The sequence below is a fragment of the Triticum aestivum genome, chromosome 2D (assembly GCF_018294505.1).
Source record: "Triticum aestivum cultivar Chinese Spring chromosome 2D, IWGSC CS RefSeq v2.1, whole genome shotgun sequence".
NCBI lineage: Eukaryota > Viridiplantae > Streptophyta > Magnoliopsida > Poales > Poaceae > Triticum > Triticum aestivum.
In genome coordinates, this window is record NC_057799.1 from 644,294,092 (window position 1) to 644,366,180 (window position 72,089).

A 72,089-nucleotide genomic window follows, 5' to 3' on the forward strand; every position below is an offset into this window, starting at 1 on the left:
CCAAGGAATAGGGCCGGGCCACCTCTTTCCAGCGTACTATCGAGTCTGCTTTGAACATGTTTATGGTTTATGCATTCAACTGTTATGGAGTGTGGTACTGCTTATATCTGAATTGTGCTAGTTGATGCTCTGTTTATACTCTGTTGTGCTTACAATGTGTGCTGCCGAAGTGTGGTGGTAACCTCACCAACTATCCAAAGAGGTTACCACACACCAGGCGTTGCATAGAACCAAACACCATGCCTTGGGTTTGTCCACTAACATGCAGGCAACCAAACACTAGGCAGTGTGGCTCTACCCATGCAGGCAACCAAACAACATGCAGATGGTGCATTTGAGGCTGCATTTGCATAACCAGGTTGGGTGGAGAAGTGCATGTAATGCGGGTACTGTAGCGCATGGCAACCAAACACGCCCCAAATGAGTCTAGTAGATGGGGTGCGTTTCCTCAAAAATAATAGAGTAAACGAAAACGGAATTTCCCGAAATCACTAATTAAGGAGTACTTATAGCATAGATCACTCCCACCTTCCCAGATTTGACAAGTGACATGCTGCATGTGTGCCATTTGTCGTAACCTGTTAGTTTTCCTTTTTTTCGTAGATCTATTTATACAAAACGTTTTATATCTTCAACCGTGCGTCCAAATCTCGAACGGTTTTCACCGTTGGATTTCTCGCATCGAGATCTTCAAAACTAGATCCTGAACGTTTTTCGTCATTGGGTTCCTCGCATCCAGATCTTCAACACTAGATCCCATGTTGATAGATTTTGATGAACTTTTTTCACGAAAAAAACTGGATGAAAAAATAGACCTGGAGCATGGTTTTTTCCCTTTTCGAAAGAGGTAAGACCGTGCCTCTCGTGAAATCACAACCATGCCTTTCGCGAAAGTAAAACCATGCCTGTCGCAAAAGGAAAAAAAAACTCGTTTTTTTCATTTCCGAAAAGGCACGGTCGTGCCTCTCGCAAAAGCACAACCATGGCTCTCGTGAAAACAAAACTGTGCTTCTAGTGAAAGAAAAAAAAACTGAAAACAGTTTTTTTGTTTTCGAGAGGCACGGTCGCGCCTCTCGCGAAAGCAAAATCATGCCTCTCGCGAGAACAACACCGTGCCTCTCATGAAAGAAAAAAACATGTTTTTTTCGTATCCGAGAGGCACGGTCGTGCCTCCCGCGAAAGTAAAATCATGCCTCTCGCGAGAACAAAGCCGTCCCTCTCACGAAAGAAAAAAAACATGTTTTTTTCGTATCCGAGAGGCACGGTCGTGCCTCTAGTGAAAGCAAAACCATGTCTCTAGCAGATGAAAAAATAAAGAAAACGTGTTTTTTTTCTGTTTCCGTGAGTCATGGTCGTGCCTCTCGCGAAAGCAAAAACGTGCCTCTCTTGGAAGCAAAACCTTGCCTCTTGCGGAAGAAAAAAATACACGTTTTTTCGTGCAATTTTTTTCCCGAATTTTCTTTTGTCAAAAAGCTATGGAAGACCGGTGAAAAACAGAAACACTGAAAAAAACCGTTTAAAAAGCAGAAAACGCGTGTGAAAAAAAATCCGTAGAGAGCGCCTAATGCGCGACACGTGGTGGGTAGTTGAGAGCGCGTCAAGTCGCACTGATTGTTGTGAGGCTCCTGAAGAAGCGCTCATCAATTAGTTGCTCTCGGAATTTCCGATTTGACGCACGCTGCGTCAAGCTGCCGAGGTTTGGCATAAACTTCAAGAGCGCGAGCAACGCATTATGGCCGGCCCATTAATAGTTGCAGCGATCTCGGTTTTAGTTTTTACGGTTTTGAGATTCCTGAATTGGTTTTTTTATTCTAGTTCTTTTTTCGTTTTTGTTTTCCCCTTTTCTCTCCTTTTTCCCTTTTCTGTTTATTTTTCTTCTCTTTCTATTTTTCCCTTTCGCTTTAAGTTTTACTTTTCTTTACTCAATTATTTTTAGAAAATTTAAAAGTTGTTGTGTTTTGAAAACATTTCCCTTTTTGTTTTCTTCTTCTTCCCGTTTTTAGTTTTTAGTTTTTTCTGTTTCTTTTTTCTTGTTTTCTTGTTCTTTTATTTTTTTTATTTCTTTTTACTTTTTATTTTTCCCTATAAAAAGAAAAAAATATTCAAATTTTGTTCATGTTTTCAAAATATATTCAGTTTCCAAACCAATGTTCTCGAAATTCAAAAATTGTTCACGTTTCATAAAAAATGTTCAACACTTTCGAAGTCCAGAAGATGTTCGGGATTTCAATATTTTTATTCGCATATTCAAAAAAAGTGCGCGCTTCCGAATAATTTCAAGATTTTTAAAAATTATTCTTCATTCAAAAATTTGTTCTCAAGATTCAAAAATTGTTCGTGCTTTAAAATGATTACGCTTCCAAATTTGTTAGTGATTTTTCAAAATGGTTCTCCATATCAAAATTTGTTCTCATGATTTGAAAATTTGTTCGTGGTTTAAAGAATTGTTGAGAAATTCAAAAAAATTCATGTTTTCGAAAAATGTTTGGGAAATTCAAAAAAAATTTGATTTTCATAATATTGTTTGCGTCTGTGAACAAAATTGTATGTTGAAAAAATTACTCAAAATTTGGAAAATAAAAGTCGGGATTTTGCCAAACAGTGTTAATTTCGGAACAGTCGTTCTTTCGGTCGACAGGTCTGTTCTATCGCAGTGGCTAGCACCGATCTCGCGCAAGTCTTCGGTCCCGTGTTAGACTCCTAGCCACCATGCGGCGCATTGGAGCCTTGGACTATGGTAGGGCAAATCAGGAGGGTGCAGCGGTGGCTGGTCATCCGCGCTTTGTCGAGCTGCAGTTGTTGGCACTTGTTTCTTCTTCTTCTTCTTCTTCTTCTTCTTCTTTCTTTATTTTTTGGGGCTTGTTGTGCTACTCGCCCCAGCATGCAGTTGCTATGTGATCGGTGTTGGTTGCTTTGTGATACAAGGGGGTGAAACCCTTTTTCGGCAAAAGGGCCATTTTCGTGCCTAAAAAAAGGGTCACATGTGCAGCGCATGACATCTATGAAAAATCCCGGCCAGGGGCTTACCTAGCAAGATGATGACCTATTTGCACCTGCAACCCAAGTTGTGTGATGGGTTTTATCATTTTACAAGTTATGTGACTAAAGTGCACCCATCGGACAAATTCTAGGATCGCCAGACGCCAGTGTCATTTACTCTGTTAGAATAAATCCGAGGGCACCCTCGATCTACCGAGGACCAAGCAATCACATGAGGCACGGCTCCGAGATTTGTTAATGAGGTTCACCATCATGGCTACATACCCAGGGCCTAACTACGACCTATGGCTGCTCCTCTCCATGACACTGCTATAATAACGCACCTCCGGCCGCCCGGGCGCCGGCACACACCGCCGGCTCCCCCTACGCGTCTGTGCTATTATGTTGGCATAAGTTACATCATGTGTCTACCCTCGCTATATATGAGAGGTCTAGGATACAAGTGTCCTACTTGGACACGACTCCATATCCTGTCTATACACCATACGACTCCAAGTCCAACTGTAACCTAACTTGTACAATAATATTTGACACAACTCTAACATACTCGCGGCTAAACTACCAGGTGCTTGAGCCGCTAGTGTTAGAGAGCAAAGCTCCAAATCTCTGAAGGCTTTATTTCGAGGGTAAACACGAGACGCAAATCTCACTTGGAAAAGTGTTGCAAGTGAAAGGCCTATATATAAACTGCTCCCAATCTAGTTATCTACTCGAGATGAGCTGGTATCAAGCATGCCAACAAATCTGGGAATGGAACTGTTGTGCGGACGACGTAGGGTTGCACGACAGCTGCACAACGGGGAATCCAGCCGTTTAGTGCATTTCCATACATGCATGGACTATGTGATATATGTTGTCGTGCAGGAATCGTGCACGCAGTGTCGTGTCTATAGCAGTGCTCATCTTGGAACTCCTGCCAATACAATCAACCGTGGAGGCATGCTCTAAAACCCTATATTGGGTGGCTAGAGAGCAGCGAGGCATGATTATTGATAAATATTACGGAAGTCATACTTGGAGCATAATATCCGACCACCTTGTGCAGATAATGAGTACACTAACGGTGTCTCGCAAATTATTTCTCTACCTGAAGTCTTTAGGCACTTATCTATGGTGTATCACGGCAAAATCAGTAACCGGAGAGAGATCAGTTTGAGTGTAGGATCATAGAGCAGGTACACTCTTTCGACTGAACCTGGAGGTGATCTCCTGGCCTGTGTGGCTTCGTTTCCTGGTCGTACCCTGATTGCCATGAGATAGGTCTCCAACTGAACCTTGGACGGGACAGCATCCCACCGAGGCCAACTATGCTTTTTGACAAACCTACATTCACCAAACGACACATTCAGCAGCAAACTTAGAGAAACAAACGTGCAGGTGTATACCCGTAACTAAGGTGCTGTGGTATTACATTACCACTCTTCTGTTACCTACATGGAGGATTACTTTATCATGCATGTTATTCTTTTCTTCTCTAAGTTAGTGCAACTGTACATGTGCCATAGCATCCATGTTGTAAATTTCCTCTTGCGGTAATACCCACGGAAAATGTATCGATTGCAAACCATCGATACCTATTTACTATTGAAATTACTAAGACAAACCTCTACAAAAGTTGAATAAGGCCACATTTGAGTTTTCAGGAAGATTCTTTTTAGAGGACATCAAGTTGTACCTTTCATGGAGCTCACAATGTATGTGGTGGTGATGCGGACGCGAGAAATAATTCCTGTTAATACATGACATTGGGAACATTAAAATTGTTTTGTAGATAAGCGTAAAACATATCAACACACCATGACATTGGTTGCGCTTGTGTGTACTTGGTTACTGCAGATGCGAGTCAATCTTCTGCGGCTAAGAATTTAACAAACTGTACGGTACCTCGCGTACCTCCTTGGAAGAATGATAAGTATTTAATCTTGACTTTTCATAGAACAAGAAAAATTTGTTCATGCAAGCATGCTACACGAGTTGCTGTATATTAAGGAGTTACCCAATATGCCATGCATACCTTGTATATAGAAAATATTTCTTTCAGAAAAAATCTATTTATGTGTTTTATTAATATGCAGCATAAAAGTGTACAATAGAACCATTATTTCCTAAGCTATTTCCGTGTAGAAAATCTCAAGGCGTTGAATTTTCTCTTGTTTGATGGAACATTTTCTTACGCAATGAAAACTAGTCTGAAATACTATGATCAGGCTACTTCCTTTCCTTTATTATTATTTGATTCCATGTATTGACAGTGTGCAAAGTTTAATTTATAGCCCCTTACTAAGAGTAGTACCGAGCTCATAGTAACCTCGTAGAAACTACCGGCATGCTGGTAATTCCCCCTAATCCTGTTTACCACCCATGGTGCAAGCCAACAGTTCCCAGCCATACTTTAAATAGCTTGCTATCTCAGCACTGGTGTTTGGAGAGGCATCACGCTAAACGCATCGTTCACAATTTAGCACCATTTAGCATGCTATAGCTTCAACATAGCGCCAAACGTAGAATGTCATACCCCTCTATTAAAAACATTGATCCCAACAGAGTTTAAGTATCGGAATAATGGATGCAAATGAGGTAAACCTATCAAAAACTAGTATTTGAAATGCATAAATAATTGGGAAAAGGTACTAATATGAAACTTTACATGGTTAAGAAGAGAAACAAGAAAATACTTTTACAGATTGTATATCTCTCCCTAATAATAAAGCACGGATTGAGTCTCCTGGGTTGAGGCAACAAGGATGCTCGCCTCGACGGTAGCGCACACATCGTTGACTCCTGTCCGCGATCGTCGGGTACGGTTGATTCATCGAGGCCACGGTTGATTCATTCATCCTTAGTACAGTTTATTTTCTATTTCATGTGTTTTCAGAAGTTGGGTCTTGATGACCTATAAGCAAGAAGAACCTTCTCTAACTGATAGTGTTATTCTCCTAACCAAGTTGCTATTTCGGTATTCGAATGGGGGATAAAGAACGACATTCATCATTAGTACTTGAAGAGACTTGCATGCTTGGGACTGAACATGATCTGTTGTAGTGCATCTTACTTGACTGCTCATTGTACAATTTATATAAAATCAAGGTCTTCTCCATATGTAAGGGAATGTTTTCTTACTGCAATGGTAAACTATTCTGAATCCATCTCATAATGTGGCTGCTCATGTTTGGTGCAGTTGTAGCGCATGGCATGGCGATGGTGGGGGAGATGCGAAGGAAAGATGAGAAGGGAAGATGATAGGGGATTAATCGATAAGTATGCAGAGGTGCTGTAAAATTTCCTCCTTTATGTATAGTTATTTCATTATCCATCTAAATATCATCCCATGTATATGTATGAAAATCATTTTGTGCTGCTAAATTTTCTGTACAGATTTAGTATTATTTGGTGTTAAACTTATAATGATCGAAACAATGCTAAATTTACATGTTGATTCATCATTTGTATACTTTTGTTTTCAGCGGATTGATATGAGAGGTTTGGCACTACTCTTACTTATATATCAAAACGTACTAGATTTCTACCTCATTACGGTTGAAAACGCAGCCCCATTGGTATAGAAAAGAAAACAATCTTTTCAGAATAGTTCGTCATCTCGCGAGATTGCAGAAACCCTCGCGGCATTGACGCATCTTGCCTTCTGCGGTTGAGAGGACCTGGGCTGGGCTAAAATTTCTGTATAGATTTAATATTATTTGGTGTTAAACTTATAATGGTCGAAAAAATGCTAAACTTACACGTTGATTCATCATTTGTATACTTTTGGTTTCAACGGATATATATGAGAGGTTTAGCACTACTCTTACTCATAGATCAAAATGTATTATGACCACCAGGTTAAATCTACCACATGGGTCGTCAGCTTTGTTACCGTAACAATGCACCAACCTAACACGCGAGGAAAACAATTTCACAAGTCTCATGTTAAATATCTATTCAAAGAGGTACATGACAATGTCGATGTGCAGGAAAGATAACTTCACTCACTAACATCTCTGATGCTATGGCTTACATGTTGACAGTTGAGACCTGCTGAGTTTGCTCATTTATTGTGTGATGTGTTAACTTGCTTTTGTAGTTTGTATATGCCAACATATGTCATCTTGTTTTATGGTTAGTAGTATTTCAACATTATTTTCCTATTCATCATGCATGAAAACAAAAGGTGCTACAGAGCTAGGAGATCTTGGTGTATACTACAATATATTAATACGGAGGGATTCCTTTGTCACATGATTTGATAAGATATAGTTATTTTTTTATTTTGTAATCAGATTCTTGATGTACCGTTTCAGGTATTTTCTTTTCAGAGATTTGGCCATTCAACTTTTCTTCTGATTGCTAATTGCCTTTATGTGAAGAACTTTGTATGGATTAGTTGATATGGTCAGTGGTCAAACTGTTTGAGTTGCAAAATTGTTTGAAATTTTAAATCTGCAGGTTGTATATATACAACCGGATATGATGTGCATCATGCGTAGCTGTCTTCTTAGTTTTGTTTGTTAGCATTAATTAATATCTACTTCTTTTTTGCAGACTCTTTTTTTAATATTTGATGTACTTCAGATGTTGAGCATATGAGCATTTTTCTCTCCCGTTACAACACAGTTTATATTCTGGGTTGCGCCAGTTGCTTTCGGTTGGCGACGACTGCAATGTAGTTATCACCATGCTCCTTATGTTACTGGAAACATCATTCTTGATTATTTCTCCTTGTGCTACTGGTCACCACCATTGTTGATTATTTCTCCTTCCGTTCTGTTATCCAATAGATATTCTCCTAGTACATGTATATTTGGGTGATAAAGGAGCAAGCTATCCCTGATTAAACCCCAAATTGGCGAGATATGATGTTTTCTATCTGAATGTTGTTTCATAGAATTAATCATTGGTTTAGTTTGAGAGATTAAACCCAAATAAGTTTATGCAATGAACGAGAAATAACATGATTGCATGTTAATTTTCTTCTTAAGTTTCATAGTAGAGATTTTGCCACCGATGATCTACTGCACGCGGACGCCACATCCTTTCTTCTCAGGTATCATTCGACATTTCAAAGCCAGTCCGTTGCGACCAGGGTGCTGGAGGCTCTTGGGGTCGCAGCCCGCATTCCTGCTGGAGGTAAGTTTTGTAGCCTCCCATTGCAACGCACAGGCATTTGTGCTAGTAAGGTAGAAAAATTAGCAAGTAAAAAATAACTATATACTGTTTGACAGTGTGAATTATGGTAGTTACCATGAGGCGTCCCATATCTGTAACTCTCAGTCTAGGCTTGTTTTGATTCATATCTATCTCTTTCCTCAATGCATTTTCCACACTACTAATCTTCTCGCTTGTATCTTCACTGAATGTAACACAAACATCCTCAAGCGACGGAAAGTTCTCTAAACCCAATGCAAAATCACCAAACTTGAATGATGTGTCCTCCACATCCTGAAAATCTAATTTGAGGGTTTGGAGACTTTGCATGGCTCCTCGTCCAAACCTCAACTCCATGATGTCACTCTTGACACTGAACATCTTTAGACATAAAAATGCATAAGCAATGCCAGTGGTCAACCGTTTTTCTCTGCCTTGTGTAGGTTTCTCCACATGTATGACCAGTTCAGAGAGAGACACTATGCTCCTGAGAACTTGAAGGTCCTCCTCTCCTAATGTTTTCAGTGTGATACTTAGGAAGAACAGGTAAGACATGGAGCACATCCATCTTGGCACTGCATAAGTGATGCTATTAAGCATGTGGATTAACAACAATTGTGTTATTTGAGCAAAGGTTGACGGCAGCTCTTCTTCTATTTTGGTAGACCTTATGTCCAACACTTGCAGAAATTGTAGATTCCCGATCTCTTTCGGGATATTAGTGATAGATGTACCCCTTAAATTCAAATATCTCAAGTGAAACAAATTGCATATATCATTCCAATGGGTATTATACACTTCACATTCAGCTAAATCTAATACACGCAGGACTGGGAAACACAAGAGTGCTGGCAGCAAACTAAAAGCTGGAGTAAACACAGTAAGTGACCTCACGTGGGACAAGCTCACGGTTGCCAGCTGATTACCAACTTCTTCATTCCTGGTCTGCAAGGACAATCGGCGTATCTTACTTGGTAGATACTCTAACTGCTGACAATCTGGTGTTGTTAGAAAATTCTCCTCATGTGACAAATAAGTGATGAAGTCACGAACCATATCATGCACACGACGAAGGCTATTTAAATATGAAGGCTGGACCAAGTTTATATTAACTAGCTCCTTCAAGTAATCCTCTCCTACTTTATATAAGCCCCTCCCTTGTTCTTTTCTCACAAAACCTTCACCAACCCATTTCCAAATCAGTTGTTCTGCTTCAATATCATAATCCTCTGGATACAAACCAAGATGCAGTAAGCAAGTCTTTAGGTGCGGAGGTAGGCCAGAGTAACTTACAGATAATATTCTCCTCATGTTCTTCACATCATCATGATTATTGTCTAGCCCCAAACTGATGGATTTGTACACCTTGGACCAATACTCATGTGTATGTGCTCTTCCCTTTTCACTAGACAGCAAGCTACCTATCGCAAGGATAGCTAGTGGAACTCCCCCACATCTTTTTAAAATTCTTTCAGATACTTCAACCAATTGATTAGGTTGTGACTTGTTCTCCATCTCATATATTATTTGATAGAACAACTTTCTTGAGTCGACAACAGAAAGACGTTTCAGCCGATATACACCACCAGCTTGCAGGAAAACATCAAGAACCCGAGTTGTTGTGATTACTCTACTTCCGTATCCATTCTCAATCAATGCATACTTGATATTTTCCCAGACGGATTTATCCCATATGTCATCAATAACTATCAAGTACCTTCAATTGATACCAAAATACATATATTACATAAGAGTTGTCATACATTAATTGGGCAGAATTGAGCTGTGTAATAAAGCTTACCAACTTTTCTTCGACAAATTAAAACTGGGGGATAATTTTACTTCGCCGGCCTCTACACCAACTAGGGACGATGCATACAGCCTTTTTAAGCATGAGTACTAAGATTTTTAAATCTTGGTTACACACCAAGCCTAGTCCTCAAGGATAAATGCATGAGTACAAGGAAAGCATGGTCCTCAAGAACAAATAGGAACCTAAATTTGCCTCCGTGAGGATTTGAACTCAGGTGTTGGGTTTGTACATCCACTCCCCCAACCATTTGAGCTATGCTGACTCCCAAAGCTTACCAACTTAAATGGCAAAGAAAATAAAAACTTGAGAGGTCTGCACTATTGTAATTTCCTTGTGGCATCCATATACGGAACATTGAGGAACAAATATTCACAAACGTACCTCTTATTTCCAAGGAATGTTCTTATCTCACTGATGAGTTGTTGCTCGCCCCATGATGCTTCATTAATGTTCTGGTACATCTACTTGTCAAGTTGATGGAGGATGCTCTTGAAAATATGCTTCATATTAGGATTAAGAGACACGGAAACAAAGGCCGCACAGTCGAATTGCAAATTTTGCTTTTGAATACTGATTTGCACTCTGATCTTCTTATACACTGCATTGGCAAGGGTTGTCTTGCCCAATCCACCAAATCCAACAATAGAGACCACCTTTAGACATTTCTCCGAAACCTCTCATCTCCCTCCGTCAGCATCTTGATTACCTCGACGCTCTTCTCGTCAGTGCCAACGAGCTCTGTGGCCTTTCTATACAAGGCTGCTAGGCGAAGGGTGTCAATAGCTGGACCGACGGGCTTGGCAGCAGCCACATTGTCAACCTTGTACCTATCATGCCGGTCACTGACCTCCTTGATGCGGCTCTTGATGTCTTTGATATCGATGCTGATCTTGTGGCGAATCTTGCCCTTGGTCAACAGGCTGAGGCTCTTATCAATGAAATTCCTGAAGTTATGGGACTTATCTGGTCGGCCATCGGTTTCGATGCGCACCATGAACTTGTCAATGCTATCTTCCAGGCCATATGACAAGTCCCTCACAGCCTTGGCCCAAAGCTTGACTTGGATGTCCAGTGGCTGGTCGATTGGAGCCTCAGAAATCCTGAGGAGAGAGGTCTCCATGCTCTCCATCTCGTCTTTGAGGAACATGATCTCGCCCCTGACACCCCTCTGAAGGTTGTACTCCTTGGTGATTAGGTCGGCCAGCTTGGGCAGGAGGGTGCCTATCGCTCCAATCACCGCCTGGGCCATGCCCGGCCTGCGCTATAGCTCAGCCTCTCAGCCGGCCGATGGTGTTTGAGGAAGCAGCAGAGGGAAGATGGTGGTGGCGATCTGCTGCGTTGATGAAGAACTTCGTCTTGCACTACATTGCCTAAAGAACAGCAACATGATTAGTCAGGAGCATGAAGTTAAAACTTCGGTAGAAATTCAGAATGAAGTCAAACAGACAGACCTCAATGAAAGGAGAAAGAAGTGGGGATGGAGACCTGTCTTGAATTGAGAGAGAGAGAGTTGGAGAGTGAAGCAGTGAGCGTACTAATTGGGAAATTAACTTTTCGAAAAGCTGATGGGGAAATTATGGAGCTTGGTCTTCAGTTTCAGAGCAGATATACAGCAATCCGAAAGAAAGAAAAATATGAGTGGTAAATGAATAGGTTGAGAAAGCAATGATTTCAAGATAGTCGTCACATGACAGCCTAACAACAATTACATATCATGCTGGAACTTAACAGCATCCTAAACATGATTAAGAAGCAGCAGCCACAGCAGTTTCTTAAGTTAACAAGCTACAGATCATGCCAGAAGAGCATATGCGAAAGCACCCAATTTACAGTATCAGGAGAATTTTTTCTCAAGGGGGAGATGGTGATTACCTAGAGCATCCTCAGAAGCCTGCGTGTGAGCTCGGAGTCAACAGATGAGCACTGTGAAAGCAAGATGAAGCTCAGATCTGAATCAGTCGTCCTCATATGAGGATTTAAAGTATGCGGGAATCTTACTGGTTTGTCTGTTTCTAATGTGTCTGCTGTCAAAGTGCAGTCTACACATTCATAAAAAGAATACCCCCAGCCTTCGTTTGAAGCGCTCACACATTTTTAAATTCTAACCCTATTTTTCCTCGAAAATGGTCGAGTAAATCATAATAGAAAGAGAGTCTCTCCTGTTTTACAGAATTAAGATACAAAAGGAGCATTTTCCGATCTTAGATGTGCCACGATTTCTTATTCTAATATTTACATTGGTAAACAGGTTGACAACTGAGTGATGATGCCACATCACCTCTGATTTTGTATGAGTTAGGAAGTTTTGCATCAAAACTGGAGATGAAATAATGTGGCAGACAGTCTTGGTATCAGAAAAATACAGCAGACATTATTAAAAAGAAGTGTTTTCATGCTTTATAGAAAGTGTGTGTGTGTGTGTGTGCACGCACGCGCGCGCGAGAGAGAGAGAGAGAGTGAGAGAGAGAGATTGGGGCTTGGGCTGTAGTATACTACAGAACCCAAGGTCCGATCTGAGGCTCATACTAGTACTGTGGAACAGAGAGAGGGCTCAAGTTGCCAAGGCTGCATCCAGTCACTTGGGCTAGTGATTTCACTATGGACGATGCAATGTCCAAAGATGATAAGGCTTATATGATCACACTACTCTGGCGCATTTGTTAAGCAGAAATAGATTTGTGCATGGAGAGGAGTATGAACATATCAGATCTTTACTGCTTGTGGATGAACTGGTGTCCAATCTTGAGCTCCTTATTTCGGCATCAAGTTTTGTAGGCCGGCCGGCACACTGGACGCCTTCTCCCCAAGCCTGGATGATTATTAACACTGATGGTTCTCTTGATGTTGCAAACCGAACTGCTGGGTCCGTTTATGTCTGGCGAGAAAGTGTCAGGGTCTTATGGAGGAAGGCTGTATCAGGCAGCTGCTAGTGGTGGATACATTTATCAGCGAACTCTTGACTGCCAGAGAGGGAAATAGAAGCAGCTGTCAATAGAAATGTTCACCAAGCCATTGTTCAAACTGATTGCTCCGCCTTACTCTTCCTGTGGCATACTAGCAGGGCAGGGGTGCTCGATCAGAAGGAAGGTCCACGTTCTGAACGAACTGAAAATTTTGAGCTGATCCTTTCAGGGTTTCAAGCTTCTTCATATTAACCGTGAGGCAAAATTTGCTCCACACTTGTGTACTCCCTCTGTAAAGAAATATAAGAGCGTTTACATCACTAAAATAATGATCTAAATGCTCTTGTATTACTTTACAGTGAGTAACAAAGAAGCTCTTAGCATTGTTTCTGCTTCTTGCTATGATGTAAGTCATGAATTTCTTTCCTGATTAAAGTTATTCAATCAAAGGTGTAATCCGTACATTGAGCAATAAAGAGCCTGATTACTATCAGAAAACAATTTCAGGGTAATTTTTTGTTGAAACCCAATGGCAGAGTAAACAAATGTGCAACAAAAGGTGAGTATATATGGAAAAACATAAAGAGACAAAGAAAACACGAAGAAAAGGTAACGACCAGACTTGTAGTACTGTATTGTATATCGTAACACACAATTAATTTGCATGTCTTTTTTTAGAAAAGGAGGATGACCCCCGGCCTCTGCATCTGGGCAATGCATACAGCGACTTTATTAATTATTATTAGGTGTGACAATTGAAGAGATTTAATACAAAATTAATATGATGAAAGCAATCTGTAATGAAATGTTGTCGATATAAACCATAAAGTTCTTATAAGACAAAATGGGGTGAAGCGAGCCAGTGGCTGACTGGCTGTTAGCGTTGGATGGGCACAACTGGAGCAGTGGTATTTAATTCAGGAAATAACCCATTAAACTTACATGGATAAAGAAGGGGCATTTTAGATGTGTCAAGATTTCTCATTCTAAACAGATCGACATCTGAGTGATTATGCGACATCACCTCCACTTCTATATGACAGTTTCGGATCAAAGTCAGATATTAAAAAAAACTAGCAGATAGTCTTGGTATCAGAAATGTAGCAGGCATTATTAAAATGAAGTGTTTTCATACTTTCTAGAAAGCGAGAGAGCGAGAGAGAGGGATTGGGGCCTGGGCTGTAGTATATTACAGGAACCAAGGTCCGATCTGTGGCCCATACTAGTATACCATATTACAACAAGCTTGTCTCCTTGAACACAATTCGAGGTTGAAGGCAGAGTACTCCGTAGACTACTCCGTGCATAATTACACAAGTTAGAAATTTCGAGTTTGTGGAAGTTACCTAATGTGCCATACTAAGTCAGCTACAGTTATTTTAGGGCGGAGGGAATATTTGCAAACTCTATTGTCGTAGTGAAGAAACCATGTTCCATGCCATCGTGGAATGCGTGCATGCAAAAAAGTTCCGGGCATCGGGCCCTCGAACCGGGACAAAAGGGTCTAGACGAACCGGGACAAATGCCCCACGAGGCCCGGCTGGCCCCATGGGCGCACGAACCGGGACGTATGCCCCTCATGGGTCCCGTTTCATGACTGAACCGGGTCTAATGGGCTGGCCAGGCCCCAACCAAAGCCATGTTTTCTACTAGTGTTAGTCCTGTGAACCTTGTTGTACGGTGTGTAAGGTCTCTTGTTCTGTCTTAAGCTTTCGTGAGGTAGTGGCCGTAATGGCAGTAAGATGTTTTTTCTTCCAGGGTTTTTCGCATGATAGTACTCCACTGGTCAATGGATGCATCCTGCAATTGTAGGTACCCTCAGAATGTCGTTATAGTCGTAAGCTCCTCAAAGTACCAGTCATGTAATTAACCATATCGTCTATGAAATAATAGTGACAGAACCCCTAAGAAACTTGTTTGCCCAGAAGACAACTTTAATTCTATCGATTATATATATTTTATACAAAGTCGGAACGGTTGGATAAACCTTTTTTAATAAAATCCCTAAAAAAGAAGTTTTACCTCTCATTTTTATTTTTGTATTTATCCTTTGATGGGTGGTTGCCATAATGGCAAAAATTATCGAGGGAAGGACAGTCCTGTTGTTTTTATTAAAGATTCTTATTCTAGAATTTTCTATTCACGGAGCCTAATCACAATCTAGACATCACTATCAGGATATTTTCGGGACATAAATTCATACCAAAACTGTATAAACTCTATTTATGCAAGTATCACCAATGAATCCATGAAAACATTCAAGACTGTATTTTTTGTTCTTATTTTCTCTCATATATGGGATTGGATTTAAATCTTTAAGGTGAAATGTGTCAAAACTATCTAATGTCACTTATATTACAAACACGATTAGATTGTGCACAGTGGATGCATATTTTAAACGATGAACATTACAAATGTAACATGAGTTTGTTATTAATATTTAACAACATTATCACATCATGTTGTCATAAGTTATTAAAACTATATTAGCTCTGAATGTGGTATGATAAAAATGAGTTAAAAATAAGCATATATGTTTAGTATAAACACGTTCAAATTGTGGCTTCTCAACCTCACAAACCATTTTTGGATTTATCCTTTGATAGGTGGGTGCCATAATGGCAAAAATTACCTAGGAAAGGACATTCCTGTTGATTTTATTAAAAATTCTTATTCTAGAATTTACTATTCAAGAAGCCTAATCATAATCAAGACATCATTATCTGGATATTTTCGAGACCATAAATTCATACCAAAAATGTATAAACTCTATTTATGCAAGTATCACCAATGAATCCATGAAAACATTCAAGACTATATTTTTTGTTCTTATTTTATCTCATATATGGGATTGGATTTAAATCTTTAAGGTGTAATGTGTCAAAACTATCTAATGTCACTTATATTACAAACACGATTAGATTGTGCACAGTGGATGCATATTTTGAACGACGAACATTACAAATGTAACATGATTTGTTATTAATATTTAACAAAGTTATCACATCATGTTGTCATAAGTTATTAAAACTATATTAGCTCTGAATGTGATATGATAAAAATGAGTTTAAAATAAGCATAAAGGTTTAGTATAAACATGTTCAAATTGTGGCTTCTCAACCTCACAAACCATTTTGGGTCCGTCTATGTCACATCTAGATGTGAGATAATATCTCACATCTAAATATGATGTCATCAATTTTTGTGGCCACTTCGTTTGTTTGTCTCTGTTGTATCGATCTTGTTTCACGTCTTATTTTCTGCGACTCCCGCTTTAGCCCACCGCGACGCTCCAGTGACAAACAACGCACCTCTCAGACATGGCATGGCCTGCCATGGGCCTTGTGGTCGTTATACTTGTTGGGGTTGTGCATAAAAAACCAAACAAAACGCTCAATATGTTTTGCCTTATTGGTGGTTGTTGCTCTTTTATGGGCCTGGGCTTGTGGGAAAAAGCTTATGAAAGGAAAAACATACACATGAAATTTCGTCAAAAAAGAAACTGCAGATGCTTTGTTTACTGAAAAGAAAAACTGCAGATGCTTTGTACTTACAAAATAGAAAAACATTGCACTAGTATCAACGGACTGGGCAGCAATAAAATTAGTAATGATCCAGTCATGACGTGGAAATTGCATCACCAATTGATTGGATATATGTGCAACTTGACATTGTACAGGAAGCATCAAGTACAAAAATTGATTAAAAAAGAGAGCAGAAAAGATCCTTCAAATTGTTACTTCCTCTCACCACACACATATGAATACTTGCAATAAGTTGTACTCCATAAAAAGGGCCTTTGAGACTGCATGCATATCATGATACTTCACTATTCTGTAACAGAAAATTTTGGAATCATGAAATACAAAACTACAGACAAAAGGAACAGAGACAAGAACAAGAAGTGATGCTTTTCAAATAGTTCTTTAAAAAATAGAAGCATGTTGTAAAAATAACTGGCAAGCACAAAAAATTATTCCGACGTTTGGATGTAATTTTTTCAAAAAACCAACCGGTTTATGAAAATTTTGGTGAAGTCAAAAATTTGTAATATCATCCGAAAAAATAAATTTGGAAAAGAGAGACACCACAATTATATTAATTATAAGAATTCAAATTTGGAAAAAAGATCATGATTCTTAAAAACAATAATTTGAAAACAAAAATTTGGGAAAAAGTGTTTTTAAGTTCGTAATTCTTAAAAAATCTTGATGATCAGACAAATGCCCCACAAATTGTATGTCAGGGATATAGTTGGACTTGCAACTAGGACAAAAAATGTCGTTGCCCAGTTACGAGTTGAGAGTGTGATTGCAACTAGGACAAAAAAAGGTTGGGCCCCAGTTGCGAGTCAAAGGTGGACTTGCAACGGGGACAAAAATAGTCAGGTTCCGGTTACAAGTCGAGGGTGGACTTGCAACTGGGGCAGAAAATGGTCGGCCCTAGTTGCGAGTCGAGGATAAACTTGCAACTGGGACAAAAAAAGGTTGGACCCCAATTGCGAGTCGAGGATGGGGTTGCAACTGAGACAAAAAAGGTCAGACCCTAGTTGCGAGTCACAATGAACTTGCAACTGGAAGTAAAAATTGGCTCATAATTGCGAGTCAAGGATGGACTAGCAACTGGGAGAAAAAATGGTCAGGCTCTACTTGCGAGTCGAGGGTGGACTTGCAACTAGGGAAAAAAGTTTGGACGTAGTTGCGAGTCGAGGTTGAGATTGCAATTGAACCAAAAAACAAGGTCTGGCCCCAATTGCGAGTCGAGTGTGGACTTGCAACTGGACAAAAAGGTCAGACCCGAGTTTTGAGTTGAGGGTGGACTTGAAACTAGCACAAAAATAGGTTGGGCCCTAGTTACGAGTCAAGATTGGACTTGCAATTGAGACAAAAGGTCGCGCTCCAGGTGCAAGTCAAGGGTATACTTGCAATTAGGGCAAAAAAGGTTGGGTCCTAGTTGCGAGCCGAGGGTGGACTTGCAACTGAGAAAAAAAGTTAAACCCTAGTTGCGAGTTAAATGGTGGACTTGCAACTGGGACAAAAAAGGTTGGGTCCACTTGCGAGTCAACGGTAGACTTGCAACTGGGACAAAAAAGGTTGAACCCAATTGTGAGTTGAGGTTGGACTAGCAACTGGAGAAAAAAAGGCCAGGCTACAGTTGTGAGTCGATGATGGACTTGCAATGGGACAAAAAGGTTGGGCCCTCAGTTGCGAGCCGATGGTGGACTCACAATTGGGACTAAAAAATATGAGGCTCCAGTTGTGAGTCGAGGGTGAACTTGCTACTGGGACAAAAAAGGCCAGCCCTGAGTTGCAAGTCGAGAATGGACTCGCAGCTGGGACAAAAATTTCGGGCCCTGATTACGATTCAAGGTTGGGATTGCAACTGGGACAAAAGAAGGCCAGGCCCCGATTGCAAGTTGAGAATGGACTTGTAACTGAACAAGAAAAAAGACATCATCTTTGATTGTGGACAGTCAATTGACAACGAAGTAAAAAAAACATTAATTTAAAAAATAAAATGGAAAAATAAAATAAATAATTTCATGAATCAAAAACTTTACAAATTTAAGAAAAAGAAGGAAAAAGCAAAAAAATAAAAATAAAAAAATAAAAAATGTTTGCTTGTGGCTACAACCCACGCCGAGGCAAAGGTACGAGGGCTATTATAAAGGAAACAACGGGCTAAACGCTACGATGAGAACCCCTCTCGCGAGCGACGCATGCAGAGACAACACCAAACAACAACAAAAGACCAAAGAACACGAATCTTGATGTCTAAATCGTGTAGTTAAAAGTTAGATGTGATGTAACTATTTCACATTCACATCTACTCCCTGTAAGTCTTTTTAAACATTTTAAATGGAATACAACAGACGGATGTATGTAGACATTTTAGAGTGTAGATTCACTCATTTTGCTTCGTATGTAGTCACTTGGTGGAATATCTAGAAAGACTTATATTTAGGAACGGAGGGAGTAGATGTTAAAATAGCAAACCCGTTACGAAAATGCATAGAAAAATGCAAAAACACTCAAAACAAAAAAGGAAACTTGGCGTCTCGTCCATTCTCCACTTACACCTCTGTAAGCACACAAACAACTCAAAACAAAAACAAAAAACAGAAAAAATACTAATATACAACCCTAGACTTAAGAAAACCAATACATCAATAGAGAAAAAAAGATTAAAATAGTCCACAGAGACATGGTATCGGATGAGTGAGACTCTTTCAATTCTACACATCGGTTTGAAAAAAAACACAAGCACTTCAGAGGGGATAGCAGGCCCATACAATGGACAGAGACAGCCCCGGGAGGGACACACGATGCAGGACACACACATCGACGCAAGGGACAAAACAATGCCGCATCAACAGATTTTGCATGAACTTTACAGCCTTGATCTTGTGGTGGACAACTTAGATGTAAGATAACTATTTCACATCTAGATGTGAAATAGCAAATCTGAACCATTTTTATAGATCTCCATCAAGACGGAGTTCTGGGTGTACGAAGTCATGTCCATGTTCTGGACTTGGCTGTGGAGGGAGTGGATGATGTCCAGGGATGTCGCCAACGGAAAAAACGAAATAAGAAGAGGGTTTTTAGTGCTACTGCCATGGTATAAACAGACAAAGAATAGCCAAGAATAGCAAAGAATAGCCAAGAACAACTCCGAATAATAAACAGACAACAAAAACAGATAAGCGCACGAGTTCAGGTGTGACGATTCCGAACTCTAATCTACCAAAGACTTGGCCCTCAGCGCACTCAGGGGGCACGGCCACAGCACCCATGGCGCGTGCGGGGATGCCCAGAGCACGCAGGGTGCACCCACCTTGCCACAACACCTCCCCGACGGTGATTGGCCGGTCCTCTCGGGCCGTCCAATCACCGGCGGCAAGATGCCGTCGTAAGGAGCGCGACGTGCGCAAGAACCAAAGACTCGACATAACGTCTAGAACATCATTGTGACTGCTCTACGATCTATTGCAACCAAACACTTGCCCCCGCGACGCACTTGGTGGGCACGACCACAGCAAGCAGGCCTCGTCGCTGGTGCTCGCGCATGCCGCTCACGTCGCCAAAGCACCTCGCCCCCGCTGGTCTTATGACCTATATTTTTGTTTTTTATGCCAAATTTGCGTATTGAATCAATATGAATTTAATTGTTTGTATACCAAATGTAATTTTCTTTTGAAACTATCGTAAGATTAGCTCGGGTGAAGAATAACTGAACCCTTGGTGATGAATAGTATTACTAGTGTTTCCAATGCATAAATAAGTATCATAATACGATAAAATTATATAGGGTTAAAAAGAATATAGGCAAACGTATACTTCCACTAATTGCATATACGGTTTAGAAATATACACAAACGTAATACATGTTGCTCGAAAGTGTGAACAAGTACTTGCGTGAACTTCACCTTCCTTTTTGTGAATGTTAGTATGGGCCTGTTTTGATTCATCTTGACCTCTTTCTGAACAGCATATTTCACCTTTTGAGTCTCAGTGTGTTCTTTGTTGAAGGGGAACTCGACAACAATATGTTCAAGCAAAGAGAGATTCTCTATACCAAGTACAAGATCACCAAACTGAAGCAATGTGTCATGCACATTATATAAAACTAACAGGAGGGTATGTATTCTTTGCATGGCTACCCATGCAAACTTCAACTCCATGGTGTCACCCTTGACAGTAAACCTCTTTAGACACCGAAATGGATAAGCATCTTCAAGGACCAACCGTTTATCTCCACCCTGTGTTGGTTTCTCCACTTGTATGTACAGTTCACTGAGAGATGCTATGTTCCCAAGTACTTGAATGCCCTCTTCTCCCAGTGTTTCAAGTGCAATATTTGGAGAGAAGAGGAAAGACATGGAGCACATCCACCTAGGCATTGCACAAGTGATGCTATCAGCCACGTAGAATAACAACAGTTGGGTTAGTTCAATAAAGGTTGACGGGAGCTCTTCTTCTATATTAGTGTACCTAATGTCCAGCAGTTGTAGAAATCGCAGATTCCCAGTAACTTTTGGGATCTTGGTGATAGATGTACCCATTATACTCAGATACCTCAAGTGAAACAAACTGCATATATCCTTCCAATTATTATTGTCCACTTCCCTGCGGTAACTTAAGTCGAATACACGTAGGACTAGGAAACCCGAAAGTGTTGGCAACAAACTGAAAGCTGGTCTAGCCACAGTAAGTGACCTCACATGGGTCAAGCCCATGGTTGACAGCTGATTAGCAACTTCTCGAATGCAGGTCTAGACAGAAAATCGGCGGATCTTACTTGGTAGATACTCTGGTTGCGGACCACCTATTGTTGTCAGGAAATTCTCCTCATTTGATAAGGAAATGATGAGGTCACGCACCATATCGTGTATACGACAAGAGCACATTTTATTTGCATTGTCAAATTTTACATGTTGGACCAAGCTTTTATTAATGAGCTCATCCAAGTAATCGCCTCCTACTTCATACAAGCTCTTCCCCTATTCTTTTTTCACAAAACCTTCTCCCACCCATTTCCGTATCTGCTGTTCTGTTTCAATCTCATAATCCTCTGGGTATAGACTAAGATGCAGTAAAAAAGTCTTCTAGTGTGGAGGTAGGTTAGAGTAACTGACATATAATATCCTTCTCATGTTCTTCACATCATCATGACTATTGTCTAGCCCTGAACTGATAGATTTCTGCACCTTGCACCAATACTCAAGTGTATGTGCTCTTCCCTTTTTGTTGGACAGCAAGCTACCTATCGTAAGTATAGCTAGTGGCACACCCCCACATTTTTTTAGAATGTTCTCAGATACTTCAAACAATTGATTAGGTGGTGACTTGTCCCCCATATCATATATTCTTTGATAGAACAACTTTCTTGAGTCCACAGCAGAAAGAGGATTCAGCCGATAGACACCATCAGCTTGCTAGGCAACATCAAGGATGTGAGTTGTTGTGATTACTCTGCTTCCATATTCATTCTCAATCAACGCAAATTTGATGTTTTCCCACACAGACGTATCCCATATGTCGTGAATAACAATCATGCACCTTCAATTAATACCAAAACACATATATTATAAGGCTATTTAAGTTCTCATACATTGAGAAGAATTGAGCTACTTAATTAAGTGTAACTTAAATGGCAAAGGAAATAGAAAACTTAGTTCTGCACTATTGCAGTTTCCTTTTAACATCCATGGCTGAAACATTTCGGAGGGAGGGGGCATATGCACATACGTACCTCTTGTTTTCAAGAAATATTCTTATTTCACATATGAGCTGTTCTTCACCCCACGATGCCTCACTGGTGTTTTGGATCCTCTGCTTGTCAAGTTGATGGAGCAAGCTCTTGAAAATCTGCTCCATGTTAGGATTAAGAGACGCGGAAATAAAAGTTGAACAATCAAATTGCCGTTCTTGGTTATCTTCTTGCACTTTCAGCTTCTCATAGACTGCATTAGCCAGGGTTGTCTTGCCTAATCCACCAGATCCAACAATGGAGACCACCTTCAGTTGTTTCTCAGAAACCTCGTCTCCCTCTGTTAGCATCTCGACTACCTCTAGCCTCTTCTCTTCAATGCCAACAAGCGCCGTCACCTTTGTATACAAGGCTTTCAGGCGAAGGGTATCAACCGTTGGACCAGGTGGTTTGGCAGCAGCCACACTGTCAATCTTGTACCTATTGTTGAAGATAATATTCGCAGCTATATCTCTAGGCGTTACGCATGTATCTTTCTGTTATGTTTCTATCTTCCATAGGTAGTTGAATAGATTCTATCTCTACCTCTCTTGTTCTCCAAGATGTAATTCAAACAGATGTATGTGCCTATGGGATAAGCCCCATCAATCTATAAATACACACCGCCCTCCAACGAGGGTGATTCGCTTCCTCCTATCAATTTCTACATGGTAATCAAAGCATCCTCTTCCTTCTCGTCCTAAACCGCAGAAGCCTAGATCGATCTCTCCACAGAAAAACCATGTCGTCCTCCTCCTCCACCCCAACTCTCTCTGGCCTTGGATCCCAGGTCACAGAGAAGCTTACACGCGAGAACTATCTCCTATGGAAGGCGCAGATCCTGCCGCACTTCCTTGGGCGGGCCTTTATGGCTATCTGGATGGCACCATTGCCGAACCAGAGAAGATGCTTACCGTGAAGGGCAAGTAGGGAAAGGACAAAGTCATCATCAACCCGGCGTATGAAGCCTAGATGCATCAGGACCAGCAGGTCCTTGGGCACCTCATGAACAACCTGTCAAAGGAGGTGCTGGTCTCGGTCGTTTCTATCAGGATGGCACAAGCACTCTGGACATCATTGGGTAATATGTTTGCTTCTCAATCACGCTCACATATTAATAATCTTCGGATCTCCCTGTCCAATGCCAAAAAGGGCAACCAATCTACACCGGTGTACTTCTCCCGGATGCGTGGATATGCCGATGAGCTTGCTGCCGCGGGGAAGCCACTAGATGAGGATGAACTCGTCTCTTTCCTGCTGGTGGGGCTGGACCTCGACTACAACCCTCTGGTCTCGGCCCTAGACGCCCGCACCGAGCCGGTCACCGTCGATGCATTCTATTCCCAAGTGTGCAACTTCGATCAGTGAGTCGAGCTGCTCACAGGAGGCCATGATGTGGGCTTCAAATCTTCTGCAAACTCTGCCCGTCATGGCGGAGCTCCCCCTCGTGGCTATGGCAGGGGGAGAGAACAGAAGCAAGGAGGTGGCGGCGGTGGCTACAAGAAGAAGCAGACCACCGGCGGGCACCCCTTCTACAACAACAACAAGGGTGCTCGTCCAGGTGGTGGCTCGTCCAGCAGCAACAAGGCCAACAATGATCTGATCCAGTGCCAGATCTGTAGCAAGATCGGTCACAGCACAAGGGACTGCTGGTACCGCTTCGATGATGATGCTCAAGAAGAAAAAAGTTGCTGCTGCGGCTCAGTATGGTGTTGACACTAACTGGTATGTCGACAGCGGCGCAACTAACCACCTCACAGGAGAGTTGGAGAAGTTGATGACCCGTGAGAAGTATCGGGGCCACGACCAAATCCATGGTCCAGATGGATCAGGTATGAGAATAAATCATGTTGGTCAATCAATTATCAAAACCCCTAGCCATCCTATTCATCTTAAAAATATCCTTCATGCTCCTAATGCTCAAAAATACCTTCTTTCTGTACATCGCATTGCTCTAGACAATCATGTATTACTTGAGTTTTACCCCTTCTTCTTTTTGATTAAGGATCTGGCAAAGAGGATGGTGCTCTACAGAGGTAGATGCGTTGGAGGGCTCTATCCGTTGATCCCTCGCTTTAGGAGCTCAAATAAACAAGCTTTTGGTGTCACCCAATTATCTTCGGCAAGGTGGCACGATCGACTAGGACATCCTTCTTTTGCTATTGTTCAACGAGTGCTTAGGAAAAATAAACTCCCGTTTGTTGGTGAGCCTAGTAGTGAAACAGTGTGTGATTCATGTCAAAAAGCAAAAAGTAATCAACTCCCATATCCCGTGTCAACTAGTGTTTCTTCTAAACCATTAGAACTCATTTTTCTGATATATGGGGGCAAGCACCCACTTCTGTTGGTCGACACGAATACTATGTAAGCTTCATTGATGATTATAGCAAGTATACATGGATCTATCTTATTAAACATAAGTCTGATGTGTTTCAAGTTTCCCAAAATTTCCAAGCACTTGTTGAACGAAAGTTTGATAGCAAAATTATCACAGTCCAATCGGACTGGGTGGCGAGTACGAGAAACTAAACTCTTTCTTCCAAAAATTGGGAATTTCCCATCATGTTTCTTGTCCACACGCACACCAACAGAATGGCTCCGCTGAACGCACGCATCGCCATATTGTTAAAGTTGGCCTTTCTCTACTTGCAAACGCTTCCATGCCATGAAAATTCTAGGATGAAGCCTTCCTCATTGCCACACATCTCATTAATATTCTTCCAAGCCGTGTCATCAACTACCAAACACCTACAGAACGGCTTTGGCAAACCAAACCAAACTATGCCTCCCTTCGAGTTTTTGGGTGTGCATGTTGGCCCAATCTTCGACCCTACAACACTAGAAAACTTTCCTTTCGCTCAAAACAATGTGTTTTCATTGGTTATAGTCCACAACATAAAGGGTTCAAGTGCTTAGATGTGCAAACTGGAAGAGTTTACATATCCAGGGATGTGGTGTTCGATGAGACCGTTTTTCCGTTTCAAGGTCTCCATCCCAATGCCAGAGCTCTCCTACAAAAACAAATCCTTCTTCTTCCTAGTTCTCTTTCCGGTTTAGATCAAGGGCGTAATGATATTTTTGATGATCACATGACTAACCCTCATAACCATACAACATAGTATCCTGGTGATGCAGATGATACAGGCATTTGTGGCGCAAAAAATGGTGCAGAAACTGCTGAAAACGAAGCTGTATAACAGCCAATATTTCATGCAGCGGAACCGGACATGGGCGCTGGACACGAGGCAGATTCACCTGCGCCTGCAACTGCGTCGACATCAGCAGGCTCCAGACCCAGGAGGATCGCCTGCAGCAGTAGGCCACCTCGGAGTCACGCGCGCGTCGCAGTGACTGCGCCTCCCCCACGAGGCGGGCCACGAACGCGCCGCCCAGTGCGCATGGACCCACCTTCAGGTCAATCATCGCCCGCCACGCACAGCATAGTCCGGCGGGCCGCTTACAGCGACCGGGCCCCCGACAGCGGTTGGGCTCACGACAGCGACCGGGCCAGCGCAGATTCGCCTGACGCGCCTGGTGCACCCGACGGTGGATCGCCCTCGGGATCCGCCTCTACCAGCCCTACACACCCAGGCGGATTGGGCGGATCTTCTGCAGCGCCAACTCCTGTAGCGCGTTCTACACGTGTTGGTACACGTCTACAAACAAGAAAAATTAATCCTGTCAATTACAAAAATATTCTTAAATTCGAGCTGACATGTTCTACTGATGTACCACATTCTGTTGAAGGGGCGCTGAATGATGCTAACTGGAGAAAAGCCATGGAAGAAGAATACAAGGCCTTGAGGAAGAATGAGACTTGGCACTTGGTTCCACCGGGTCAAGGTAAAAATTTGATAGATTGCAAATGGGTATACAAAGTTAAAAGAAAGGCTAATGGCACTATTGACCGGTATAAGGCTAGGTTAGTAGCTAAAGGTTTCAAACAGAGATAAGGGATAGATTATGAGGACACGTTTAGTCCTGTTGTCAAGGCTGCTACTATCAGGCTTGTGTTGTCTATTGCTGTCTCTAGGAATTGGTGCTTAAGGAAATTGGACGTACAGAATGCGTTTTTACATGGTATTCTGAAAGAGGAGGTTTACATGAAACAACCACCTGGGTTGAAAGCAAGCATGCACCTTTCCATGTGTGCAATCTTGATAAAGCTCTATATGGTCTGAAGCAGGCCCCGAGAGCGTGGTACTCATCATTGAGTGCAAAATTGCAAAATATTGGTTTTGTTCCATCCAAGTCAGATACCTAATTGTTTATTTACAATAGGTCTAATATCACAATGTTCATGCTCATATATGTTGATGATATTATTGCCACCAGCTCGTCCAGTGAAGCAGTGATAGCACTTCTGAAGGACTTGGGCTCAGAGTTTGCTCTCAAGGACATGGGAGATCTGAGTTTCTTCTTAGGGATTGAAGTCAAGAAAACTGATAATGGTATAGTCCTCTCTCAAGAAAAATACGCAACTGATCTTTTGAAAAGAGTTGGCATGCAGAATTGCAAACCCTCTCCAACTCTGTTATCTAGTTCAGAAAAACTATCTTTGCATGAAGGAGAACTTCCAAGTCAGGAAGATGGCACTCAATACAGGAGTATGATTGGTGCACTTCAGTATTTAACCCTTACTAGACCTGATATCTCTTTTGCTGTGAACAAAGTTTGTCAGTTTCTACATGCACCTACCACCTTACATTGGTCTGCTGCAAAGCGTATTCTGAGGTATGTGAAGAATACAGTAAGTGTTGGTTTAACATTCAGTAAATCTCAGTCTACTCTTGTCAGTGCTTTCACTAATGCTGATTGGGCTGGAGACCCAGATGACAGAAGGTCAACAGGTGGCTTTGCAATATGTGTTGGTCAAAATCTAATATCATGGTGTGCTAAGAAACAAGTCACAGTCTCTCGGTCTAGTACAGAGGCTGAGTATAAAGCTCTAGCTAATGGGTACAGTCCATGCTAAAGGAACTTGGAGTGCCACAGGTATAAGTTCCTTGTATTTGGTGTGATAATTTGGGAGCCACATACCTTTCTGCAAATCTTGTTTTTCATGCCAGAACCAAAAACATTGAGATAGATTTCCACTTTGTTAGAGAGCGTGTTGCTAACAAGAAGTTGGACATTCGGTTTATTTATTCAAAAGATCAAGTTGCAGATGGCTTCACAAAGGCTTTGCCTACACGGAGCTTTGAAGAATTCAAGCGTAATCTCAACTTGGCCAAGTTGTGATTATGGGGCGTGTTAAAGTTAATATTCGCAGCTATATCTCTAGGCGTTACGCATGTATCTTTCTGTTATGTTTCTATCTTCTGTAGGTAGTTGAATAGATTCTATTTCTACCTCTCTTGTTCTCCAAGAATGTAATTCAAACAGATGTATGCGCCTATGGGATAAGCCCCATCAATCTATAAATACACGCGGCCCTCGAACGAGGGTGATACACTTCGTCCTATCAATTTCTACACCTATTACGCTGCTAACTGACCTCCTTGATGCGGCTCTTGATGTCTTTGATATCGATGCCAATCTTGTGGCGAATCTTGCCCTTAGTCAGCAGGCTGAGGCTCTTATCAATGAAATTCCTGAAGCTATGAGACTTCTCTGGTCGGCCATGGGATTCGATGCGCACCATGAACTTGTCGATGCTATGTTCCAGGTCATATGACAAGTCCCTCATAGCCTTGGCCCTAACCTTGACTTACTTGGTTGTCCGGTTGCTGGTCGATTGGCGCCTCAGAAATCCTGAGGAGAGCTGTTTCCATGCTCTCCATCTCGACTTGGAGGAACATGATCTCGCCCCTCACACCCCTCTGAAGGTTGTACTGTTTGTGATTAGGCCGGCTAGCTTGGGCAGGATGGTGCCCATCGCTCCAATCACCGCCTGTGCCATGCTCAACCTCTCAGCCGGCTGTTGGTGTTTGCAGAAACAGCGGTGGAGGGTGGTGGCGATCTGCTGCGGTGATGAAGAACTTCGACTTGCACTACATTGCCTAAAAACGTGTAACATGATTAGTCAGCAACATGAAGTCAAAACTTCGGTAGAAATTCAGAATGATGTCAAAAAGACAAACCTCGATGAAATGAGAAAGAGTCAGGGATGGAGACATGTCTTGAATTAAGAGAGAGTTGGAGAGTGAAGCAGTGAGCATACTGATGGGGAAATTATTTTGTCGAAAAGCTGATGGGGAAATTATGGGGAACCAAAGCTTGGTCTTTACTTACATAGTAGCAGATATACAGCAATCTGAAAGAAAGAAAATATGATTGGTAAATGAATAGGTTGAGAAAGCAGTGATTTCAAGATAGTCGTCACATGATAGACTATAACATCCCAATTTTCCCTATGATAAATGAATGAGGTAACCATTAAGAATAAATATCCTTTGCCTATGATAAATGATCTGTTTGACTAGTTGGAGGGAGCTACTGTGTTTTCTAAGATTAACCTTCGTTCTGGTTATCATCAATTGAAGATTCGTGAGCAAGATATTCCAAAGACTACTTTTACTACAAGGTATGGGTTGTATGAATATACTGTTATGTCATTTGATTGACTAACGCTCCTGCATACTTCATGAATATGATGAACAAGGTGTTTATGAAGTTCTTGGATAATTTTGTGGTTGTTTTCATTGATGATATATTGGTGTTCTCCAAGAATAAGCAAGAGCATGAGGTGCATCTGCGTTTGGTATTGGAGAAATTGAGGGAACATCAATTGTATGCCAAGTTCAACAAATGTGAGTTTTGGCTGGATGAGGTAGCATTCCTTGGACATGTTGTGTCAGGTAATGGAGTTGCAGTTGATCCATCTAAGGTTGCTGCAGTTACGGAGTGGGAGACACCCACGACAGTTGGAGAGATTCGCAGCTTTTTGGGCCTTGCAGGTTGTTACAGGAGGTTTATTGAGAACTTCTCCAAAATTGCAAAGCCTATGACTGAATTGTTGAAGAAGGAGAATAAGTTTGTTTGGACTGATGAATGTGAAGCCAGCTTTGAGGAATTGAAGCAGCGTTTGGTTACGGCACCAGTTTTAACTCTGCCAGACATACATAAGGACTTCCAGGTATATTGTGATGCTTCTCGTGAAGGACTTGGGAGTGTTTTTACGCAGGAAGTTAAAGTTGTTTCATATGCTTCACGTAAGCTTAAGAATCATGAGCATAATTATCCTACACATGATTTGGAGTTAGCCTTAGTTGTGCATGCCCTGAAAACTTGGAGGCCATATCTTATTGGTAATCATTGTGATATATTTACTGATCATAAGAGCTTGAAGTATATTTTTACTCAGAAGGATTTGAAGCTCAGGCAGAGGAGATGGTTGGAGCTTATTAAGGATTATGATTTGAATGTGCAGTATCATCCTGGTAAGGCTAATGTTGTTGCTGATGCGTTGAGTCATAGGAGCCATTCTAATGAAATTATTATTGATAATATGCCACCGGAGTTATGTGAGCAGTTCAGGAATCTCAGGTTGGAGATGGTTCCTAAGGGATATTTAGCAACACTTGAGGTAAAGCCTACTTTGCTTGACAGGATCAGAGAAGCTCAAAAGGGTGATAAGGAGATCGCTGAGATAAAAGAGAACATGGTTAAAGGTAAGGCAGAAGGTTTCCATGAGGATGAACATGGAGCCATATGGTTTGAGAATCGTATTTGTGTACCTCAAGATGCAGATATCAGGAAGTTGATTCCTTAGGAGGCGCATGATTCACCTTATTCTATTCACCCAGGTAATACTAAGATGTATTTGGATTTGAGGGAAAAAATTTGGTGGCCTAGCCTGAAGAGGGAAATTGCTGGATATATTGCAACATGTGATGTGTGCTAAAGAGTTAAAGCAGAACATCATAGACCAGCAGGTTTGTTACAACCATTGCCTATACCTTATTGGAAGTGGGATGAGATTGGTATGGACTTCATTACAGGTCTTCCCAGGACTCGGTCAAGTTATGATTCTATTTAGGTAGTTGTTGATCGTTTGACTAAAGTCGCTCACTTCATCCCAGTAAGAGAACTTGTACCAGTGCTCAGCTAGCAAAGATTTCTCAAGGGGGAGATGGTGATTACCTAGAGCATCCTCAGAAGCCTGCGTGTGAGCTCGGAGTCAACAGATGAGCACTGTGAAAGCAAGATGAAGCTCAGATCTGAATCAGTCGTCCTCATATGAGGAGTTAAAGTATGCGGGAATCTTACTGGTTTGTCTGTTTCTAACGTGTCTGCTGTCAAAGTGCAGTCTACACATTCATAAAAAGAATACCCCCAGCCTTCGTTTGAAGCGCTCACACATTTTTAAATTCTAACCCTATTTTTCCCCGAAAATGGTCGAGTAAATCATAATAGAAAGAGAGTCTCTCCTGTTTTACAGAATTAAGATACAAAAGGAGCATTTTCCGATCTTAGATGTGCCACGATTTCATATTCTAATATTTACATTGGTAAACAGATTGACAGCTGAGTGATGATGCCACATCACCTCCGATTTTGTATGAGTTAGGAAGTTTTGCATCAAAACTGGAGATGAAATAATGTGGCAGACAGTCTTGGTATCAGAAAAATACAACAGACATTACTAAAAAGAAGTGTTTTCATGCTTTATAGAAAGTGTGTGTGTGTGTGTGTGTGCACGCGCGCGCGCGTGAGAGAGAGAGAGAGAGAGATTGGGGCTTGGGCTGTAGTATACTACAGAACCCAAGGTCCGATCTGAGGCTCATACTAGTACTGTGGAACAGAGAGAGGGCTCAAGTTGCCAAGGCTGCATCCAGTCACTTGGGCTAGTGATTTCACTTTGGACGATGCAATGTCCAAAGATGATAAGGCTTATATGATCACACTACTCTGGCGCATTTGTTAAGCAGAAATAGATTTGTGCATGGAGAGGAGTATGAACATATCAGATCTTTACTGCTTGTGGATGAACTGGTGTCCAATCTTGAGCTCCTTATTTCGGCATCAAGTTCTGTAGGCCGGCCGGCACACTGGACGCCTTCTCCCCAAGCCTGGATGATTATTAACACTGATGGTTCTCTTGATGTTGCAAACTGAACTGCTGGGTCCGTTTATGTCTGGCGAGAAAGTGTCAAGGTCTTATGGAGGAAGGCTGTATCAGGCACCTGCTAGTGGTGGATACATTTATCAGCGAACTCTTGACTGCCAGAGAGGGAAATAGAAGCAGCTGTCAACAGAAATGTTCACCAAGCCATAGTTCAAACTGATTGCTCCGCCTTACTCTTCCTGTGGCATACTAGCAGGGCAGGGGTGCTCGATCAGAAGGAAGGTCCACATTCTGAACGAACTGAAAATTTTGAGCTGATCCTTTCAGGGTTTCAAGCTTCTTCATATTAACCGTGAGGCAAAATTTGCTCCACACTTGTGTACTCCCTCTGTAAAGAAATATAAGAGCGTTTACATCACTAAAATAATGATCTAAACGCTCTTGTATTACTTTACAATGAGTAACAAAGAAGCTCTTAGCATTGTTTCTGCTTCTTGCTATGATGTAAGTCATGAATTTCTTTCCTGATTAAAGTTATTCAATCAAAGGTGTAATCCGGACATTGAGCAATAAAGAGCCTTATTACTATTAGAAAACAATTTCAAGGTAATTTTTTGTTGAAACCCAATGGCAGAGTAAACAAATGTGCAACAAAAGGTGAGTATATATGGAAAAACATAAAGAGACAAAGAAAACACGAAGAAAAGGTAACGACCAGACTTGTAGTACTGTATTGTATATCGTAACACACAATTAATTTGCATGTCTTTTTTTAGAAAAGGAGGATGACCCCCGGCCTCTGCATCTGGGCGATGCATACGGCCACTTTATTTATTATTATTAGGTGTGACAATTGAAGAGATTTAATACAAAATTAATATGATGAAAGCAATCTGTAATGAAATGTTGTCGATATAAACCATAAAGTTCTTATAAGACAAAATGGGGTGAAGTGAGCCAGTGGCTGACTGGCTGTTAGGGTTGGATGGGCACAACTAGAGCAGTGGTATTTAATTCAGGAAATAACCCATTAAACTTACATGGATAAAGAAGGGGCATTTTAGATGTGTCAAGATTTCTCATTCTAAACAGATCGACATCTGAGTGATTATGCGACATCACCTCCACTTCTATATGACAGTTTTGGATCAAAGTCAGATATTAAAAAAACTAGCAGATAGTCTTGGTATCAGAAATGTAGCAGGCATTATTAAAACGAAGTGTTTTCATACTTTCTAGAAAGCGAGAGAGCGAGAGAGAGGGATTGGGGCCTGGGCTGTAGTATATTACAGGAACCAAGGTCCGATCTGTGGCCCATACTAGTATACCATATTACAACAAGCTTGTCTCTTTGAACACAATTCGAGTTTGAAGGCAGAGTACTCTGTAGACTACTCCGTGCATCATTACACAAGTTAGAAATTTCGAGTTTGTGGAAGTTACCTATTGTGCCATACTAAGTCAGCTACAGTTATTTTGGGGCGGAGGGAATATTTGCAACTCTATTGTCGTAGTGAAGAAACCATGTTCCATGCCATGGTGGAATGCGTGCATGCAAAAAAGTTCCGGGCATCGGGCCCTCGAACCGAGACAGAGGGGTCTAGACGAACCGGGACAAATGCCCCACGAGGCCCGGCCGGCCCCATGGGCGCACGAACCGGGACGTATGCCCCCCATGGTTCCCGTTTCGTGACTGAACCAGGACTAATGGGCTGGCCAGGCCCCAACCAAAGCCATGTTTTCTACTAGTGTTAGTCCTGTGAACCTTGTTGTACGGTGGGTAAGGTCTCTTGTTCTGTCTTAAGCTTTCCTGAGGCAGTGGCCCTAATGGTAGTAAGATGTTTTTTCTTCCAGGGTTTTTCGCATGATAGTACTCCACTGGTCAATGGAGGCATCCTGCAATTGTAGGTACCCTCAGAATGTCGTTATAGTTGTAAGCTCCTCAAAGTATCAGTCATGTAATTAACCATATCGTCTATGAAATAATAGTGACAGAACCCCTAAGAAACTTGTTTGCCCAGAAGACAACTTTAATTCTATCGATTATATATATTTTATACAAAGTCGGAACGGTTGGATAAACCTTTTTTAATAAAATCCCTAAAAAAAGAAGTTTTACCTCTCATTTGTATTTTTGGATTTATCCTTTGATGGTGGTTGCCATAATGGCAAAAATTACCGAGGAAAGGACAGTCCTGTTGTTTTTATTAAAGATTCTTATTCTAGAATTTTCTATTCACGGAGCCTAATCACAATCTAGACATCACTATCAGGATATTTTCGGGACCATAAATTCATACCAAAAATGTATGAACTCTATTTATGCAAGTATCACCAATGAATCCATGAAAACATTCAAGACTGTATTTTTTGTTCTTATTTTCTCTCATATATGGGATAGGATTTAAATCTTTAAGGTGAAATGTGTCAAAACTATCTAATGTCAATTATATTACAAACACGATTAGATTGTGCACAGTGGATGCATATTTTAAACGACAAACATTACAAATGTAACATGAGTTTGTTATTAATATTTAACAACGCTATCACATCATGTTGTCATAAGTTATTAAAACTATATTAGCTCTGAATGTGATATGATAAAAATGAGTTAAAAATAAGCATAAAGGTTTAGTATAAACATGTTCAAATTGTGGCTCCTCAACCTCACAAACCATTTTTGGATTTATCCTTTGATAGGTGGGTGCCATAATGGAAAAAATTACCTAGGAAAGGACAGTCCTATTGATTTTATTAAAAAATTCTTATTCTAAAATTTACTATTCAAGAAGCCTAATCATAATCAAGACATCACTATCAGGATATTTTCAAGACCATAAATTCATACCAAAAATGTATAAACTCTATTTATGCAAGTATCACCAATGAATCAATGAAAACATTCAAGACTGTATTTTTTGTTCGTATTTTATCTCATCTATGGGATTGGATTTAAATCTTTAAGGTGTAATGTGTTAAAACTATCTAATGTCACTTATATTACAAACACGATTAGATTATGCACAGTGGATGCATATTTTAAACGACGAACATTACAAATGTAACATGAGTTTGTTATTAATATTTAACAAAGTTATCACATCATGTTGTCATAAGTTATTAAAACTATATTAGCTCTGAATGTCATATGATTAAAATGAGTTTAAAATAAGCATAAAGGTTTAGTATAAACATGTTCAAATTGTGGCTCCTCAACCTCACAAACCATTTTGGGTCCGTCTATGTCACATCTAGATGTGAGATAATATCTCACATCTAAATATGATGTCATCAATTTTTGTGGCCACTTTGTTTGTTTGTCTCTGTTGTATCGATCTTGTTTCACGTCTTATTTTCTGCGACTCCCACTTCAGCCCACCGCGACGCTCCAGTGACAAACAACGCACCTCTCAGACATGGCATGGCCTGCCATGGGCCTTGTGGTCGTTATACTTGTTGGGGTTGTGCATAAAAAACCAAACAAAACGCTCAATAAGTTTTGCCTTATTGGTGGTTGTTGCTCTTTTATTGGCCTGGGCTTGTGGGAAAAAGCTTATGAAATGAAAAACTTACACATGAAATTTCCTCAAAAAAGAAACTGCAGATGCTTTGTGTACTGAAAAGAAAAACTGCAGATGCTTTGTACTTACAAAATAGAAAAACATTGCACTAGTATCAACGGACTGGGCAGCAATAAAATCAGTAATGATCCAGTCATGACATGGAAATTGCATCACCAATTGATTGGATATATGTGCAACTTGACATTGTACAGGAAGCATCAAGTACAAAAATTGATTAAAAAAAGAGAGCAGAAAAGATCCTTCAAATTGTTACTTCCTCTCACCACACACATATGAATACTTGCAATAAGTTGTACTCCATAAAAAGGGCCTTTGAGACTGCATGCATATCATGATACTTCACTATTCTGTAACAGAAAATTTTGGAATCATGAAATACAAAACTACAGACAAATGGAACAGAGACAAGAACAAGCAGTGATGCTTTTCAAATAGTTCTTTAAAAAATAGAAGCATGTTGTAAAAATAACTGGCAAACACAAAAAATTATTCCGACGTTTGGATGTAATTTTTTCAAAAAACCAACTGGTTTATGAAAATTTTGGTGAAGTCAAAAATATGTAATATCATCCGAAAAAATAAATTTGGAAAAGAGAGACACAACAATTATATTAATTATAAGAATTCAAATTTGGAAAAAGATCATGATTCTTAAAAACAAAAATTTGAAAACAAAAATTTGGGAAAAATGTTTTTAAGTTCGTAATTCTTAAAAAATCTTGATGATCAGACAGATGCCCCACAAATTGTATGTCAGGGATATAGTTGGACTTGCAACTAGGACAAAAAATGTCGTTGCCCAGTTACGAGTTGAGAGTGTGATTGCAACTAGGACAAAAAAAGGTTGGGCCCCAGTTGCGAGTCAAAGGTGGGCTTGCAACTGGGACAAAAATAGTCAGGTTCCGGTTACAAGTCGAGGGTGGACTTGCAACTGAGGCAGAAAATGGTCGGCCCTAGTTGCGAGTCGAGGATAAACTTGCAACTGGGACAAAAAAAGGTTGGACCCCAATTGCGAGTCGAGGATGGGGTTGCAACTCAGACAAAAAAGGTCAGACCCTAGTTGCGAGTCACAATGAACTTGCAACTGGAAGTAAAAATTGCCTCATAATTGCGAGTCAAGGATGGACTTGCAACTGGGACAACAAATGGTCAGGCTCTACTTGCGAGTCGAGGGTGGACTTGCAACTAGGGAAAGAAGTTTGGACGTAGTTGCGAGTCGAGGGTGAGATTGCAATTGAACCAAAAAACAAGGTCTGGCCCCAATTGCGAGTCGAGTGTGGACTTGCAACTGGACAAAAAGGTCAGACCCGAGTTGTGAGTTGAGGGTGGACTTGAAACTAGCACAAAAATAGGTTGGGCCCTAGTTACGAGTCAAGATTGGACTTGCAATTGAGACAAAAGGTCGCGCTCCAGGTGCAAGTCAAGGGTAGACTTGCAATTAGGGCAAAAAAGGTTGGGTCCTAGTTGCGAGCCGAGGGTGGACTTGCAACTGAGAAAAAAAAAGTTAAACCCTAGTTGCGAGTTAAGTGGTGGACTTGCAACTGGGACAAAAAAGGTTGGGTCCACTTGCGAGTCAACGGTAGACTTGCAACTGGGACAAAAAAGGTTGAACCCAATTGTGAGTTGAGGTTGGACTATCAACTGGAGAAAAAAAGGCCAGGCTACAGTTGTGAGTCGATGATGGACTTGCAATGGGACAAAAAAGGTTGGGCCCTCAGTTGCGAGCCGATGGTGGACTGACAATTGGGACTAAAAAATATGAGGCTCCAGTTGTGAGTCGAGGGTGAACTTGCTACTGGGACAAAAAAGGCCAGCCCTGAGTTGCGAGTCGAGAATGGACTCGTAGCTGGGACAAAAATTTCGGGCCCCGATTACGATTCAAGGTTGGGATTGCAACTGGGACAAAAGAAGGCCAGGCCCCGATTGCAAGTTGAGAATGGACTTGTAACTGAACAAGAAAAAAGACATCATCTTTGATTGTGGACAGTCAATTGACAACGAAGTAAAAAAACATTAATTTAAAAAATAAAATGGAAAAATGGAAAAATAAAATAAATAATTTCATGAATCAAAAACTTTACAAATTTAAGAAAAAGAAGGAAAAGGCAAAAAAATAAAAATAAAAAAATAAAAAATGTTTGCTTGTGGCTACAACCCACGCCGAGGCAAAGGTACGGGGGCTGTTATAAAGGAAACAACGGGCTAAACGCTACGATGAGAACCCCTCTCGCGAGCGACGCATGCAGAGACAACACCAAACAACAAAAAAAAGACCAAAGAACACGAATCTTGATGTCTAAATTGTGTAGTTAAAAGTTAGATGTGATGTAACTATTTCACATTCACATCTACTCCTTGTAAGTCTTTTTAAACATTTTAAATGGAATACAACATACGGATGTATGTAGACATATTTTAGAGTGTAGATTCACTCATTTTGCTTCGTATGTAGTCACTTGGTGGAATATCTAGAAAGACTTATATTTAGGAACGGAGGGAGTAGATGTTAAAATAGCAAACCCGTTACGAAAATGCATAGAAAAACGCAAAAACACTCAAAACAAAAAAGGAAAGTTGGCGTCTCGTCCATTCTCCACTTACACCTCTGTAAGCACACACAAACAACTCAAAACAAAAACAAAAAACAGAAAAAAAATACTAATATACAACCCTAGACTTAAGAAAACCAATACATCAATAGAGAAAAAAAAGATTAAAACAGTCCACAGAGAGATGGTATCGGATGAGTGAGACTCTTTCAATTCTACACATCGGTTTGAAAAAAAACACAAGCACTTCAAAGGGGATAGCAGGCCCATACAATGGACAGAGACAGCCCCGGGAGGGACACGCGATGCAGGACACACACATCGACGCAAGGGACAAAACAATGCCGCATCAACAGATTTTGCACGAACTTTACAGCCTTGATCTTGTGGTGGACAACTTAGATGTAAGATAACTATTTCACATCTAGATGTGAAATAGCAAATCTGAACCATTTTTATAGATCTCCGTCAAGACGGAGTTCTGGGTGTACGAAGTCATGTCCATGTTCTGGACTTGGCTGTGGAGGGAGTGGATGATGTCCAGGGATGTCGCCAATGGAAAAAATGAAATAAGAAGAGGGTTTTTAGTGCTGCTGCAATGCATAACAAAGAATAGCCAAGAACAACTCCGAATAATAAACAGACAACAAGAACAAATAAGCGCACGAGTTCAGGTGTGACGATTCCGAACTCTAATCTACCAAAGACTTGGCCCTCAGCGCACTCAGGGGGCACGGCCACAGCACCCATGGCGCGTGCGGGGATGCCCAGAGCACGTAGGGTGCACCCACCTTGCCACAACACCTCCCCGACAGTGATTGGCCGGTCCTCTCGGGCCGTCCAATCACCGGCGGCAAGATGCCGTCGTAAGGAGCGCGACGTGCGCAAGAACCAAAGACTCGACATAACGTCTAGAACATCATTGTGACTGCTCTACGATCTATTGCAACCAAACACTTGCCCCCGCGACGCACTTGGTGGGCACGACCACAACAAGCAGGCCTCGTCGCTGGTGCTCGCGCATGCCGCTCACGTCGCCAAAGCACCTTGCCCCCGCTGGTCTAATGACCTATATTTTTGTTTTTTTATGGCAAATTTGCGTATTGAATCAATATGAATTTAGTTGTTTGTATACCAAATGTAATTTTCTTTTGAAACTATCGTAAGATTAGCTCGGGTGAAGAATAACTCAACCCTTGGTGATGAATAGTATTACTAGTGTTTCCAATGCATAAATAAGTATCATAATGAGGTTAAAAAGAATATAGGCAAACGTATACTTCCACTAATTGCATATACGGTTTACTTGCGTGAACTTCACCTTCTTTTTGTGTGAATGTTAGTATGGGCCTGTTTTGATTCATCTTGACCTCTTTCTGAACAGCATATTTCACCTTTTGAGTCTCAGTGTCTTCTTTGTTGAAGGGGAACTCGACAACAATATGTTCAAGCAAAGAGAGATTCTCTATACCAAGTACAAGATCACCAAACTGAAGCAATGTGTCATGCACATTATATAAAACTAACAGGAGGGTATGTAGACTTTGCATGGCTACCCGTGCAAACTTCAACTCCATGGTGTCACCCTTGACAGTAAACGTCTTTAGACACCGAAATGGATAAGCATCTTCAAGGACCAACCGTTTGTCTCCACCCTATGTTGGTTTCTCCACTTGTATGTACAGTTCACTGAGAGATGCTATGTTCCCAAGTACTTGAATGCCCTCTTCTCCCAGTGTTTCAAGTGCAATATTTGGAGAGAAGAGGAAAGACATGGAGCACATCCACCTAGGCATTGCACAAGTGATGCTATCAGCCACATAGAATAACAACAATTGGGTTAGTTCAATAAAGGTTGACGGGAGCTCTTCTTCTATATTAGTGTACCTAATGTCCAGCAGTTGTAGAAATCGCAGATTCCCAGTAACTTTTGGGATCTTGGTGATAGATGTACCCATTAAACTCAGATACCTCAAGTGAAACAAACTGCATATATCCTTCCAATTATTATTGTCCACTTCCCTGCGGTAACTTAAATCGAATACACGTAGGACTGGGAAACCCGAAAGTGTTGGTAACAAACTGAAAGCTGGTCTAGCCACAGTAAGTGACCTCACATGGGTCAAGCCCATGGTTGACAGCTGATTAGCAACTTCTCGAATGCAGGTCTGGACAGAAAATCGGCGGATCTTACTTGGTAGATACTCTGGTTACGGACCACCTATTGTTGTCAGGAAATTCTCCTCATTTGATAAGGAAATGATGAGGTCACGCACCATATCGTGTATACGACAAGAGCACATTTTATTTGCATTTTCAAATTTTACAGGTTGGACCAAGCTTTTATTAATGAGCTCATCCAAGTAATCGCCTCCTACTTCATACAAGCTCTTCCCCTGTTCTTTTTTCACAAAACCTTCTCCCACCCATTTCCGTATCTGCTGTTCTGTTTCAATCTCATAATCCTCTGGGTATAGACTAAGATGCAGTAAAAAAGTCTTCTAGTGTGGAGGTAGGTTAGAGTAACTGACATATAATATCCTTCTCATGTTCTTCACATCATCATGACTATTGTCTAGCCCTGGACTGATAGATTTCTGCACCTTGGACCAATACTCAAGTGTATGTGCTCTTCCCTTTTTGTTGGACAGCAAGCTACCTATCGTAAGTATAGCTAGCGGCACACCCCCACATTTTTTAGAATGTTCTCAGATACTTCAAACAATTGATTAGGTGGTGACTTGTCCCCCATATCATATATGCTTTGATAGAACAACTTTATTGAGTCCACAGCAGAAAGAGGATTCAGCCGATAGACACCATCAGCTTGCTGGGCAACATCAAGGATGCGAGTTGTTGTGATTACTCTGCTTCCATATTCATTCTCAATCAACGCAAATTTGATGTTTTCCCACACAGACGTATCCCATATGTCGTGAATAAAAATCATGTACCTTCAATTAATACCAGAACACATATATTATAAGGCTATTTAAGTTCTCATACATTGAGAAGAATTGAGCTACTTAATTAAGTGTAAATTAAATGGAAAAGGAAATAGAAAACTTAGTTCTGCACTATTGCAGTTTCCTTTTAACATCCATGGCTGAAACATTTCGGAGGGAGGGGGCATATGCACATACGTACCTCTTGTTTTCAAGAAATATTCTTATTTCACAGATGAGCTGTTCTTCACACCACGATGCCTCACTCGTGTTTTGGATCCTCTGCTTGTCAAGTTGATGGAGCAAGCTCTTGAAAATCTGCTCCATGTTAGGATTAAGAGACACGGAAATAAAAGTTGAACAATCCACCAGGGTTGTCTTGCCTAATCCACCAGATCCAACAATGGAGACCACCTTCAGTTGTTTCTCGGAAACCTCGTCTCCCTCTATTAGCATCTCGACTACCTCTAGCCTCTTCTCTTCAATGCCAACAAGCGCCGTCACCTTTGTATACAAGGCTTTCAGGCGAAGGGTATCAACCGTTGGACCAGGTGGTTTGGCAGCAGCCACACTGTCAATCTTGTACCTATTGTTGAAGATAATATTCGCAGCTATATCTCTAGGCGTTACGCATGTATCTTTCTGTTATGTTTCTATCTTCCGTAGGTAGTTGAATAGATTCTATCTCTACCTCTCTTGTTCTCCAAGAATGTAATTCAAACAGATGTATGCGCCTATGGGATAAGCCCCGTCAATCTATAAATACACACCGCCCTCCAACGAGGGTGATACGCTTCCTCCTATCAATTTCTACATGGTAATTAGAGCATCCTCTTCCTTCTCGTCCTAAACCGCAGAAGCCTAGATCGATCTCTCCACAGAAAAACCATGTCGTCCTCCTCCTCCACCCCAACTCTCTCTAGCCTTGGATCCCAGGTCACATAGAAGCTTACACGCGAGAACTATCTCCTATGGAAGGCGCAGATCCTGCCGCACTTCCTTGGGGCGGGCCTTTACGGCTATCTGGATGGCACCATTGCCGAACCAGAGAAGATGCTTACCGTGAAGGGCAAGTAGGGAAAGGACCAAGTCGTCATCAACCCGGTGTATGAAGCCTAGATGCATCAGGACCAGCAGGTCCTTGGGAACCTCATGAACAACCTGTCAAAGGAGGTGCTGGTCTCGGTCGTTTCTATCAGGACGGCACAAGCACTCTGGACATCATTGGGTAATATGTTTGCTTCTCAATCACGCTCACGTATTAATAATCTTCGGATCTCCCTGTCCAATGCCAAAAAGGGCAACCAATCTGCACCGGTGTACTTCTCCCGGATGCGTGGATATGCCGACGAGCTTGCTGCCGCGGGGAAGCCACTAGATGAGGATGAACTCGTCTCTTTCCTGCTGGTCGGGCTGGACCTCGACTACAACCCTCTGGTCTCAGCCCTAGATGCCCGCACCGAGCCGGTCACCGTCGATGCATTCTATTCCCAAGTGTGCAACTTCGATCAGCGAGTCGAGCTGCTCATAGGAGGCCATGATGTGGGCTTCAAATCTTCTGCAAACTCTGCCCGTCATGGCGGAGCTCCCCCTCGTGGCTATGGCAGGGGGAGAGAACAGAAGCAAGGAGGTGGTGGCGGTGGCTACAAGAAGAAGCAGACCACCGGCGGGCGCCCCTTCTACAACAACAACAAGGGTGCTCGTCCAGGTGGTGGCTCGTCCAGCAGCAACAAGGCCAACAATGATCTGATCCAGTGCCAAATCTGTAGCAAGATCGGTCACAGCACAAGGGACTGCTGGTACCACTTCGATGATGATGCTCAAGAAGAAAAAGTTGCTGCTGCGGCTCAGTATGGTGTTGACACTAACTGGTATGTCGACAGCGGCGCAACTAACCACCTCACAGGAGAGTTGGAGAAGTTGATGACCCGTGAGAAGTATCGGGGCCACGACCAAATCCATGGTCCAGATGGATCAGGTATGAGAATAAATCATGTTGGTCAATCAATTATCAAAACCACTAGCCATCCTATTCATCTTAAAAATATCCTTCATGCTCCTAATGATCAAAAATACCTTCTTTCTGTACATCGCATTGCTCGAGACAATCATGTATTACTTGAGTTTTACCCCTTCTTCTTTTTGATTAAGGATCTGGCAAAGAGGATGGTGCTCTACAGAGGTAGATGCGTTGGAGGGCTCTATCCGTTGATCCCTCGCTTTAGGAGCTCAAATAAACAAGCTTTTGGTGTCACACAATTATCTTCGGCAAGGTGGCACGATCGACTAGGACATCCTTCTTTTGCTATTGTTCAACGAGTGCTTAGGAAAAATAAACTCCCGTTTGTTGGTGAGCCTAGTAGTGAAACAGTGTGTGATTCATGTCAAAAAGCAAAAAGTAATCAACTCCCATATCCCGTGTCAACTAGTGTTTCTTCTAAACCGTTAGAACTCATTTTTCTGATGTATGGGGGCAAGCATCCACTTCTGTTGGTCGACACAAATACTATGTAAGCTTCATTGATGATTATAGCAAGTATACATGGATCTATCTTATTAAACATAAGTCTGATGTGTTTCAAGTTTCCCAAAATTTCCAAGCACTTGTTGAATGAAAGTTTGATAGAAAAATTATCACAGTCCAATCGGACTGGGTGGCGACTACGAGAAACTAAACTCTTTCTTCCAAAAATTGGGAATTTCCCATCATGTTTCTTGTCCAGACGCACACCAACAGAATGGCTCCGCTGAACGCACGCATCGCCATATTGTTAAAGTTGGCCTTTCTCTACTTGCAAACGCTTCCATGCCATGAAAATTCTTGGATGAAGCCTTCCTCACTGCCACACATCTCATTAATATTCTTCCAAGCCGTGTCATCAACTACCAAACACCTACAGAACGGCTTTCGCAAACCAAACCAAACTATGCCTCCCTTCGAGTTTTTGGGTGTGCATGTTGGCCCAATCTTCGACCCTACAACACTAGAAAACTTTCCTTTCGCTCAAAACAATGTGTTTTCAGTGGTTATAGTCCACAACATAAAGGGTTCAAGTGCTTAGATGTGCAAACTGGAAGAGTTTACATATCCAGGGATGTGGTGTTCGATGAGACCGTTTTTCCGTTTCAAGGTCTCCATCCCAATGCCGGAGCTCTCCTACAAAAACAAATCCTTCTTCTTCCTAGTTCTCTTTCCGGTTTAGATCAAGGGCGTAATGATATTTTTGATGATCACATGACTAACCCTCATAACCATACAACATAGTATCCTGGTGATGCAGGTGATACAGGCATTTGTGGCGCAAAAAACGGTGCAGAAACTGCTGAAAATGAAGCTGTACAATAGCCAATATTTCATGCAGCGGAACCGGACATGGGCGCTGGACACGAGGGAGATTCACCTGCGCCTGCAACTGCGTCGGGATCAGTAGGCTCCAGACCCAGGAGGATCGCCTGCAGCAGCAGGCCACCTCGGAGTCACGCGCGCGTCGCAGTGACTGCGCCTCCCCAACGAGGCGGGCCACGAACGCGCCGCCCAGTGCGCATGGACCCACCTTCAGGTCAATCATCGCCCTCCACGCGCGGCATAGTTCGGCGGGCCGCTTACAACGACCGGGCCCCCGACAGCGGTTGGGCTCACGACAGCGACTGGGCCAGCGCAGATTCTCCTGACGCGCCTAGTGCACCCGACGGTGGATCGCCCTCGGGATCCGCCTCTACCAGCCCTGCACACCCAGGCGGATTGGGCGGATCTTCTGCAGCACCAACTCCTGTAGCGCGTTCTACACGTGTTGGTACACGTCTACAAACAGGAAAAATTAATCCTGTCAATTACAAAAATATTCTTAAATTCGAGCTGACATGTTCTACTGATGTACCACATTCTGTTGAAGGGGCGCTGAATGATGCTAAGTGGAGAAAAGCCTTGGAAGAAGAATACAAGGCCTTGAGGAAGAATGAGACTTGGCACTTGGTTCCACCGGGTCAAGGTAAAAATTTGATAGATTGCAAATGGGTATACAAAGTTAAAAGAAAAGCTAATGGCACTATTGACCGGTATAAGGCTAGGTTAGTAGCTAAAGGTTTCAAACAGAGATAAGGGATAGATTATGAGGACACGTTTAGTCCTGTTGTCAAGGCTGCTACTATCAGGCTTGTGTTGTCTATTGCTGTCTCTAGGAATTGGTGCTTAAGGAAATTGGACGTACAGAATGCGTTTTTACATGGTATTCTGGAAGAGGAGGTTTACATGAAACAACCACCTGGGTTGAAAGCAAGCATGCACCTTTCCATGTGTGCAATCTTGATAAAGCTCTATATGGTCTGAAGCAGGCCCCGAGAGCGTGGTACTCATCATTGAGTGCAAAATTGCAAAATATTGGTTTTGTTCCATCCAAGTCAGATACCTAATTGTTTATTTACAATAGGTCTAATATCACAATGTTCATGCTCATATATGTTGATGATATTATTGCCACCAGCTCGTCCAGTGAAGCAGTGATAGCACTTCTGAAGGACTTGGGCTCAGAGTTTGCTCTCAAGGACATGGGAGATCTGAGTTTCTTCTTAGGGATTGAAGTCAAGAAAACTGATAATGGTATAGTCCTCTCTCAAGAAAAATACGCAACTGATCTTTTGAAAAGAGTTGGCATGCAGAATTGCAAACCCTCTCCAACTCTGTTATCTAGTTCAGAAAAACTATCTTTGCATGAAGGAGAACTTCCAAGTCAGGAAGATGGCACTCAATACAGGAGTATGATTGGTGCACTTCAGTATTTAACCCTTACTAGACCTGATATCTCTTTTGCTGTGAACAAAGTTTGTCAGTTTCTACATGCACCTACCACCTTACATTGGTCTGCTGCAAAGCGTATTCTGAGGTATGTGAAGAATACAGTAAGTGTTGGTTTAACATTCAGTAAATCTCAGTCTACTCTTGTCAGTGCTTTCACTAATGCTGATTGGGCTGGAGACCCAGATGACAGAAGGTCAACAGGTGGCTTTGCAATATGTGTTGGTCAAAATCTAATATCATGGTTTGCTAAGAAACAAGTCATAGTCTCTCGGTCTAGTACAGAGGCTGAGTATAAAGCTCTAGCTAATGGGTACAGTCCATGCTAAAGGAACTTGGAGTGCCACAGGTATAAGTTCCTTGTATTTGGTGTGATAATTTGGGAGCCACATACCTTTCTGCAAATCTTGTTTTTCATGCCAGAACCAAAAACATTGAGATAGATTTCCACTTTGTTAGAGAGCGTGTTGCTAACAAGAAGTTGGACATTCGGTTTATTTATTCAAAAGATCAAGTTGCAGATGGCTTCACAAAGGCTTTGCCTACACGGAGCTTTGAAGAATTCAAGCGTAATCTCAACTTGGCCAAGTTGTGATTATGGGGCGTGTTAAAGTTAATATTCACAGCTATATCTCTAGGCGTTATGCATGTATCTTTCTGTTATGTTTCTATCTTCTGTAGGTAGTTGAATAGATTCTATTTCTACCTCTCTTGTTCTCCAAGAATGTAATTCAAACAGATGTATGCGCCTATGGGATAAGCCCCATCAATCTATAAATACATGCGGCCCTCGAACGAGGGTGATACACTTCCTCCTATCAATTTCTACACCTATTACACCGCTCACTGACCTCCTTGATGCGGCTCTTGATGTCTTTGATAATGATGCCAATCTTGTGGCGAATCGTGCCCTTAGTCAGCAGGCTGAGGCTCTTATCAATGAAATTCCTGAAGCTATGAGACTCCTCTGGTCGGCCATGGGATTCAATGCGCACCATGAACTTGTCGATGCTATGTTCCAGGTCATATGACAAGTCCCTCATAGCCTTGGCCCTAACCTTGACTTACTTTATTGTCCGGTTGCTGGTCGATTGGCGCCTCAGAAATCCTGAGGAGAGCTGTTTCCATGCTCTCCATCTCGGCTTGGAGGAACATGATCTCGCCCCTCACACCGCTCTGAAGGTTGTACTCTTTGTGATTAGGCCGGCTAGCTTGGGCAGGATGGTGCCCATCGCTCCAATCACCACCTGAGCCATGCTCAACCTCTCAGCGGGCTGTTGGTGTTTGCAGAAACAGCGGTGGAGGGTGGTGGCGATCTGCTGCGGTGATGAAGAACTTCGACTTGCACTACATTTCCTAAAAACGCGTAACATGATTAGTCAGCAACATGAAGTCAAAACTTCGGTAGAAATTCAGAATGATGTCAAAAAGACAAACCTCGATGAAATGAGAAAGAGTCAGGGATGGAGACATGTCTTGAATTAAGAGAGAGTTGGAGAGTGAAGCAGTGACCATACTGATGGGGAAATTATTTTGTCGAAAAGCTGATGGGGAAATTATGGGGAACCAGAAGCTTGGTCTTTACTTACATAGTAGCAGATATACAGCAATCTGAAAGAAAGAAAATATGATTGGTAAATGAATAGGTTGAGAAAGAAGTGATTTCAAGATAGTCGTCACATGATAGACTATAACATCCCAATTTTCCCTATGATAAATGAATGAGGTAACCATTAAGAATAAATGTCCTTTTCCTATGATAAATGATCTGTTTGACCAGTTGGAGGGAGCTACTGTGTTTTCTAAGATTGACCTTCGTTCTGGTTATCATCAATTGAAGATTCGTGAGCAAGATATTCCAAAGACTACTTTTACTACAAGGTATGGGTTGTATGAATATACTGTTATGTCATTTGATTGACTAACGCTCCTGCATACTTCATGAATATGATGAACAAGGTGTTTATGGAGTTCTTGGATAAATTTGTGGTTGTTTTCATTGATGATATATTGGTGTTCTCCAAGAATAAGCAAGAGCATGAGGTGCATCTGCGTTTGGTATTGGAGAAATTGAGGGAACATCAATTGTATGCCAAGTTCAACAAATGTGAGTTTTGGCTGGATGAGGTAGCATTCCTTGGACATGTTGCGTCAGGTAATGGAGTTGCAGTTGATCCATCTAAGGTTGCTGCAGTTACGGAGTGGGAGACACCCACGACAGTTGGAGAGATTCGCAGCTTTTTGGGCCTTGCAGGATGTTACAGGAGGTTTATTGAGAACTTCTCCAAAATTGCAAAGCCTATGACTGAATTGTTGAAGAAGGAGAAGAAGTTTGTATGGACTGATGAATGTGAAGCCAGCTTTGAGGAATTGAAGCAACTTTTGGTTACAGCACCAGTTTTAACAATGCCAGACATACATAAGGACTTCCAGGTATATTGTGATGCTTCTCGTCAAGGACTTGAGAGTGTTTTGATGCAGGAAGATAAAGTTGTTTCATATGCTTCACGTAAGCTTAAGAATCATGAGCATAATTATCCTACACATGATTTGGAGTTAGCCTTAGTTGTGCATGCCTTGAAAACTTGGAGGCCATATCTTATTGGTAATCATTGTGATATGTTTACTGATCATAAGAGCTTGAAGTATATTTTTACTCAGAAGGATTTGAACCTCGGGCAGAGGAGATGGTTGGAGCTTATTAAGGATTATGATTTGAATGTGCAGTATCATCCTGGTAAGGCTAATGTTGTTGCTGATGCGTTGAGTCATAGGAGCCATGCTAATGAAATTAATATTGATAATATGCCACCGGAGTTATGTGAGCAGTTCAGGAATCTCAGGTTGGAGATGGTTCCTAAGGGATATTTAGCAACACTTGAGGTAAAGCCTACTTTGCTTGACAGGATCAGAGAAGCTCAAAAGGGTGATAAGGAGATCGCTGAGATAAAAGATAACATGGTTAAAGGTAAGGCAGAAGGTTTCCATGAGGATGAACATGGAGCCATATGGTTTGAGAAGCGTATTTGTGTACCTCAAGATGCAGATATCAGGAAGTTGATTCCTCAGGAGGCGCATGATTCACCTTATTCTATTCACCCAGGTAATACTAAGATGTATTTGGATTTGAGGGAAAAAATTTGGTGGCCTAGCCTGAAGAGGGAAATTGCTAGATATATTGCAACATGTGATGTGTGCCAAAGAGTTAAAGCACAACATCATAGACCAGCAGGTTTGTTACAACCATTGCCTATACCTTATTGGAAGTGGGATGAGATTGGTATGGACTTCATTACAGGTCTTCCCAGGACTCGGTCAGGTTATGATTCTATTTGGGTAGTTGTTGATCGTTTGACTAAAGTCGCTCACTTCATCCCAGTAAAGAGAACTTGTACCAGTGCTCAGCTAGCAAAGATTTATATGTCTAAAATTGTTTGTCTGCATGGAGTTCCAAGGAAGGTAGTGTCTGATAGAGGTACTCAGTTCACATCCAAATTTTGGCGTTAGTTGCATGAATCCTTGGGCACCAGGCTGGAGTTCAGTACAACTTTCCATCCACAGACAGATGGGCAGACACAGAGGGTAAATCAGATTTTGGAGGATATGTTGAGAGCTTGTGCTTTGGACTACGAGTCTAGTTGGGATGATAATTTACCTTATGCAGAGTTCTCATATAATAGCAGTTATCAGGCTAGTCTGAAGATGGCACCGTTTGAGGTATTGTATGGCAGAAAGTGCAGGACACCGTTGATGTGGGATGAGGATGGAGAGCATCAATTCTTTGGACCATACTTGATCAGAGATGCTGAGGAGAAGGTCAAGTTGATTCGTGATAGACTGAAGATAGCGCAGTCCATACAAAAGATTTATGCAGATGCAAAACGTAAGGAGGTGACATATGAGGTAGGAGACCGTGCATATCTTCGAGTTTCACCACTTCGTGGAATTAAGAGGTTTGGAATCAAGGGTAAGTTAGCACCACGTTTTGTGGGACCTTACAAGATCTTAGAGCGTAGAGGAGAGGTAGCTTATCAGGTGGAGTTGCCAGAATCCTTGTCAGGAGTTCACGATGTGTTTCATATATCTGAGTTGAAGAAGTGCCATGCAGAGATGATGGATGTTCCGTTGAGGGACACGGTGCCACTTGAGGCAATTCAGTTGGAGAGTGATTTGACATATGAGGAGAAGCCTATTCAGATTCTGGAGACAACAGAGAGAGTTGATCGCACCAAGACAATTAAGTTATGCAAGGTTCAGTGGGATCATCATACAGAGGGTGAAGCTACCTGGGAACGAGAGGAAGATCTCAAGCAGGATCACCCACACCTATTTGCTAGCTAGCCCGAATCTCGAGGGCGAGATTCATCTTAAGGGGGTAGGTTTGTAACCCAATTTTCCCTAAATAAGGATGTTATTAGATCATTCATATGCATATCATATTTCTATTGCACTATTTTTCTTTCTGCAATATTTCAAATCATTATGCAACTATATACTGTTTGACAGTGTGAATTATGGTAGTTACCATGAGGCGTCCCATATCTGTAACTCTCAGTCTAGGCTTGTTTTGATTCATATCTATCTCTTTCCTCAATGCATTTTCCACACTACTAATCTTCTCGCTTGTATCTTCACTGAATGTAACACAAACATCCTCAAGCGACGGAAGGTTCTCTAAACCCAATGCAAAATCACCAAACTGGAATAATGTGTCCTCCACATCCTGAAAATCTAATTTGAGGGTTTGGAGACTTTGCATGGCTCCTCGTCCAAACCTCAACTCCATGGTGTCACTCTTGACACCGAACATCTTTAGACATAAAAATGGATAAGCAATGCCAGTGGTCAACCGTTTTCTCTGCCTTGTGTAGGTTTGTCCACTTCTATGACCAGTTCAGAGAGAGACACTATATATGCTCCCGAGAACTTGAAGGTCCTCCTCTCCTAATGTTTTCAGTGTGATACTTAGGAAGAACAGGTAAGACATGGAGCACATCCATCTTGGCACTGCATAAGTGATGCTATTAAGCATGTGGATTAACAACAATTGTGTTAGTTGAGCAAAGGTTGACGACAGCTCTTCTTCTATTTTGCTAGACCTTATGTCCAGCACTTGCAGAAATTGTTGGTTCCCGATCTCTTTCGGGATATTAGTGATAGATGTACCCCTTAAATTCAAATATCTCAAGTGAAACAAATTGCATATATCATTCCAATGGGTATTATACACTTCACATTCAGCTAAATCTAATACACGCAGGACTCGGAAACACAAGAGTCCTAGCAGCAAACTAAGTGACCTCACGTGGGACAAGCTCACGGTTGCCAGCTGATTACCAACTTCTTCATTCCTGGTCTGCAAGGACAATCGGCATATCTTACTTGGTAGATACTCTAACTGCTGACAATCTGGTGTTGTGAGAAAATTCTCCTCATGTGACAAATAAGTGATGAAGTCACGAACCATATCATGCACACGACGAAGGCTATTTAAATATGAAGGTTGGACCAAGTTTATATTAACTAGCTCCTTCAACTAATCCTCTCCTACTTCATATAAGCTCCTCCCTTGTTCTTTTTTCACAAAACCTTCACCAACCCATTTCCAAATCAGTTGTTCTGCTTCAATCTCATAATCCTCTTGATACAAACCAATATGCAGTAAGCAAGTCTTTAGGTGTGGAGGTAGGCCAGAGTAACTTACAGATAATATTCTCCTCATGTTCTTCACATCATCATGATTATTGTCTAGCCCCAAACTGATGGATTTGTACACCTTGGACCAATACTCATGTGTATGTGTTGTTCCCTTTTCACTAGACAGCAAGCTGCCTATCGCAAGGATAGCTAGCGGAACTCCCCCACATCTTTTTAAAATTCTCTCAGATACTTCAACCAATTGATTAGGTGGTGACTTGTTCTCCATCTCATATATTCTTTGATAGAACAACTTTCTTGAGTCGACAACAGAAAGAGGTTTCAGCCGATATACACCACCAGCTTGCAGGGAAACATAAAGAACCCGAGTTGTTGTGATTACTCTACTTCCGTATCCATTCTCAATCAATGCATACTTGATATTTTCCCAGACGGATTTATCCCATATGTCATCAATAACTATCAAGTACCTTCAATTGATATCGAAATACATATATTACATAAGAGTTGGAGTGAAATGCACCACTAGTCGACGAACTCAAATTGATTGCACACTTTAGGCCAACAACTCAAGAAGTGATCGGATTTAGTCCGCAAACTCGTTGATTTGGCCTAAAATGTGCAATCAGTTTGAGTACATGGACCAGTGGCGCATTTAATTGGGCAGAATTGAGCTGTGTAATAAAGTCTACCAACTTTTCTTTGACAAATTAAAACTGGGAGATAATTTTACTTCGCCAGCCTCTACACCAACTAGGGACGATGCGTACAGCCTTTTTAAGCATGAGTACTAAGATTTTTAAATCTTGGTTACACACCAAGCCTAGTCCTCAAGGATAAATGCATGAGTACAAGGAAAGCATGGTCCTCAAGAACAAATAGGAACCTAAATTCACCTCCGTGAGGATTTGAACTCAGGTGTTGGGTTTGTACATCCACTCCCCAACCATTTGAGCTATGCTGATTCCCAAAGCTTACCAACTTAAATGGAAAAGAAAATAAAAACTTGAGAGGTCTGCACTATTGTAATTTCCTTCTGGCATCCATATACGAAACATTGAGGAACACATATTCACAAACGTACCTCTTGTTTTCAACGAATGTTCTTATCTCACTGATGAGTTGTTGCTCGCCCCATGATGCTTCATTAATGTTCTGGTACATCTACTTGTCAAGTTGATGGAGCATGCTCTCGAAAATCTGCTTGATATTAGGATTAAGAGACACGGAAACAAAGGCCGCACAATCGAATTGCAACTTTTGCTTTTGAATACTGATTTGCACTCTAAACTTCTTATACACTGCATTGGCAAGGGTTGTCTTGCCCAATCCACCAAATCCAACAATAGAGACCACCTTTAGACATTTCTCCGAAACCTCATCTCCCTCCGTCAGCATCTTGATTACCTCAACGCTCTTCTCGTCAGTGCCAACGAGCTCCGTGGCCTTTGTATACAAGGCTGCTAGGCGAAGGGTGTCAATAGCTGGAACGACGGGCTTGGCAGCAGCCACATTGTCAACCTTGTACCTATCACGCCGGTCACTGACCTCCTTGATGCGGCTCTTGATGTCTTTGATATCGATGCCGATCTTGTGGCGAATCTTGCCCTTGGTCAACAGGCTGAGGCTCTTATCAATGAAATTCCTGAAGCTATGGGACTTATCTGGTCGGCCATCGGTTTCGATGCGCACCATGAACTTGTCGATGCTATCTTCCAGGCCATATGACAAGTCCCTCACATCCTTGGCCCAAATCTTGACTTGGATGTCCGGTGGCTAGTCGATTGGAGCCTCAGAAATCCTGAGGAGAGAGGTCTCCATGCTCTCCATCTCGGCTTTGAGGAACATGATCTCGCCCCTGACACCCCTCTGAAGGTTGTACTCCTTGGTGATTAGGTCGGCCAGCTTGGGCAGGAGGGTGCCCATCGCTCCAATCACCGCCTGGGCCATGCCCGGCCTGCGCTATAGCTCAGCCTCTCAGCCGGCCGCTAGTGTTTGCGGAAGTAGCAGAGGGAAGACGGTGGTGGCGATCTGCTGCGTTGATGAAGAACTTCGTCTTGCACTACATTGCCTAAAGAACGGCAACATGATTAGTCAGGAGCATGAAGTCCAAACTTCGGTAGAAATTCAGAATGAAGTCAAACAGACAGACCCCAATGAAAGGAGAAAGAAGTGGGGATGGAGACCTGTCTTGAATTGAGAGAGAGAGTTGGAGAGTGAAGCAGTGAGCGTACTGATGGGGAAATAAACTTTTCGAAAAGCTGATGGGGAAATTATGGAGCTTGGTCTTCAGTTTCAGAGCAGATATACAGCAATCCGAAAGAAAGAAAAATATGAGTGGTAAATGAATAGGTTGAGAATGCAATGATTTCAAGATAGTCGTCACATGACAGCCTAACAACAATTACATATCATGCTGGAACTTTACAGCATCCTAAACATGATTAAGAAGTAGCAGCCACAGCAGTTTCTTAAGTTAACAAGCTACAGATCATGCGAGAAGAGCATATGCGAAAGCACCCAATTTACAGTATCAGGAGAATTTTTTCTCAAGGGGGAGATGGTGATTACCTAGAGCATCCTCAGAAGCCTGCGTGTGAGCTCGGAGTCAACAGATGAGCACTGTGAAAGCAAGATGAAGCACAGATCTGAATCAGCCGTCCTCATACGAGGAGTTAAAGTATGCGGGAATCTGACTGGTTTGTCTGTGTCTAACGTGTCTGCTGTCAAAGTGCAGTCAACGCATTCATAAAAAGAATACCCCCCGCCTTCGTTTGAAGCGCTCACACATTTTTAAATTCTAACCCTATTTTTCCCCGAAAATGGTCGAGTAAATCATAATAGACAGAGAGTCTCTCCTGTTTTACAGAATTAAGATACAAAAGGAGCATTTTCCGATCTTAGATGTGCCACGATTTCATATTCTAATATTTACATTGGTAAACAGATTGACAACTGAGTGATTATGCCACATCACCTCCGATTTTGTATGAGTTAGGAAGTTTTTCATCAAAACTGGAGATGAAATAATGTGGCAGACAGTCTTGGTATCAGAAAAATACAGAAGACATTATTAAAAAGAAGTGTTTTCATGCTTTATAGAAAGTGTGTGTGTGTGTGTGTGCACGCACGCACGCGCGCACGCGAGAGAGAGAGAGAGAGAGAGAGATTGGGGCTTGGGCTGTAGTATACTACAGAACCCAAGGTCCAATATGAGGCTCATACTAGTACTATATAATACAACAACCTTGTCTCTTTGAACACAATTCGAGGTTTAAGGCAGAGTACTCTGTAGACTACTCCGTGCATCATTACACAAGTAAGAAATTTCGAGTTTTCTGGAGGAGAGTACTTACAGGATTTCTGCCATGTTAAGTTAACTAGTGGGGTGCCATCCATGTGATGGAGTCTGCTATTTGCAAACTCTATTGTCATAGTGAAGAAACCACGTTCCATGGTGGATGCGAGCATGCCAAAAAAATCTGGGCATCGGAGCTGGAACAGAGAGAGGGCTCAAGTTGCCAAGGCTGCATCCAGTCACTTGGGCTAGTGATTTTACTATGGACGATGCAGTGTCCAAAGATGATAAGGCTTATATGATCACACTACTCTGGCGCATTTGTTAAGCAGAAATAGATTTGTGCATGAAGAGGAGTATGAACATATCAGATCTTTACTGCTTGTGGATGAACTGGTGTCCAATCTTGAGCTCCCTATTTCGGTATCAAGTTCTGTAGGCCGGCGGCACGCTGGATGCCTTCTCCCCAAGCCTGGACGATTATTAACATTGATGGTTCTCTTGATGTTGCAAACCGAACTGCTGGGTCCGTTTATGTCTGGCGAGAAAGTGTCAGGGTCTTATGGAGGAAGGCTGTATCATGCAGCTGCTAGTGGTGGATACATTTATCAGCGAACTCTTGACTGCCAGAGAGGGAAATAGAAGCAGTTGTCAACAGAAATTTTCACCAAGCCATTGTTCAAACTGATTGCTCCGCCTTACTCTTCCTGTGGCATACTAGCAGGGCAGGGGTGCTCCATCAGAAGGAAGGTCCACATTCTGAACGAACTGAAAATTTTGAGCTGATCCTTTTAGGGTTTCAAGCTTCTTCATATTAACTGTGAGGCAAAATTTGCTCCACACTTGTGTACTCCCTTTGTAAAGAAATATTAGAGCGTTTACATCACTAAAATAATGATCTAAACGCTCTTGTATTACTTTACAGTGAGTAACAAAGAAGCTCTTAGCATTGTTTCTGCTTCTTGCTATGATATAAGTTATGAATTTCTTTCCTGATTAAAGTTATTCAATCAATGGTGTAATCCGGACATTGAGCAATAAAGGGCCTGATTACTATCAGAAAATAATTTCAAGGTAATTTTTTGTTGAAACCCAATGGCAGAGTAAACAAATGTGCAACAATAGGTGAGTATATATGGAAAACATAAAGAGACAAAGAAAACATGAAGAAAAGGTAACGAACAGTTAATTTCCATGTCTTTTTTTAGAGAAGGGGGATGACCCCCGGCCTCTGCATCTGGGCGATGCATACGGCCACTTTATTAATTATTATTAGGTGTGACAATTGAAGAGATTTAATACAAAAGTAATATGATGAAAGCAATCTGTAACAAAATGCTGTCGATATAAACCATAAAGTTCTTATAAGACAAAATGGGGTGAAGCAAGCCAGTGGCTGACTGGCTGTTAGCGTTGGATGGGCACAACTGGAGCAGTGGTATTTAATTCAGGAAATAACCCATTAAACTTACATGGATAAAGAAGGGGCATTTTAGATGTGTCAAGATTTCTCATTCTAAACAGATCGACATCTGAGTGATTATGCGACATCACCTCCACTTCTATATGAATTAGGCAGTTTTGGATCAAAGTCAGATATTAAAAAAATCTAGCAGATAATCTTGGTATCAGAAATGTAGCATGCATTATTAAAACGAAGTTTTTTCATACTTTCTAGAAAGCGAGAGAGCGAGAGAGAGGGATTGGGGCCTGGGCTGTAGTATATTACAGGAACCAAGGTCTGATTTATGGCCCATACTAGTATACCATATTACAACAAGCTTGTCTCTTTGAACACAATTCGAGGTTGAAGGCAGAGTACTCTGTAGACTACTCCGTGCATCATTACACAAGTTAGAAATTTCGAGTTTGTGGAAGTTACCTAATGTGCCGTACTAAGTCAGCTACAGTTATTTTGGGGCGGAGGGAATATTTGCAAACTCTATTGTCGTAGTGAAGAAACCATGTTCCAAGCCATGGTGGAATGTGTGCACGCAAAAAAGTTCTGGGCATCGGGCCCTCGAACCGGGACAGAAGGGTCTAGACGAACCGGGACAAATGCCCCACGAGGCCTGGCTGGCCCCCTGGGCGCACGAACCGGGACGTATGCCCCCCATGGGTCCCGGTTCGTGACTGAACCGGGACTAATGGGCTGGCTAGGCCCCAACCAAAGCCCTGTTTTCTACTAGTGTTAGTCATGTGAACCTTGTTGTACGGTGTGTAAGGTCTCTTGTTCTATCTTAAGCTTTCGTGAGGCAGTGGCTGTAATGGCAGTAAGATGTTTTTTCTTCCAGGGTTTTTCGCATGATAGTACTCCACTGGTCAATGGAGACATCCTGCAATTGTAGGTACCCTCGGAATGTTGTTATAGTCGTAAGCTCCTCAAAGTATCAGTCATGTAATTAACCATATCGTCTATGAAATAATAGTGACAGAACCCCTAAGAAACTTGTTTGCCTAGAAGACAACTTTAATTCTATCGATTATATATATTTTATACAAAGTCGGAACGGTTGGATAAACCTTTTTTAATAAAATCCCTAAAAAAAGAAGGTTTACCTCTCATTTGTATTTTTGGATTTATCCGTTGATGGGTAGGTGCCATAATGGAAAAAATTACCGAGGAAAGGACAGTCCTGTTGTTTTTATTAAAGATTCTTATTCTAGAATTTTCTATTCACGGAGCCTAATCACAATCTAGACATCACTATCAGGATATTTTCGGGACCATAAATTCATACCAAAAATGTATGAACTCTATTTATGCAAGTATCACCAATGAATCCATGAAAACATTCAAGACTGTATTTTTTGTTCTTATTTTCTCTCATATATGGGATTGGATTTAAATCTTTAAGGTGAAATGTGTCAAAACTATCTAATGTCACTTATATTACAAACACGATTAGATTGTGCACAGTGGATGCATATTTTAAACGACGAACATTACAAATGTAACATGAGTTTGTTATTAATATTTAACAAATTTATCACATCATGTTGTCATAAGTTATTAAAACTATATTAGCTCTGAATGTGATATGATAAAAATGAGTTTAAAATAAGCATAAATGTTTAGTATAAACATGTTCAAATTGTGGCTCATCAACCTCACAAACCATTTTTATAGATCTCCGTCAAGACGGAGTTCTGGGTGTACGAAGTCATGTCCATGTTCTGGACTTGGCTGTGGAGGGAGTGGATGAAGTCCTGGGATGTTGCCAATGAAAAAAACGAAATAAGAAGAGGGTTTTTAGTGCTGCTGCAATGCATAACAAAGAATAGCCAAGAACAACTCCGAATAATAAACAGACAACAAGAACAGATAAGCACACGAGTTCAGGTGTGACGATTCCAAACTCTAATCTACCAAAGACTTGGCCCTCAGCGCACTCAGGGGCACGGCCACAGCACCCATGGTGCGTCCGGGGATGCCCAGAGCACGCAGGGTGCACCCACCTTGCCACAACACCTCCCCGACGGTGATTGGCCGGTCCTCTCGGGCCGTCCAATCACCGGCGGCAAGGTGCCATGGTAAGGAGCGCGACGTGTGCAAGAACCAAAGACTCGACAGAACGTCCAGAACATCATTGTGACTGCTCTACGATCTATTGCAACCAAACACTTGGCCCCGCGATGCACTTGGAGGGCACGACCACATCAAGCAGGCCTCGCCGCTGGTGCTTGCGCATGCCGCTCACCCCGCCAAAGCACCTTGCCCCCGCTGGTCTTATGACCTATATTTTTGTTTTCTTATGCCAAATTTGCGTATTGAATCAATATGAATGCAATTGTTTGTATACCAAATGTAATTTACTTTTGAAACTATCGTAAGATTAGCTCGGGTGAAGAATAACTGCACCCTTGGGCCGATCTGCTGGGGTGGATGCCCGGCGGCCTTGGGACGCGGTGGCCATGGCGGGAGCTCGCGGGAGTGGTGGGCCGGCAGGATCTGCTCGTTCTCGGGTGAGTTTGGGTGCTGTTCGGCGTGTGAGGGTGCTCCGGCTTGCCGGATGTGCCAGATCTGCAGAGGCAGGGCCGAGACGGGCTTTTGCGGTCTGAAGTGGAGGGCCCCTGTTGCGTGTCCGTTCTGCGCAGGGGCGGGGTGTGGCGCTGTGCTAGCGCGTTGTGAAGGTGGTTGGCCGGATGGGCTGACCAGGTCATGGGTTTTGGCGGGTGATGTTGCCGGCGAAAGCCGTACTCTGACAGTGGTCGGAGTTGTCGATTGCGGCGCTCACGGGCACCGTTTCCTTGCTGGAGGCATCGATGTTGCAACACTCACCTTCCTTCCCATCTTGCTCCAGGGGAAACCCTAGATCCGGATTCCCGGATCGGACGATGAAGTCGCTTCTGCCTTAGCTCGGCGTCGTATTTCCTCGTGAGGCATCGTCTTGGAGTTGGACTCGGTCAGAGGGACTCAGCGGTCGTGGAGGTGGTTGACGGCGGCTTGCACGACATCTTCGTGTGAGCAACAGAAGCACCCGCCACATGCAAGGTGCGCCAGGCGAGCTATGTCCGCTAACCTCATTGGATTGAAGTGGCATATGTTTGCTCTATCGGACATAGCGTTCCTCTTTGATGTCGTCGAGCTTCGTGGATATGCTTGTGGCAGCTCAGATTGATACAATGGTTTTCGGTGTGTACTCTGGTAGCAGCGCAGGCGCTCGAGTGCTCGACCGGGTGTGTTGTGGAGTGTGGCCTTCCAGCGTGTTGTATGTTTTGTATGCTTTATGCCTAGCCTAGCTAGGCGCTGTGCAGGTTTTTGCCTGGTTTTCCTTTTAATAAACCAAGCAGTTTGGGTCCTTGTACCATCTTCTTCTTCACAATGAATATAGCAGCTCTCCTGTTGTCGTTCAAAAAGAAAATTAACCATGACTGGTTCCTGCCACGGCACCTGCCCCTAGGTCACCGGTACGGGGACATCGCCATGCCTAACCTCAAGTGAGAAAACTATATCTTTGTTTTTTTTTCGAAACGTCAAATATATCTTCTTTTGGTTCTACCTAGACGCAAGACCTTGATTTAAACTCAAGTGAGAGAAGTATGTCTTTAATTTGCTTGGTGGCTGTAGGCAGCACGCATCAGGAAAAGGCAGCCACATATCTGCTTGCTAACGTTCCTCCAGGGGCAAATAATTTTCCACAGCGATAATGTCCACCCAACGATGACATCTCTTTGGCCGGAATTTCTTTCTCGAATCAATTACATCACTGGTGCCACAACTTGGCGTAAAAAGTCAGCTTAGTGCTAAAACTTGTGGCATACATTGAACTGGTGCCACAACTTGACTTTGGCGTGCATATACGGTACAAATCACGCTTCTATACGAACACAATGCTGATTAGGTGCGCCAACATGGCATACATTCTCATAGAAAGCCCTTGGCAGCAACCCATATTTTTCTCATAGACTTGCGGCATACATTCAACTGGACGATGTGTGCCTGCTATTTTGCGGGAAAAAAACTCAGGATTTTTTTCTCATAGAAAGCCCTTGGCAGCAACCCATATTTTTCTTACAGATGGAGGCGCGTATAGTCCTTCTATCAGCAACCCATAGTATTGTGCAAAAATTGTCGCAGCCCCGGCCAAAACCAATACACCAGACAACAACGTTCCTTGTGATTAAGGATACGGAACACATATAACCATGCATTCTGACTTAATTGGGCTGGAGTCCCAGCACCCCTTTTTGCACTATTATTTCTGTAAAAAAAAACATGGAAACTGTAACCGTGTTTTAAAATAAAATAAACTTAAAAATAACAGTGAACACTTTAATATACTACATATTTATTTATTAAAATCTTGAACATTGTAAACTTATATTAGACTTTATTGGAAATATATATTTATTTGTTATTGAATAGGCAAATTATTACCTACTTTTTTGTAATTTGCAATTTAATTATATGAAACAACACTTGAATATTTTATAATGTAATATTATTATTATTTAAAAAATAAAAATATATTGTACATATATATTTTATAAATTCCTTCTAAAAAGTAACACTGCTAGGTGGTGTGTCAGCCACTCGCACATGATAACGACATGTCGCTGCTTCTAATCCCAACCAATTATTTTTACATTATATGAATATATGTTTTTTAAAGCATGAACACTTTTATATACCACATGAATATTTTGTTAAAACTGTGAATACTTTAAAATTTATTTAGGAATTTATCAAAATATATAGTAAATTAAAAACTTTCTTAAAGCAGGAACACTTTATACACTACATGAATATTTGTCTAAAATATGAACTTTCTTAAACTTATATAAGCATTTATTAAAATATACAAAAACATAAATACTTACTTAAAGGCTGAATACTTCTATATTTTACATTAATATTTTATTAATCTGTGTACAATTTTAAACTTATATAATTATTTATTGAATATAAGTTTGATTCAATATGCAAATTATTAGATGAACAGTTTTGTAATTCATAAATTATTATATGTACAAATGCTAAATAAGTATGTGATTATTTTATAATTCTGTTTATTTCATTTATGTATAACACAACATTATAATTTACATATATTCTATAATTTTCTGGGAAAAAACACGCAAAATGGATTGTAGGGGCTGCAGCACACTTAGTAGAACATATCGAAGCAGAATCCAATTATTATTTTTAAATCTCAACTGACTGGTGGTTGGCCTTGCGCTGCCTCTAGCTGTAGGTCAGCGGTTCGAGTCGGCTCAAGTCCCTGCGCATATCATTTTTTTCAATTATTTATGGGACGCTGACAAGTGGACCCTTGCAACCGTGGCATAGTCTTTTTTGTGAGGAAAATTCTGAGGTTTTTCTGTACAAAATAGCAGGCCACAGACCACACGTTCACTTTGGCGTCCAGTTGCTGACAGGAGGCCCCATGCCACATTAGCGTTTCTAATCAGCACCCTTCTCATATAGAAATGTGATTTGCACCGCATATGCACGTCAAAGACAAGTTGTGGCATCAGTTCAATGTATGCCGCAAGTTTTAGAACTAAACTGATTTTTCGTGCCAAGTTGTGACACCACTGGTGTAATTGACTCTTCTTTCTCCACACATGATTCCAAATCACGCTGTTCAATTAGTATGACTAAAACCGGAGGGGTCATGCATATTCTTTCTATTTAGCATATTCTTTCTACTTGTAACATAAGTATTCCATTACCATTTAGCAACCACATCTTATGGCGTAGCTCTGCAAGTTTTAGCCCTGAATGCCGCTCTGTTTGACAACTGCGCGGTTTTATGATTTCAGTAACTGAAAATCGATTTCGATAGAGGTTCAGGTGTTGAGAACCCAAATATGTTCAGACTTCAGACTATCACAAAAACGATCCTAACCTCAAGCCCGTCTCCCAGCGCCGGGGACGAGGAAGGGATCGAAGCTCGGTGGCTGCATCGACATGAGGCGGTCGAGGGAGTCGAGCGGCAGCAGCCCCGTGATGCCTCCGCTTATAAATTAAGCCGAGACAAGGTGCAAGAGGGAGGACATAGATCCGCCGCCGCCGTCGCGGGTCCTTCTGTCCTCCTTTCCCTCGGTGTCGCTTCCCGGCGGCCTCTCCACCGCACTCGTAGCAACTTTTTTTGGTGGCGACGGATGACGACGGCCAGAAGGATGACTGGGCCTTGCGAACAACAAGGACGTGTTTGGTTGCCTGCCTAGGCCTCGACCAGGCCCGCGCGGGAAGTGATCTGCCTGTTTGGTAGCCCGCATACACTATTGGGCCTGCATCGCACGCTTCTTAAAGCACCTCTGGGCCTGGCTCACTTGAAACGCACGAATCGGCAGTTTCTTCAGGGCTAGGCCCGAGCAGTGCACGTGTGCGGCGGGGGCTGCACGCGCGCGGCCACGCTCGAGAAGCCGCGTTGCTTCCCGAAGCGCCGGCAGTTATTAGCCTTACCGCCCCTCGCAGCTCCCTCTCCCCACTTTTCCCCACTCTCCCAACTCTCACCGGCAGCGGCGGATCAGAGCAGAGGAAGAAGACCACCGGCGGCGGCGGATCGAAGCAGAGGAAGAAGACCACCGGACTCCATCAATGGCGGTAAGCACTTCTTTCTCTTCGACATGCACGCTAGATTCGATCCACGGTGGAGGGGAATGGGGAATATGTAGATAAGCATAGGGGTAGTTCATACAAGTTCATAGCAGTTCATACGAGTTCATACATGCAAGATCGGAATGTAGAAGGGGGATTGGGGGATTGGGGGATAGGGGGTGGACAACGGACACCGGCTGTCCGCGGCAGCCGTCACCAGCGTGCGGAGCGGCTGGTCGAGCCGCTGGCCTTCATCTTCATCTTCATCGCCGTGCGGGCCGGCAGGTTGTCGTCGTCGTCCTCGATGGAGTCGAGGTCGATCTGCCAGGAACGACGGTCTGGCTCCGGCGGCCTCGCTGGCATCTGCACCGCTTCTTCTTCCTCCTCCTTAGCCTCCACGCCGATGACCGCCGGCGGCGCGATAGCCGTCTCCCAGTACACTGCGGCACGACGGTCATTAGGAGCCCAGTAGGTCTTGTACTAGCACCACTTCTTCCTCTGTTTACCGTCGACGGAGACGACCTGATTCATGGCCCAGCGAATGATGTCAACTGCCATCCGCCCTTCGCTGGGTCAGGAATCAGCGTCTTCAGCTCTTCATTACAGGCCTTCATGAGCACTGCATTAGATTCCTTCTGCATGTCCTGCATGGAGGCGAAGTTCGAGCACACCTTCATGGTGTTCCCGAACTTGGTCCGGTCACCAGTCGTCCCCCCGAGGAAGAAGGCCCTCCAGCCAATACCGCAAGGGAAGGGGTTGGCGTTGGAGCTCGAGCTAGAGCTCATGGCGATGGGGAGGAGGAAGGTTGACAGTGAGAGAAGAGAGGGGGTGGGTAAGTAGTGGTGGGCAGGGTGAGTAAATATAGGGGGATGGAGAGGAGGAGAAGAGTGACAGTCATGCCGTTTTAACTACAAACTCTTCAATTAGCCATGAACTCTGTGTTGTGCGTGACTCCATGAATTGTGTGCAGATCGAGGAGAGCAATGAGATGGGCACGGAGGTTTACAACAAGGGCAAGCAGCCCCTTCACCCAATGCCCGACGAGGTTGTGCTGCCGCCCACCACCGAGGAAGACTTGAAGACGCCTGAGGGTGGCGACGACGAGGGCATGGAGAAGCCCCCCAGCAACAAGCGCCGCAACTACGTCCACTACCATCAGGAGGATGGCCCAACTCACTTCTGCAAGGTCATCCTTGCACCGAAGCTTGAGTGCATCCCCATGCCCCTGGACTTCACCAAGCACTTCGTCGTGGTGCCGAAGTAGTTCAAGCTTAGGAACAACACCGGCTGCTCCTGGAAGATGACGGTGAAGCTGATGAACAGCAGGGCGACCCTGGATCAGGGTTGGGCCACCTACGCAGCCGTTCATCAGATCAAGATCGGCTACATGGTGACGTTCAAGCTCCTCACTCCCGACACCCTCAAGGTCATCATCTTCGACGACGATGGCATTGAGGTCGTCAACAAGTGAGGGAAGCACGACAAGCCTTTGCCGCCAAGGAGTAGGGCCGGGCCACCTCTTTCCAGCATACTATCGAGTCTGCTTTGAACATGTTTATGGTTTATGCGTTCAACTGTTATGGAGTGTGGTACTGCTTATATCTGAATTATGCTAGTTGATGCTCTGTTTATACTCTGTTGTGCTTATAATGTGTGCTGCCGACGTGTGGTGGTAACCTCACCAACTGGCCAAAGAGGTTACCACACACCAGGCGTTGCATACAACCAAACACCATGCCTTGGGTTTGTCCACTAACATGCAGGCAACCAAACACCAGGCAATGTGGCTCTGCCCATGCAGGCAAAAGGCCATGCAGGCAACCAAACAACATGCAGATGGTGCATTTGAGGCTGCATTTGCATAGCCAGGTTGGGTGGAGAAGTGCATGCAATGCGGGTACTGTAGCGCACGGCAACCAAACACGCCCCAAATGAGTCTAGTAGATGGGGTTGTGCGTTTCTTCAAAAATAATAGAGTAAACGAAAACGGAATTTCCCGAAATCACTAATTAAGGAGTACTTATAGCATATATCACTCCCACCTTCCCCGATTTGACAAGTGACGTGTTGCATGTGTGCCATTTGTCGTAACCTGTTAGTTTTCCTTTTTTCATATATCTATTTATACAAAACGTTTTATATATTAAACCGTGCGTCCAAATCTCGAACGGTTTTCACCGTTGGATTTCTCGCATCGAGATCTTCAAAACTAGATCCCGAACGTTTTTCATCATTGGGTCCCTCGCGTCCAGATCTTCAACACTAGATCCCATGTTGATAGATTTTGATGAACTTTTTTTCACGAAAAAAACTGGATGAAAAAACAGACCTGGAGCACGGTTTTTTCCCTTTTCGAAAGAGGTACGACCGTGCCTCTCGTGAAATCACAACCATGCCTTTCGCGAAAGTAAAACCATGCCTCTCGCAAAAGGAAAAAAACTCATTTTTTTCATTTCCGAAAAGGCACGGTCGTGCCTCTCGCAAAAGCACAACCATGCCTCTCGCGAAAACAAAACGGTGCTTCTAGTGAAAGAAAAAAAACTGAAAACAGTTTTTTTGTTTTCGAGAGGCACGGTCGCGCCTCTCACGAAAGCAAAATCATGCCTCTCGCGAGAACAACACCGAGCCTCTCATGAAAGAAAAAAACATGTTTTTTCGTATCCGAGAGGCACGGTGGTGCCTCTCGCGAAAGCAAAATCACGCCTCTCGCGAGAACAAAGCCGTGCCTCTCACGAAAGAAAAAAAACATGTTTTTTTCCGTATCCGAGAGGCACGGTCGTGCCTCTAGCGAAAGCAAAACCATGTCTCTAGCGGATGAAAAAATAAAGAAAACGTGTTTTTTTTCTGTTTCCAAGAGTCATGGTCGTGCCTCTCGCGAAAGGAAAAACATGCCTCTCTTGGAAGCAAAACCTTGCCTCTTGCGGAAGAAAAAAATACACATTTTTTCGTGCATTTTTTCCCCGAATTTTCTTTTGTCCAAAAGCTACGGAAGACCGGTGAAAAACAGAAACACTGAAAAAACCGTTTAAAAAGCAGAAAAATGGGTGTGAAAAAAAAATCCGTAGAGAGCGCCTAATGCGTGACACGTGGTGGGTAGTTGAGAGCGCGTCAAGTCGCACTGATTGTTGTGAGGCTCCTGAAGAAGCGCTCATCAATTAGTTGCTCTCGGAATTTCCGATTTGACGCACGCTGCGTCAAGCTGCCGAGGTTTCGCATAAGCTTCAAGAGCGCGAGCAACGCATTATGGCCGGCCCATTAATAGGTTCAGCGATCTCGGTTTTAGTTTTTTACGGTTTTGAGATCCTGATTTGTTTTTTTTATTCTAGTTCTTTTTTTGTTTTTGTTTTCCCCTTTTCTCTCCTTTTTCCCTTTTCTGTTTATTTTTCTTCTCTTTCTATTTTTTCCCTTTCGCTATAAGTTTTACTTTTCTTTATTCAATTGTTTTTAGAAAATTTAAAAATCGTTGTGTTTTGAAAACATTTCCCTTTTTGTTTTCTTCTTCCCGTTTTTAGTTTTTAGTTTTTTCTGTTTCTTTTCTTTTTTTCTTGTTCTTTTATTTTTATTTCTTTTTACTTTTTATTTTTCTCTATAAAAAGAAAAAAAATTCAAATTTTGTTCATGTTTTCAAAATATATTCAGTTTCCAAAACAATGTTCTCGAAATTCAAAAATTGTTCGCGTTTCATAAAAAATGTTCAACACTTTGGAAGTCCAGAAGATGTTCGGGATTTCAATTTTTTTTATTCGCATATTCAAAAAAAGTGCGCGCTTCCAAATAATTTCAAGATTTTTAAAAATTATTCTTCATTCAAAAATTTGTTCTCAAGATTCAAAAATTGTTCGTGCTTTAAAATGATTGCGCTTCCAAATTTTTTAGTGATTTTTCAAAATGGTTCTCCATATCAAAATTTGTTCTCATGATTCAAAAATTTGTTTGTGGTTTAAAGAATTGTTGACAAATTCAAAAAAAATCATGTTTTCGAAAAATGTTTGGGAAATTCAAATTTTTTTGGATTTTCATAATATTGTTTGCGTCTGTGAACAAAATTGTATGTTGAAAAAATTACTCAAAATTTGGAAAATAAAAGTCAGGATTTTGCCAAACAGTGTTAATTCCGGAACCGTCGTTCTTTCGGTTGACAGGTCTGTTCTATCGCAGTGGCTAGCACCGATCTCGCACAAGTCTTCAGTCCCGTGTTAGACTCCTAGCCACCATGCGGCGCATTGGAGCCTTGGACTATGGTAGGGCAAATCCGAAGGGTGCAGCGGTGGCTGGTCATCCGCACTTTGTCGAGCTGCAGTTGTTGGCACTTGTTTCTTCTTCTTCTTCTTCTTCTTCTTCTTCTTCTTTCTTTATTTTTTGGGGCTTGCTGTGCTACTCGCCCCAGCATGCAGTTGCTATGTGATCGGTGTTGGTTGCTTTGTGATACAAGGGGGTGAAACCCTTTTTCGGCAAAAGGGCCATTTTCGTGCCTAAAAAAAGGTCACATGTGCAGCGCATGACATCTATGAAAAATCCCGGCCAGGGGCTTACCTAGCAAGATGATGACCTATTTGCACCTGCAACCCAAGTTGTGTGATGGGCTTTATCATTTTACAAGTTATGTGACTAAAGTGCACCCATCGGACAAATTCTAGGATCGCCAGACGCCAGTGTCATTTACTCTGTTAGAATAAATCGAGGGCACCCTCGATCTACCGAGGACCAAGCAATCACATGAGGCACGGCTCCGAGATTTGTTAATGAGGTTCACCATCATGGCTACATACCCAGGGCCTAACTACGGCCTATGGGTGCTCCTCTCCATGACACTGCTATAATAACGCACCTCCGGCCGCCCGGGCGCCGGCACACACCGCCGGCCCCCCCTGCGCGTCTGTGCTATTATGTTGGCATAAGTTACATCGTGTGTCTACCCTCGCTATATATGAGAGGTCTAGGATACAAGTGTCCTACTTGGACACGACTCCATATCCTGTCTACACACCATACGACTCCAAGTCCAACTGTAACCTAACTTGTACAATAATATTTGACACAACTCTAACATACTCGCGGCTAAACTACCAGGTGCTTGAGCCGCTAGTGTTAGAGAGCAAAGCTCCAAATCTCTGAAGGCTTTATTTCGAGGGTAAACACGAGACGCAAATCTCACTTGGAAAAGTGTTGCAAGTGAAAGGCCTATATATAAACTGCTCCCAATCTAGTTATCTACTCGAGATGAGCTGGTATCAAGCATGCCAACAAATCTGGGAACAGAACTGTTGTGCGGACGACGTAGGGTTGCACGACAGCTGCACAACGGGCAATCCAGCCGTTTAGTGCATTTCCATACATGCATGGACTATGTGATATATGTTGTCGTGCAGGAATCGTGCACGCAGTGTCGTGTCTATAGCAGTGCTCATCTTGGAACTCCTGCCAATACAATCAACCGTGGAGGCATGCTCTAAAACCCTATATTGGGTGGCTAGAGAGCAGCGAGGCATGATTATTGATAAATATTACGGAAGTCATACTTGGAGCATAATATCCGACCACCTTGTGCAGATAATGAGTACACTAACGGTGTCTCGCAAATTATTTCTGTACCTGAAGTCTTTAGGCACTTATCTATGGTATATCACGGCAAAATCAGTAACCGGAGAGAGATCAGTTTGAGTGTAGGATCATAGAGCAGGTACACTCTTTCGACTGAACCTGGAGGTGATCTCCTGGCCTGTGTGGCTTCATTTCCTGGTCGTACCCTGATTGCCATGAGATAGGTCTCCAACTGAACCTTGGACGGGACAGCATCCCACCGAGGCCAACTATGCTTTTTGACAAACCTACATTCACCAAACGACACATTCAGCAGCAAACTTAGAGAAACAAACGTGCAGGTGTATACCTGTAACTAAGGTGCTGTGGTATTACATTACCACTCTTCTGTTACCTACATGGAGGATTACTTTATCATGCATGTTATTCTTTTCTTCTCTAAGTTAGTGCAACTGTACATGTGCGCATAGCATCCATGTTGTAAATTTCCTCTTGCGGTAATACCCGCGGAAAATGTATCGATTGCAAACCATCGATACATATTTACTATTGAAATTACTAAGACAAACCTCTACAAAAGTTGAGTAAGGCCACATTTGAGTTTTGAGGAAGATTCTTTTTAGAGGACATCAAGTTGTACCTTTCATGGAGCTCACAATGTACGTGGTGGCGATGCGGACGCGAGAAATAATTCCTGTTAAGACATGACATTGGGAACATTAAAATTGTTTTGTAGATAAGCGTAAAACATATTAACACACCATGACATTGGTTGCGCTTGTGTGTACTTGGTTACTGCAGATGCGAGTCAATCTTCTGCGGCTAAGAATTTAACAAACTGTACAGTACCTCGCATACCTTCTTGGAAGAATGATAAGTATTTAATCTTGATTTTTCATAGAACAAGAAAATTTTGTTCATGCAAGCATGCTACACGAGTTGCTGTATATTAAGGAGTTACCCAATATGCCATGCATACCTTGTATATAGAAAATATTTCTTTCAGAAAAAATCTATTTATGTGTTTTATTAATATGCAGCATAAAAGAGTACAATAGAACCATTATTTCCTAAGCTATTTCCATGTAGAAAATCTCAAGGAGTTGAATTTTCTCTTGTTTGATGGAAGATTTTCTTACGCAATGAAAACTAGTCTGAAATACTATGATCAGGCTACTTCCTTTCCTTTATTATTATTTGATTCCATGTATTGACAGTGTGCAAAGTTTAATTTATAGCCCCTTACTAAGAGGTAGTACTGAGCTCATAGTAACCTCGTAGAAACTACCGGCATGCTGGTAATTCCCCCTAATCCTGTTTACCACCCATGGTGCAAGCCAACAGTTCCCAGCCATACTTTAAATAGCTTGCTATCTCAGCACTGGTGTTTGGAGAGGCATCACGCTAAACGCATCGTTCACAATTTAGCACCATTTAGCATGCTATAGTTTCAACATAGTGCCAAACGTAGAATGTCATACCCCTCTATTAAAAACATTGATCCCAACAGAGTTTTAGTATCGGAATAATGGATGCAAATGAGGTAAACCTATCAAAAACTAGTATTTGAAATGCATAAATAATTGGGAAAAGGTACTAATATGAAACTTTACATGGTTAAGAAGAGAAACAAGAAAATACTTTTACAGATTGTATATCTCTCCCTAATAATGAAGCACGGATTGAGTCTCCTGGGTTGAGGCGACAAGGATGCTCGCCTCGACGGTAGCGCACACATCGTTGACTCCTGTCCGCGATCGTCGGGTACGGTTGATTCATCGAGGCCACGGTTGATTCATCGAGGCCACGGTTGATTCATTCATCCTTAGTACAGTTTATTTTCTATTTCATGTGTTTTCAGAAGTTGGGTCTCGATGACCTATAAGCAAGAACAACCTTCTCTAACTGATAGTGTTATTCTCCTAAACAAGTTGCTATTTCGGTATTCGAATAGGGGATAAAGAACGACATTCATCATTAGTACTTGAAGAGACTTGCCTGCTTGGGACTGAACATGATCTGTTGTAGTGCATCTTACTTGACTGCTCATTGTACAATTTATATAAAATCATGGTCTTCTCCATATGTAAGGGAATGTTTTCTTACTGCAATGGTAAACTATTCTGAATCCATCTCATAATGTGGCTGCTCATGTTTGGTGCAGTTGTAGCGCATGGCATGGCGATGGTGGGGGAGATGCGAAGGAAAGATGAGAAGGGAAGATGATAGGGGATTACTCGATAAGTATGCGGAGGTGCTGTAAAATTTCCTCCTTTATGTATAGTTATTTCATTATCCATCTAAATATCATCCCATGTATATGTATGAAAATCATTTTGTTCTGCTAAATTTTCTGTACAGATTTAGTATTATTTGGTGTTAAACTTATAATGATCGAAACAATGCTAAATTTACATGTTGATTCATCATTTGTATACTTTTGGTTTCAGCGGATTGATATGAGAGGTTTGGCACTACTCTTACTTATAGATCAAAATGTACTAGATTTCTACCTCATTACGGTTGCAAACGCAGCCCCATTGGTATAGAAAAGAAAACAATCTTTTCAGAATAGTTCGTCATCTCGCGAGATTGCAGAAACCCTCGCGGCATTGACGCATCTTGCCTTCTGCGGTTGAGAGGACCTGGGCTGGGCTAAAATTTCTGTATAGATTTAATATTATTTGGTTTTAAACTTATAATGATCGAAACAATGCTAAACTTACACGTTGATTCATCATTTGTATACTTTTGGTTTCAACGGATATATATGAGAGGTTTAGCACTACTCTTACTTATAGATCAAAATGTATTATGACCACCACGTTAAATCTACCACATGGGTCGTCAGCTTTGTTACCGTAACAATGCACCAACCTAACACGCGAGGAAAACAATTTCACAAGTCTCATGTTAAATATCTATTCAAAGAGGTACATGACAATGTCGATGTGCAGGAAAGATAACTTCAGTCACTAACATCTCTGATGCTATGGCTTACATGTTGACAGTTGAGACCTGCTGAGTTTGCTCATTTATTGTGTGATGTGTTAACTTGCTTTTGTAGTTTGTATATGCCAACATATGTCATCTTGTTTTATGGTTAGTAGTATTTCAACATTATTTTCCTATTCATCATGCATGAAAACAAAAGGTGCTACAGAGCTGGGAGATCTTGGTGTATACTACAATATATTAATACGGAGGGATTCCTTTGTCACATGATTTGATAAGATATAGTTATTGTTTTATTTTGTAATCAGATTCTTGATGTACCGTTTCAGGTATTTTCTTTTCAGAGATTTGGCCATTCAACTTTTCTTCTGATTGCTAATTGCCTTTATGTGAAGAACTTTGTATGGATTAGTTGATATGGTCAGTGGTCAAACTGTTTGAGTTGCAAAATTGTTTGAAATTTCAAATCTGCAGGTTGTATATATACAACCGGATATGATGTGCATCATGCGTAGCTGTCTTCTTAGTTTTGTCTGTTAGCATTAATTAATATCTACTTCTTTTTTGCAGACTCTTTTTTTAATATTTGATGTACTTCAGATGTTGAGCATAATAACGGAGATGGTGCATATGAGGATTTTTCTCTCCTGTTACAACACAGTTTATATTCTGGCTTGCGTCAGTTGCTTTCGGTTGGTGACGACTGCAATGTAGTTATCACCATGCTCCTTATGTTACTGGAAACATCATTCTTGATTATTTCTCCTTGTGTTACTGTCACCACCATTGTTGATTATTTCTCCTTCCGTTCTGTTATCCAATAGATATTCTCTTAGTACATGTATATTTGGGTGACAAAGGAGCAAGCTATCCCTGATTAAACCCCAAATTGGCGAGATATGATGTTTTCTATCTGAATGTTGTTTCATAGAATTAATCATTGGTTTAGTTTGAGAGATTAAACCCAAATAAGTTTATGCAATGAATGAGAAATAACACGATTGCATGTTAATTTTCTTCTTAAATTTCATAGTAGAGATTTTGCCACCGATGATCTACTGCACGCGGACGCCACATCCTTTCTTCTCAGGTATCGTTCGACATTTCAAAGCCAGTCCGTTGCGACCAGGGTGCTGGAGGCTCTTGGGGTCGCAGCCCGCATTCCTACTGGAGGTAAGTTTTGTAGCCTCCCATTGCAACGCACGGGCATTTGTGCTAGTAAGGTACAAAAATTAGCAAGTAAAAAATAACTATATACTGTTTGACAGTGTGAATTATGGTAGTTACCATGAGGCGTCCCATATCTGTAACTCTCAGTCTAGGCTTGTTTTGATTCATATCTATCTCTTTCCTCAATGCATTTTCCACACTACTAATCTTCTCGCTTGTATCTTCACTGAATGTAACACAAACATCCTCAAGCGACGGAAGGTTCTCTAAACCCAATGCAAAATCACCAAACTGGAATAATGTGTCCTCCACATCCTGAAAATCTAATTTGAGGGTTTGGAGACTTTGCATGGCTCCTCGTCCAAACCTCAACTCCATGGTGTCACTCTTGACACTGAACATCTTTAGACATGAAAATGGATAA

General features: G+C 42.0%; 1 protein-coding gene and 4 pseudogenes across 1 annotated transcript; all 5 read right to left on the bottom strand.

The window, feature by feature from the left end:
- Nucleotides 1-7,828: 7,828 nt before the first annotated feature.
- On the bottom strand, nucleotides 7,829-11,204 carry LOC123050727 (disease resistance protein RGA5-like; annotated as a pseudogene).
- An 8,640-nt stretch (nucleotides 11,205-19,844) lies between these two features.
- LOC123056149 (disease resistance protein RGA5-like) lies at nucleotides 19,845-27,988 on the bottom strand (annotated as a pseudogene).
- Nucleotides 27,989-28,014: 26 nt separating this feature from the next.
- On the bottom strand, nucleotides 28,015-46,249 carry LOC123056150 (disease resistance protein RGA5-like; annotated as a pseudogene).
- Nucleotides 46,250-46,340: 91 nt separating this feature from the next.
- Nucleotides 46,341-52,601, bottom strand: LOC123056151 (putative disease resistance protein RGA3). Its single transcript, XM_044479864.1, has 7 exons — nucleotides 52,515-52,601; nucleotides 52,059-52,427; nucleotides 51,736-51,815; nucleotides 50,698-51,121; nucleotides 50,093-50,349; nucleotides 49,519-49,876; nucleotides 46,341-46,349 (listed from the first exon to the last, which is right to left on the bottom strand). Exons 1-7 carry the CDS (start codon nucleotides 52,599-52,601, stop codon nucleotides 46,341-46,343), a joined length of 1,584 nt encoding a protein of 527 aa, XP_044335799.1.
- An 18,771-nt stretch (nucleotides 52,602-71,372) lies between these two features.
- The window catches only part of LOC123050728 (disease resistance protein RGA5-like), a 3,370-nt pseudogene continuing 2,653 nt past the window's right edge, over nucleotides 71,373-72,089 (bottom strand).

Coding starts and splice junctions, on each gene's coding strand:
- LOC123056151 (XM_044479864.1), bottom strand. CDS start 52,601: ATGGCCCAGGCGGTGATTGGAGCGATGGGCACCCTCCTGCCCAAGCTG. Junction 52,428..52,514: donor AGTACAACCTTCAGAGGGGT/GTCAGGGGCGAG, acceptor CCAATCGACTAG/CCACCGGACATCCAAGTCAA. Junction 51,816..52,058: donor CTGACGAGAAGAGCGTTGAG/GTAATCAAGATG, acceptor CTTGACAAGTAG/ATGTACCAGAACATTAATGA.